Source organism: Nicotiana sylvestris, chromosome 8 (genome assembly GCF_000393655.2).
Source record: "Nicotiana sylvestris chromosome 8, ASM39365v2, whole genome shotgun sequence".
Taxonomy (NCBI): domain Eukaryota; kingdom Viridiplantae; phylum Streptophyta; class Magnoliopsida; order Solanales; family Solanaceae; genus Nicotiana; species Nicotiana sylvestris.
In genome coordinates this window covers 201,019,828-201,091,916 of record NC_091064.1, presented here as the reverse complement: position 1 = coordinate 201,091,916, position 72,089 = coordinate 201,019,828, and the positions used below count along the sequence as shown (strand labels likewise).

General features: G+C 37.8%; 5 protein-coding genes across 5 annotated transcripts; 2 read left to right on the top strand and 3 right to left on the bottom strand.

Annotated features, from left to right (window-relative positions):
* Positions 1-4,213: 4,213 nt before the first annotated feature.
* On the bottom strand, positions 4,214-8,506 carry LOC104244990 (nudix hydrolase 8-like). Its single transcript, XM_009800522.2, has 9 exons — positions 7,845-8,506; positions 6,655-6,899; positions 6,373-6,438; positions 6,091-6,228; positions 5,909-5,986; positions 5,774-5,824; positions 5,660-5,694; positions 5,131-5,239; positions 4,214-4,695 (listed from the first exon to the last, which is right to left on the bottom strand). The coding sequence occupies exons 1-9, from the start codon at positions 7,981-7,983 to the stop codon at positions 4,489-4,491; spliced, it is 1,068 nt and encodes a 355-aa protein (XP_009798824.1). The 5' UTR covers positions 7,984-8,506; the 3' UTR covers positions 4,214-4,488.
* Positions 8,507-34,750: 26,244 nt separating this feature from the next.
* On the bottom strand, positions 34,751-42,492 carry LOC104245947 (plasma membrane ATPase 1-like). Its single transcript, XM_009801660.2, has 22 exons — positions 42,212-42,492; positions 41,371-41,475; positions 41,034-41,153; positions 40,827-40,925; positions 40,599-40,736; positions 40,369-40,503; positions 39,981-40,160; positions 39,574-39,780; positions 39,331-39,450; positions 38,689-38,808; positions 38,355-38,477; positions 37,966-38,070; positions 37,738-37,882; positions 37,419-37,583; positions 37,106-37,344; positions 36,983-37,015; positions 36,784-36,865; positions 36,496-36,656; positions 36,122-36,328; positions 35,813-35,998; positions 35,527-35,705; positions 34,751-35,350 (listed from the first exon to the last, which is right to left on the bottom strand). Exons 2-22 carry the CDS (start codon positions 41,428-41,430, stop codon positions 35,254-35,256), a joined length of 2,901 nt encoding a protein of 966 aa, XP_009799962.1. The 5' UTR covers positions 41,431-41,475; positions 42,212-42,492; the 3' UTR covers positions 34,751-35,253.
* Positions 42,493-42,858: 366 nt separating this feature from the next.
* LOC138876241 (uncharacterized) lies at positions 42,859-43,170 on the bottom strand. The gene has a single exon (XM_070155146.1). It carries the CDS (start codon positions 43,168-43,170, stop codon positions 42,859-42,861), a length of 312 nt encoding a protein of 103 aa, XP_070011247.1.
* Positions 43,171-45,454: 2,284 nt separating this feature from the next.
* LOC138876240 (uncharacterized) lies at positions 45,455-46,365 on the top strand. Its single transcript, XM_070155145.1, has 3 exons — positions 45,455-46,019; positions 46,083-46,156; positions 46,225-46,365. The coding sequence occupies exons 1-3, from the start codon at positions 45,455-45,457 to the stop codon at positions 46,363-46,365; spliced, it is 780 nt and encodes a 259-aa protein (XP_070011246.1).
* Positions 46,366-49,407: 3,042 nt separating this feature from the next.
* Positions 49,408-50,504, top strand: LOC138876239 (secreted RxLR effector protein 161-like). Its single transcript, XM_070155144.1, has 2 exons — positions 49,408-49,791; positions 50,460-50,504. The coding sequence occupies exons 1-2, from the start codon at positions 49,408-49,410 to the stop codon at positions 50,502-50,504; spliced, it is 429 nt and encodes a 142-aa protein (XP_070011245.1).
* Positions 50,505-72,089: the final 21,585 nt, after the last annotated feature.

Sequence of the window (72,089 nt, the reverse complement as noted above, 5' to 3'; positions counted from 1 at the left end):
ATATACTCTCAAACTCACCCCACGCCCCCCTAAGCTACCCCCCTCTCTTCGTCTCTCTCAACAAACCGGACAACCCCTAAAACCCTAACGCCACCCTTCCACCCCCTCACCATTAAACACGGAGGCAACAATGCCGGTGACCACCAAAAGGACACCCCTGAGCCATCTCCCCATCCACAACACGAATCCATGAACCATTTGCCTCGAATCACCCCACATCTTCTAGAATCTTCAATCGAAGTTTCGAGTTGACTATGGAACCACCCCAATCCACCCCTAATTAACACCATACCACCACTAGGTTTCCCTCATCCCTAAACCATCAACAGATTTCCTCGAATCCTGTTGGATCTCTTCGAATCTTTAAATTAAAGATCTCCCCTCCGAGCCCTAGCTGTCCCCTTGACCCCAGACTAACACCCAATAATCCCATTTACTTCCTCGTCCTTAATCCCTAACCAAATTGGCTCGAACATGAGTAAAACCCGTCGAATGATGGATCTAGGGTTTCAACGGTTCAAGACGTGTCAAAGCTTCAAGGTCGACTGGTTTCTATTCAGTATTGTAGGCCTATTTCTCACGAAATAGACGTATAATACTGACTAGGACTCAAGTTCGAAAGGGCATACTGTTGAAATCTGAGGAAGGAACAGTAAGTTCTCCTTAATTTCTTTTGTTTCCTTCTATAGTTTTGTTTGTCTGTTTTAAATTGTATCTTTGTCTTGGTTTGTTTCTTGTCATTTGTTCAGTACTTCTTTCCTTCTCATTAGACCGTTTATTGGGTCCAGTTTCTCTAATTGTTTGTTTATATGCTGTAAACTGTTGGTCGGTTTATTAGTTCGTTATGTATGAGTCAGTTTAACATGATAGTTAGTTTTAATCCTGGTTTTGATTTCATAGTCCATTTCAGTAGTTTTCTTTTGTTGTTTAAGTAATATATGACTTTGGTTCAGATTTTCCCCTATATGTGATGTGTGGCTTTTTTGTTTTTTGATATTCATCAATCTTCGTTAAGTTTAGCATATCACAGGATTTCCTTCACTCTATTTAGCTTAATTTGGAATTGTGAATTAATCATTCCCATAATGTGCCACTGTTGACTGGAAGTTTGACCTGGATAGTTCAATAGGTTTGTGTTTTGATTCATGGTAATGCTGTTATTGGGTTTTCTGTTAAACATTGATGAATTTTGGTTTCAGTTTTTAGCTTCAGCTTCAATGTTTCTGCTAAGCTCTTTTGTTTATTGATGTTGATTTTGTTTTGAAGTTTCAATCCAGAATTTAGGAGTTTGAATTGGTTATAGCTGCAGTTTTAATATAGATTTCAGAGTTTAGTTTGGATTGATATAGAATTACTGGCCCTGTTTATTCATTTTAGATTTTGGATATCAGAAAGCATGTGAATTGTATTTCTTTAATGAATTAAAGTTAACTTGACAACATGTGCTGTCAGGACATATTCATGCTGCCCATACTTGTTTAGTTTTAATAAAGGAAAACCATTTTAATAATGAAAAGAGGGCTGTCAGGGGAATCTGATGGGGAATACTTTTCTTTTGAGTTTTGAGTGGAAAAACAGAAGGGATCACATGGGAGAAAATCAGTTTTCTAATGGACCAAGTGCTAAAAGGGAGGCCTGTTGTGATATATAAAAGGGAGGGAGTTTTGAGAGGAGGAGAGAGTCTTTAGAACCTAAGAGAGTCTATTTTTTGAACTAGAGTTGGAGATAGATAACAAACAAAAGCAAAAGAAAAACCTCTTCAGATTCTTAGAACCTAAGACAATAGAGTTTTTCTTTCTTTGGGTGTTCAAAAATCAGAAACTATTGTTCCATTGTGTTTCAGATTCACCTATTTCTGCCTGTGATTAACATTGTTATTTCCGGGTCTCAACTGAGTTTCCCGAGTCTATTTTTTTGGTTGGATATTGGTACTTTTTCATTGGGTTATTTCTGGTTTGTTCACTGGGTTTCATTCTGCTGGTTGTTACTGCTGTTGTTGTTGTTGTTATTTGCTGTGTTATTGCTGCCATATTGCTTTTGCTGATCTTCTTCTCCTTCTTCTTGTTGTTGTGTTTCAACATCCAGGTACACACTCGAATTAAGCTTTGATGTAGCTCTGACTTGAAAGATGAAAAAATGGAAATATTCATACTTTGCCCCTGTTGCTCATTTAGTTTACCCTGAACTTATGTTTCAAAAAATAGATATTAGTTGATGTGTAATTACTTAATACAACTTAGTTTTGGTTTGGTATTGGTTGGGATAGCTACTGTATAATTTGATTTGTTTTGAACTGTTAACGGACTATCTAGTTGCTGGAATTTTGTTTAGTTAATAATCTTAATAACGTCATTAGTTTAACTGAAAGTCAGCAACAGAATTAACTGATTCCAGATCTGCATATTACAATTAATCATCAAACAGTCAAGTAGTGGATTAACTTCAAATCATTTGTATTTAGTTTTGGATTGACTTGGGCTAGCGTAAGTAGGAATTTGTGTTAATACAGTTGTTTAGTATAGTTTAGTATGATTCAAGTTCATTCATCATTAGATACTTTATTCGCAGACAGTGAGTCATAACTTAATCCGTGCTTAAGGGAATCCATCAATGACTCACTTAGTTTAGTTTTAATAGCATTGAAGTTTGAGTTTTAATTTGGAGTGCCGGGTTTATACAACTATATACGTTTTGGATTCAAAAGCACTAGATACATCTCCTGTCTGAAATACTACATGCTGCATGTGCATATTGAAAGGTCATCTCGTCCCCACCCCTTTATAAATGAAATTAATGTTTGCATTCACCATATATGTGCATTGTTAAATGAATTAAATGGTCTGAGTATCTAGTGATTGAGGACTAGCGTGTCATTTGAGTCAAGAAGGTTTATTTGGGCATAAAACCCTGGCAGGTTTCGAAATTGAAACCATTGTCATGTTTCTGGGTTCACTATGGGCTCAAACCGTCCAGCCCCCTTATGAACACAATATGGGTTGTCTTGAACGAGTTGCTAAAGGATACATTTTGATTTATTTGTTTATTGGGTTTGGCTGATCTGGAATGGATTTATAAAGATTTTGTTTTCTTTCAAATAGGTTAAATAATTAGGTTTTCTTCTTTTATTAATAGAGACAAAATAAATAAAAAAAATCATAGTCACTTCAAGATTGATCTTTAAATAAAAATGATGAGACGAGCCTCGCCAAATAAAAAATGCAAATTGCGGGGCCCTCAATAATTGGTCATAATAAAAATACTTAGAATACGGGATGAGCCGTCTAGCGAACTTCACGGCTTTCCCCAAAGATAATAACGCGTTAGACTCTTTAGGCGCGATTTTAATTAAATTACATTCTTAAATTCGGGTGCGCATTTATGTGACCCAAATCCAAATCTCAACGGAGTCGGAATGTATTAACAACCACGGGTGCATTGATTGCGACGCGGTTCGAGATGCATTTTTACGACGTTGCAATCCTATTAAAAAATAATAATAAAAGCGGTTTTAAACTTAATAAAAGCACAAGTTATAACATGTATTAAAATCAGATATTTAGCCATTATAACAATTTAAGCGACCGTGCTAGAACCACGGGATCCATGGGTGCCTAACACCTTCCCTCGGGTCAATAGAATTCCTTACTTAGAATTTCTGGTTCGCAGACTTCATTTGGAAAGTCGAAAATTTCCTCGATTTGGGATTCAAGATAAACCGGTGACTTGGGACATCAAAAGCCAAACCTTTCCCAAGTGGCGACTCTGAATTGAATAAATAATCTCATTTTCGAATAATGTCACTTAAAATGGAAAAACTCCCTCACGCATTTATCCTTCGGGGCAGGTGCGCAAAAAGGAGGTGTGACAGGTATCTTATCGCATTCTAACTTCTATTAGCGACTCTTACATGCCATTTTAAGAAAAATACAAAAAAATAACCGAACCGTATTGATATCAAAGATAAACCGAGATCATTGGGATAGTTCCGAAAAGTCTTATTTTGGTTATACAAAAGAGAACAACCGAAAAATTGGTATGGTACATATTTTTTAAAATAACTGACCGAACCGAACCATTGACACCCCTAACTATATTCAAGCACCATAAGCCAAACTTCTCCATGAAAGTCACCTACCCACAATAAGTTCATACTTCATACAAAAACTGAGGTTATGATGGGGATAAGAAAGGGCAAGGAAAGATATTAGTGGAGTGGCAAAAAATACTGAAAGTTAAATTAGTCATAAGAAACATAAATGTCACATATTTACAGAGTCCATGTCCAACGGAAAAGATATATACACTGTATTAACTTTTTTCTTTTCCTTTGTTTTTTGCTCCATCGGAAACTCTGAGATAACTTTCTTATTACAGGTCACTAATCCATAGTGGAAGATGATCTGTTGATGTATATTGTGTTTCAATCGGTCCATCTTCATCAATGAGAAGTCGAGATCTAAAAATGCATTGAAAATGCTGATCGCGATGCTATTTGGCTTGACAGTTGGAATCTGAATCTTCTACTGTGTTGAAGTACAAGGAGGATAGTTTGCCATCAAATGTAGAGACTAGTTGATGGACAGATAATCCACAGTAACGCTTTCCCAGCCGAGCAATGCAAATGTCTATGATCTTTTTAAACATGCTATCTGCTTGGACTAATGGCTGCTCAACGAACTTGACGAGAGGCATCCACTGCATTATAAAGACAGGCAGCTTAAGTAAGGCTTCATTTCAAGTCCTTATTTTCTCATTGCCTCTAAGTTTGTCTACTATTCCGTGCTTGTCAATTAATAGATCTCTTTGCCTATTTATGCATGAGAATCCCTCCTCTACTCCCTTAACCAAAGGCTTTAAACATTAATGAAATGTAACCAATTCCCTGAAACTGTAGCCTGCCTTACAAAATGTCAAAATCACAGAAACATTTAGGTGTATGCTCATATTTTCTTTCTCAATATTGTTGAAGTTTTTAATATCTTTACTCCAAAGGTACAGATAATGGAGAGACAAGTATATAGTATGGACAGTGTGACCACTGAGAATCTGAGATGGGAAGGGGGGGTATCTCTTAACATGTTGTCTTTTGTAGGAAAATAAATGACAAGTTTCTTTGTTCAATATGCTTACCTTGGCCGCCTGAATTTCCAGATCATCAACCATGATTCTTGTTGACAGGGGTCTTAAAAGGCAGACGAAGAACAAATCGGACTTTTCAAAAGCCACATTGTGAGCATGCCTGAAGAAGAACATATGTTAAATTCAATAATGGTCTCTACTTGGGAGATAAAGTAAAATCAACAAATAGTGTTGAATGCAATCACCATTTTCACATGCTATAATGTGCAACTTAAATAACATATCAGAGAGCTAAAAGCCAAATTCATTATCAAGGATAGTTCTAGCTTTTCTAACAAAATGTTAGTATCAGATTCACATCCTTTCCACAAATGCCTCACCAGAAACAAGAAGTGAAATGGACGGTGAATGAAGTTCCGAAGATACTATGTATTGGACCAAATCTTTTGCTTGGATAATTTAGCTTTTATGTTTTTTGTTCTTTCTAGTTCTTTTCTGCTATCTGGTAGAAACACAAAATGTAGCCACTTTTCATAAAGATAGAATCCATCGACATTTGAAGAGACAAACATTTTCTGACCTGAAAGCAATAACCTCCACAAATTCAGTATCGATCTGGAAAGATTAGAAACGAATGTTATGGCAGCTTAGATTGCATATTTATAGGGGAAATATGTTCCTATGAATATCTTACCCCAGTCTCCTCCTTCACTTCTCTCACGACTCCTGTAAAGATCTCCTCTGACTGATATTGGCATTAAAAGATAGAATGAGTTTAGTGATTGAAGTGAAGATTTCATGTTTGCACAAAACTGTAACCAGAACATACCTCAAGAATGAAGCCAGTTGGTATTTTCCATAGACCTGAAAGAGCGGGCACAGAATGTTTCTCTTGTACAACAAGCACCTAAAGCAGTCATTTCTTGAGGTCAAGGGGCTACAGAAGATATACATGTAATATTATGGCATGCTATATATAGTAGCTAGGAGTGTCTTTTTAACAGATATAACCTCATTTTTGTCATTGATCACAAAACCCCCAACTCCGACTTGATGAGATGCATTAGAAGGAAGCATGCACGGATCATCGGGAAGCCAATATGTCATCATGAGATATCCTCTTTCCGCATGATGGTATTGAAATCCTTCCTGTGAAATTTGTTACTTTAGAGTTTGACTTTGCAGGAAGAGTTAGCATCAGAAACTAAAGGATCATGCTATATACTTTATTCTTCAGATACTAAAACCAAAAATATTTGAAGAATAAAGTTTAGTACTGATGATAGTCAATACCCTTACTGCCACAGGAACAAGATCACATTTCTCAACTGGTAATTTAAGCCAAATTCCCTTCTTCCCCTGCAGTGTGCAACATCAATTAGAAACTAAGTGTTCCATAAATTGTAGTAATATATTTATATCTGAAGAAACACTCAGACTGGTGGCACGTGCGTTGTTCAATCACAAGCATCTCCGCAATAGAACAAGCGAAAAATGAAAATGCAATGGATTCCTCTACATTATCAGTTTTAACACCATAAAATTAAATGAAGGTGTGGAATTCTGAGCAGGTACCTTCAGTTTCCAGTGGGAGAGAGATGCGCGAAGTGCAGATGCAAATATATTGGGATTGGATGGGAGTGTTTGAGGATTAATGAGTACTCCTCCATATTCATCATCAGAAGCATCAAGCATTCTTACATCTCTAAGATACAGTCCTGAACAGTTTGTACCATTTATCTGACAAGAAAAAGTGTCTACTATAACATTCTCTTTGCTAATGGAGCTTGCAGCATCATAAGAAGCCTTGAGTACAACACCTGGATGTAAAACAGGCAAAAGTCAATATGAATGTTAGAAGAAATATTGAACATATATCATCTACTTTTAGTATAAGAAATGTTATCATCTCAGATGTAGCCACAGGCTTCTATTTCTTGCCTAATGAAACAGCATGTATTTCTCTAAGCTATTGATACTTTGTACTGCCTCATGGTAGATTGTTCTACTTTAAGTTCCTAATGACCTGGAGCCTAACAACAACTACCCCTCAATCCCTTGAGGTTGTCGATATGAATCCTTATTGTCCATGTCGCTCCATTTAAACCCGTATAAGTCCATTATTATATGTAATAACAAATAATAAGTAAAAGATAGTAGTATCTCTAGCATTAGAAGTTCTCTACATTTTCTGCTGCTCCAAAAGATAGTAATAAAACCTCAAAAGGGCAAAGACAACCCAAAAATGAAAAAGGCTTGGTAACACAAGCATAAGATTTTCTCAGATAGAACTCAAAAACTGCCCTGTACATGAATTGCAGTAGAAAACTTTTTCCCTCCTTTTATTTATTAAACTTAAAAATGCACACTAGGCTTATGTTGCTCGAACTCTCCAAAAATCTAACCGTGCCCGAGTTAGATCCTCAAATAATGCAACTTTGAAGGATCACACCCGGCAACGTTTTTGAAGAGTTTAGCAACATAGTACAAGACACTAAAAGGACAAATGCAAGGCAGCAAGAAAAATGTCTGCATTTGTTTAACCATCTTTAGTGCAAATTAGCTCATAAGACTGTTGAACTGCAGGTTGGGGGATTAGAAAAGGAAAAGAAGAACATGGGGCTGGCCTAATGATCTTCTGATTAAACTACGGAAAACCCAAAATCTAAAGAGAACATACAATAATTAACACTACAAGAGAATTAAATGAAAATAACAAAAACCCCATGTGTAAAACTTGTCATTTTCCTATATTAGAAAATTACCTCTGCAAGAATAGAACTTGTGAGTCCCATTGAGACCAAACATTAGCTTTGTATCAAGAAATGAGCTTGATTTCTTCACCTCTCTACCAACTAACTTAGATAAAGACAATAACTTGGAATTAACCAATTTCAACTCCATTCTTTACACACTACAAAAACAAAGCCTTTTTCTTGTCGTTTAAACTAAATTCCAGAGAGCTCAGTCCACTGAAAAACCAGCTGTACGTTTTTACAGAAAATATTGTATCATCTGTGATCTCAAAATCAAGAACTGCAGACACCTTTTAGTAAACTAAAAACAAGAATATCTTGGGCATATTCTACCCATCGGAGAGTACTAAAAAGATTCAAAACTGAAGAATAAAAATGTAGAAACGGATTTGTAGTTAAGTAGTATGGTTAAGAAATGATATTTTATAGCAAAAAGTTAAGGTAGAGGGTCTTAGGTTGCAAAAGCTGTGGTGGAAAATGAACCTTGAATGAGAAACTATAATGAAACGACAAACAAGGTGGAAAGATCTTCGGCTGTTTGTATCAACTCCAATAATAATTGTAGAAAACGAGGGAAGTAAAATGGAATTGATAAGAAGCAGAAATATATGAAGTCACTGTAGAGACTACAGAGGAAACAGGGAAAGACCAAGGACTAGAGCAGCATAAGTACGTTTACAACTCATTAATTTGGTTTTATTTTTCCCCTAGAAAAACAATGATAGATAACAATCTTAAATCATCCAGCAAATAAGGACCGATTTGGCCATAGACTTTGCCAAAATGTATTTGGGGTTCTTTTGGGCAAATATATGTTTGATCATAAATTTTATGCATAGCAAATTCACAAAACTCAAAATATTATTATTATATTTTTTAAAAATTATCCCAAACTTTTGTATTTTATAAAATAGCCCACAATTTATTATTTTGTAACAATGTTGATTTGTCTTCTCGGATAGTGTATTATATAGTTCATTATAAAAATATTAAATTTGTACCAAATTTATTTATATTCAGGACTATGGTTTGCGATAATATAATGAATGTTACTGATGAAGGTATTGTTGGGTATTTGTGATAATTTTTAGAACTTGTGGGTGATGTTTCATGTTTTTTCAAAAGTAAAAGTGACTGATGCTCAAACACATTTTTATTTTCAAACCAAACTTCACCTAAATCAATTTTTCAAAACAAATTTAAAAAACTATGGTCAAACGCTAGCTAAGTGTTTGCATAACTTTGGCCTCGATATAACTGTTATGTCCAAATTTATTTAGCATAGTTGAGCTGGCTTGGAACTTAATTTTAAAACTTTGGTTTCTTTTCAAAAAAATAATGATATACTTAGAGGCGGATCTAGGGGTTTTACGGGACGATAACTCTATTATTTTTTATTCAGTATTCAGGGTGTCAAGTTATTTATATAATCATTTTTAAGTTATACATACATAAATATACAAGATTTCTGATGAAGTTTACGGGGTCCGGTGACCTTCAATTAGAGCTGTCAAAACGGGTAGCCCAGCCCAAGCCTTGTGGGCTTTTAAATTTGGTAGGCTAGGCCGGGCTGACCCTCCATCTATATGGGCCTTAAAATGGCTAGCCCAGCCCAGCCCTAAGAGGGCAGCGGGCTAGGGCGGGCCGACCCTTCAATTGTTTTAGAAAAAAATATTTTTTCAAATCTCTAGATATTTTTTGTGACATAATCTCTTAATCATATGAACGACTTCTGTTTATCTAGAGTGTACAAGAATCTTGATATTTGACAAAAAATCTCGTAATTGAAATATAAATTCTCTATATCTCTAGCTCTTCTTTTTTTAACGTTACATAAATATTTTTTTAGTACTTTTCTTTCACTTTCCTTAGGTTCGGAAATTGCTTCAATAAGTTTATATGTTAAGGTTTTTTAATTTAGGTTTAACATTATTTGTTGATTTCATCATTATAGTCCATAAATTTTTAAAATTCATGAAATTTGCTAGTGTTGTAAATTTACTTTGGGTATTAAAACTTGACATTTTTCTATACTGAAGAGAAATTTAATAATTAATAACATATTAAAGTAACCAAACTGATTATTGGCCACTTAAAGTAATAAAAAATTATTATTGGCCACTTAAAACTTTCCTAGCTCGTTGTTAATTAAGCAAAAGAAAAATTAATCTTGTCATACTATATGCATGTCAAAAATATAAATTATAGTTGATATGAAAGAGTAAATGAGCAATCTAAGGTTGGAAAATGAGGATTATAATTAATATTTTTTTAGTTTTTACTTTTTAAAAATATTTAAATTTGAATTAATTAATTTTTGGCCCACGGGCCGGTCCAGGCCCAGCCTCGGTCAAGCCTCAAGGGCTAGCGGGCTGACTTGGGCCGAACTTATAAGCCTCAATTTTAAATGGGCTAAAAAAATTCCAACCCGGCCCTACCTAAATAGCGGGCTGGGTTGGGCTGGCCTCACGGGCCAAGCCATTTTGATGGCTCTATCTTCAATGGTACAAGTAGGACCCGCCTGTGGATACAGGTAATACACTTCGAGGTCGTTTGGTAGAGTGCATAACACAAAATAATACTTGCATTAGTTTTGTGTATTAGTAATACCTTGTTTGGTACACTTTTTAACCTATGTATAATTAATACAAGCATTAGTTATACATCTTATTTGGTATTATCCTGTGTATAGCTAATGCATAGCAAAACCATGGTATTAGTAATACCAAGGCTATCAATGCATGCATTAGTATGTCTAAAGACCAAATTGTCCTTAAAGTCCCTTAAAACTAAAGAATATAAAGAGCATTTTTGTAAACAACTATTTTTTTTTTAAAATTATGCAATGCATTTTAGTTTTTAATACACCGCACCAAACAATGTATAAAAAAAATCTCTGCATAACTAATGCTTGTATTACTAACACATGCATTACTAATCCTTCATTACTAATACACCATATTCAGCATTATTCTTATACATTCTGCCAAACAACCCCTTCGTGTATGCTTTTGTATTTGGGATATGTGAGCTACTTTACTTGGACAGTGTAACAGCACGTGATTTCCAATTATCTGGCCGGAACTCATGGAGCTTTGTTTTTTCATTTTTTATTTTTTATTTCTTATTTATTTAATTTGTTTTAAAGCAAATGAAATATTATCATTTATTCCGTAAAATTACATTCTTTATTCTTTGTGTTAAATGCAAATATCCAACAGGTAACATTATTAAAATTATGTTAAGATTTTATAGGACAAGCGAAACTTTTATTTTCTCTGGTACTAAAATGAGAGGGCTGAACAAAATCGGTGAAGTCAAATTCTAAATAACGTCCAAAAAAAACAAATTGACTACAATTACGAATCACAATAGTATAGTGAAGTTCAAGTTGCAAAGAAGTTAATAAATACTACTTCCTCCATCCACTTTTACTTGGCACGTTTTGACTTGTCACGTCCCTTAAAAAATAATAAATAAAGTGCATAATTTACCATGATACTCATATTAATTGATGCATATTTTATTGGATTTTGGGAAAATAATTTAAAATGAGTAATAAATATGGTGGGTATAACAAGAAAAAAAATTATTTCTCTTGATATGTGTAAAATGATAAATAAAAATGAAATCTATTTTTAGTATACATGCCAAGTAAAAGTGAACGGAGGGAGTAGTATACTCCAATATCTACTGTAGTAAAAGAAATTAAGGGGAACTTCTTAGTTGAAGAATTGAGGAAAAAGAAGAAACCCCCTATATATAACCTAATGATAAGATCGTATTATTAGCATTTCTCAAATTTTTGAATGTTATTAGCATGAATCATGCACGAAAAAAGCGTCATTAAAGCCATGAAAAAAAACATTATATTTTATTCATATAGCGTAATTGGTTATGATAAAAATGAAATTAAATAATAGATAATATGTGGTATAGGTTGAAGAGTATTCCACGTCTGGCCATGTCCATTTACATGTTTTTTTCGTCGACGTCCATTTAGATTTTAATAAGGATTTTTCTGTTGGCTTGTACAAGTGGGAGGACCTTTATAGAACCACCGTTAAAATTTTGAATCCGATAAGAAAAATAGTGTCCGGCCAAAATTTTGGAAAGTACTCCTGGCGATTGAAGTTTTTCCATATGAAAAATTCTAATGATTGTCTTATTTCGTGACAAATCCTGGTAATCACCATACGAAAAACTTTGTTGACTGTCATATTTTGTGGTAAATTTTGATGATTACTATATGAATTTTTTTGACAATTATCTATTTTTCCAATAATTTTATTATCGGAATTTTTCTAATAATCTTATTACCGGTACCAAATGCTCCTATGCGTATGCTTGGTCCCTTTTTAAAAACTATTCTCATAAATGATAGAGCTTTGTTTATTCCAAAAACAACATATTTTTTATTACTTTTTAGCACTTTCACATTGATAACTCCATTAACTAAGGGATCCCTCTACATTAATACACTTTTTACTACATTTCTTTTTCCCTCACTCTTCTATAATTTCTTTTTTCTTCTTCCATAAATAATACTTACCCAAATATATCAAAGATTCTGAAAGAAGAATATCTCAAAAATAATTCCCTCTGCACAATGAGAATTTTAGTAATTTTTTTCTTTTTTGAGTTTTAAAATTTTTCTGTACAATTTTATTTTAACTCAAAATTTACATTTAATATATTTCAAGTATATTATATTGTGACAATTTACAATGTAAATATTCCATCAATATGTCATATATATATAATGTAAATATTCCATCAGTATGTCATATATATATATATCATAATACATTATTATATTGATATTATTCAAAGTATATTGCTAGCATATACCTTACATAAAATTTAATCTAAAATATTAACATGCTTAATATGTATATAGAAAAAAAAATATGTCACATATATTATTTATATTCGGATTATTTATACAAATATGCATGTTATATTAGTGAAAAATATAAATGGCATATTAATAATATCTATTTAAATATAAATATGTGTATAAATAACATATGCATATATACATATTTTTTCTGAAAAACACACGATTTATAATATACCACATACATATATTTTTTTCACGAAATATATGTATTTTATTTCATTGGAATATACAGATATATAATTTTTCTAGGATTAAGTTGAATAAAAAGGTCCATGTATAAAAAAAGAAAAAAATTATTATGAAATGGATCGATGATATATATTTAAATATAAAGACGTATATAAACAACATATGCATATATACATGAATTTTCGTTAAAAAAAATACATGATTTATAATGTATATATACCACAAACATACATTATAATTTTTTCATAAAATATTTATATTTTATTTCATCAGAATATAAAGATGTATCTACATTACATTATATAAAAAGGTTCATGTATAGAAAGGAAAAAATATGTTATGGAATGGATTGGTTTCTAATGAAAACATAAAACATGTTATGGAATGGAGAGAAAAAATAGGGAAACATATTAAATACTAGGATTGCCTTTTTAAACGGATTGATTCTTTCTAATTTGAATTGAATTAAATCTGCTATATGTATAAATATTTTACTGCCATATTTGTTAATCATTAATTAATGCTAATCTTTTGTATTATGTTTTTAATAGTGTGCCATTAATGAAAGTAGCCCTGCCCAATCGGCCAAACCCAACAAAAATGTAGGCCCAAAGCCCACTTATGTTTCATTTGGAAAGGAAAGAGACAGGGAACAAATAAGCACGTGATTATGTTTTTCTGCAGTTGGGTTTGATTTAGTTTTTATTTTGAATTTTAAAAATAAAAACTGAAGTTTTTGGAAATAGAAAAAAGCTTATACCCAAAAAGAAAATAATGGAATACTTTTTTAACATACATGACCAGCTCTTTCCAAAGGAACAAAGCATTAGGTGACAACTGACAAGATTAACCTTGGTATGTTTACCTTGTTACCGAAATTAACGAAAATATGCTGATTCTTAAGGACAACGTTGTCGTCCTTTTAATAATTATACTTTCTTTAAAAAGTTTATTTTAATTGAGATTATCAATTCAAGATACCAATTGCAAATAATCATATTTCTCTGTAACTTTAATATCCTATTATCCAATTCTCAGCTAACAAAATAAATAAAGGTGTTTAAGAAGTTTGTCAAAGCTCTTTGTCTTTATCCTATTATTGAGTGTTGTCGAAATATGGTTAATGGTTAATGTGAATATTTGTTTTACACAATCTAAACATAATCTCAATTCGTTAGTCAAGAGGTTATAATATAAATCACAGTTTTACGAGTTGGAATATAGTGATCTTCTAATTTATTGTCCACTTCTGTTCTCTTTATTTCTTTGTTAACTATGTTAAACATAACTCTTTTACGCCATATCTTTGAGAGATATTTGTTGCTCTTTAGGGAATTTCCTTTCCATATAAGAACTCCTACTCAAGGACATAACAAAGCCAATTAATTAAGAGGAACATTAATAAATCCAATGAAATCGAAATAACAAATCGTTATGCGAACAAGCCATCAAAACAAACTTTTAACACGGTAAATCAAACAACAAAAAGAATTATATGAATATGCATAATATTTTAATATAGTTTGGTCAAGTGACCTACATCAATCTACAAATATAAAAAAAAAAAAATTATGAGTGAATAAATTCTCCTTCTAACTAAAACTTTCTTAAAGACGGGATGATATTATGTTTTGTGAGAAGGAAGCCTCAATTTATAAAAGTGCAAAATTTTTCATCCAAAAATAACAACAACAATAGCAAATTTAGTGTATTTCCATAAGTAGTGTGTGCGCAGACCTTATACCTATCTTTAAAGAGCTAGAAAGATCGTTTCTGACAGACCCTCCCCAGATTTTCCCCTCCAGGAATAGTCCTTTTCGAGCAATTCTTTTTTTCCATCAAGAAAAATAATTTTAATTATGCCATAATATCAGGGCAAACCCTGACAAAATCAGTAGTTGCTTTCCAGCATGTGAAAAGTACTTCTCTTGCTCAAAACACGTGTTGCCCCTATTTCTTTGCCAACCTATTTGTTTGAAGAGAAAATAGCTGGATGCCCTCTATGTCAACGTCTTGCACATAGTAACCATTTTTGTCCAAGTAATTGTTGGCTATGCGTGCCCTATCTCCTTTGCCTATCAATATGTCAATATCAGTAGCATGCTGCATGTTTATGAACGATATTATGTCCCTATTGAATGATTAGAATAGAATACTTATTAAACTCAATCGACCAATTTGCTTCGTACGTAAACTCCCTTTATTCCACTACTTTGGTTAGACATTTAAAAACTTCCATTCGATACTTTAGTTTAATAAATAGTTTTACTGTTCTATTGTTTCTTTTCATTTTCTTGAGCCGAAAGTATATTGAGAATAATATCTTTATCCTCCGGAAAAGGGATAAGATGTGCATATACATTACATTCCTCAAACCCCAATTATAGGATTATACTGGATTGTTGTTATTGTTGTTGGTTCGATATGGTTTTTCAGTTTATAAAGATCAATAACGATGACAGTGAAGGTTTTAGAAAATTGAGCAGCTGTCTAGTTTCGCAACGCATATTTCCATGTGCCTTATTGCTAAGGTAACGTAGGTCATCTGTGGCAATAGGAGAATTGAATTACATTATAAAATATACTAATGAATATTACGTATAAACTTACAATCAAATGGACAAATAGTCATGTTCATTATTGGATCGTTAATAGGACGTGGAAACCGGAAAGATGACACATTTTGGCACTTTGAGTTAGTGGAAATTGAAATCATCAGCACATTTCCATTGATACCGGTACGGTATCATATATCACTGCAATGCTTGTAGATAAATAAACACATTTCTTTCCCAAAGTTTAGTTGCCAAAGCACATATAAAACAGTGATGAGCGAGTAACGCAGCAGCTAAAAAAAAGTTCAGTATTTTGGTATACCTGTTTACCCTTAAAAATGAGTAACAATTAAATTTGTTCGCGATTTAAAGGATACGTGATTTCATTCAAAACAAATAATACAAGAACAACAAATAATTAAATTAAAGAGATAAAACGAACAAACCAAACAATGGAATTGAACACTGAGATCGGCTTCGATCGAGCCCTCGATACGAGTTCGATTGCAACTAAAGAAAATGAGAAATGAAGAACATTTTGAACAATAGCTAGAAGAAAAAAATAAACTTTATCGTTTTGATACGCGTGCCAACAATGATTTAAAAATTTTAACCCATTGTTGGCACGCATATCAAAGTGATTAAAAGTTTTTCCCTTTATACAGTAGGGGAATTTCAATCATAGTACAAGTTTAAATAAAGTAAAAAATCTTCTCTTATTGGTTAATGTCGATCTGCAGTTGATATCAGACGGTTTTTGTGCCATAATATCCGGTTAAGGCCGGATATTACGACTCCTCGCTCAACGTGCTTAACCATTTCTCTTTTTCCTTGGTCTCAAACCTCTACTCTGTCCGGACTCGATGCTCAGCCGTGTCTGATCCCGAATGCACAGCCCGTCCTCTCCAGTCTCAGAAATAAGGAACCCTTTGACTTTACTCGAGGTTGCGTCAGCTCATGCTTCCCTCTTGTTTCTTTACCGAAAAATCGGGGGTAACATTATCCCCGATTTTACAATTACACAGATAATCCCCTCACTTTTCGGAGAGCATATTTATCAATGTGACGAGAAGTGATTAATTGCCCCCATTCCTCTCTCTGTGCGCTACAATCGGGTCGATGAGTTAGTAAAACAGCCTATCAATCGCGTCGTTCTAACTTTGGACACGTGTTTACCGCCAGTTGACCTTCCTCGAATACGAAACGTCACACATTAATTACCTTTTCCCTATAAAAGTTTCGGTTCTTTCTTTACATTTTTACTTTCCGATTCCATAACTTCTTAATTTACCTCCGAACTTTTTACTTGCTTTTAACCCTTTCAAATCTTCATACACTGTTTTTCATATCCTCATATTTTCATCTTCCCATCTACAAATCTTCATACTTCATCCTTGAATCTTTAAGTTTGATCTTCAAACCTTCATTCTCATCTTCAAACCTTCATATATTCATATTCCCAGAATTCGATGGAAAAAACTTCGAAATTTGTGCCTCAATAGACTGCCCCTTTAACTTCTAACCCGACCACGTATACTGAGGTGGTCGTACCTGAAGTGGGCCCGGAACCTCCTCTAGGTAATTTCATCTCCGAAGACTGCTTTATAGAAAATGACTTCAAGGTTGAAAAAGCTTCCAAGCAAGGGGATCAATGCGGGGAGGTGTGGAGGTACATATGCTCCATCACCGAGGACACGCTCCCTACAGTTGGGGAGGACTGCAAGCGGGAGGGAAAAGAAGTGGTCATCCCTGGCCCTAATGAGGACATCACCACATATGTGGAGGGGTATCTAAGCGTTTATACATACCCCTTCACGCTGGGCTGGTGGATACCATAGTCCTCGACTTTGGCAAAAGGTACGAGATCTACCTCGAGCGGATTCACCCATCCTTTTGGAGGATTGTGATCTTCCTCCGCCACTTTATTAATAACACTGAGGAACCCCGATTTACCAATGACCATCTGCTTCGCCTCTACAGTCCTTGAATCTTTTGGAGGGATTAATCAAGCTCGTTTGTTGGACAAAGAAAGCTTTATTCTCGAGCACTGATGAAGATAAGGATCGAGACTGGCAGGAGGGATTCATTCGAGTGAACACCGAGGATCTCATTCTCCCCGATTTCATACTGTTCCCTAAAACGTGGGACCTAACCCGTGAGTTCCTCTCCTTTTTGAGTATTTAGAATACTTTTTGGATTTTGTTCTTCTTTCTCATCATTTGGTTCTACCATCGTGCATCGGTTGCCCGAGTCCCTAACGTAGTTTCTCACTTCAAAGAGCGGGTCGAAGGGATATGCAAACAGTTATCGTACTTCGAGCGCGAATGGCGCAAACTCTCAAAGGGCAAGTGGGATGCCCATTCCCATCGTGAGTGTTCTCCCCCCGATCAAGTTTTTTTTATTCAACTATCATCCTTACTAAGTCTCCCTCTTCCTTTCACAGGTTTGCCCAAGACCACTGAGCTCCGAGTAGTGGACGAGGACGAGGTTTCGTCCTCACCTACTAAACCCTCCACTTCGGGACAACCAAAGGGTGCTGTAAAGAAGGGGGAGAAAAAGAGGAAAAATAGGAGGTCTTCGGGTTCCCCAGACGTGGACGCCGAGGCCAAGAAGAAGAAGGGAGCGGTTCGTGTTCTAAAGAGCAACAAGAAGAGTACTCGGGCTAGGGTATCAGAACCCGAATCCCTTTATCGACTCAGGGACTACCATGAAGATGATGACTTAGAGGTCGTCGCCTATGGGCCGGCTATTGATGAAGAAGAAAGGGCTGCATTGGGGGGTGGGGGTGAGGGGTTAGGGGGGAAGGGAAGTGACTAGGAAGCCGAAACCTCTTTGGCTCGGGAGCCCGAAGGAATGCCAGTGGCAATGGCCTCTCGAAAAGCTACTCCTGCTCCGAGAGAAGTTGTCAGTATCATTGAATCGCGGAGTCATTGTCTCATACCGAGTCTTTATTTGACGAGGCTCAAGCCATCAAAGAGAAACCGACTAAGACATCATGGGCCACAGATGAGGTCCTCAACCTATTCTTTGAGGGCGTGGACATCGGTAAATTGGTGGACTACTTCGGGTTAGGTCACCTGGAGATCCCGAAAAAAGATGTGTTGCCAGAGTCAGGCAAGCTGAGCTCAAGTCCGAAGCTGGTGAAACAGTTCCTTGCGCCCAGCATGGATCGCAAATGCTAAAGAATGGTCATGTTTACAATCCCAACAGATACCCAGGTGTTGTCCGGACTAGTTGGGATACCCAGGTGTTGTCCGGACTAGTTGGCGTTGCCAGCTATCTTTGCTACTTGGTGACCAAAGAGGATCAGGCGAATATGAACGAGGTGGATGCACCGGTGCTGAACCGGGTATGCTTCTCTTTCTTTGTATCCTCTGAAAGGGTTCATTTAACCTTAGCGTATTCTTATGATATTATCAATTTTGTTTTTCAGGCCTTAGTGCTTCATCATGAGAGCTTCCATCGATCTCGGATAGAGGTAAGCCAGCTCGAGTTCAAGCTCAAGGAATAGGTCCGGCAGAAGGATATGTATAAAGCTCTATATGAGCAAAGAGACGAGGCCCTCAAGGACCTCCCCATTCTCCAAGCCGAGCTAGAAAAAGCTCAGAAGGAAGCCTCTTTGTTGAAATAGAAGCATGTCATTTTGATCGAGAAGGTAATGATATTTGAGATTAATAACAAGAGGTTAAGCGTAGTAGCTAATGCCTCAACCTCGCAGGTCCAAGAGAGAATAGACCTGATCGACCAGCTCTGAGCCGAGATGAAATAGCTCAAACCTTCGCCGAGGCATTGAGGATCGAGATGGATCTTCTAGCCTCGGTAAAGGAGGCTACTAAAGAGGAGATGGAATCGGCCAAGGACCAGCTCAGGGTGGTGAAGGATAAAGCTGACAAGTGGTCTCGGCTGAATGATAAACTCTGAGCACAACTAGGCTCAACCTTCTCAGAACGGGATGCCCTTGGCTGGGAGTACACCACGTTGAAGTCCAAGTTGGAGGAAACTTCAATCGATTCCTTCGAGGTACAGGATATGCTGGCCCAAAACAAGAACGACGTGGAGATAGCTGAGGCCCGTTTAATAACAAAGGCCAAATATATAAAGTGGATATCCCGGAGGGAGACCCTCAAAGAGATTCACGCCCGGGGGTTCGATCTATTGGTCGAGATTGAAGAGGCTAAGAGGCTCGAGACTGAGGCTAAAGAGATATACGAGCCCGAGGGTTCCAACAATGAATCGGGCTCTGGTGAAGACTAGTCGGAGATGCGTTAGTTTATTTTTGTTTTCTTTTGTACACATTTTTTTTTATTTTGAGGCCTTTTTATTGTGCCTTTGTAAATACTTTTAGCATATATAGAAAAATTTTCTTTCAGCTGTACTGTGTCTTTTACTTTTTAGCACCCACTTGCAAGTTTTTGTTTAAAAATGTCATTAATGCCTAAGCATAAAATTGGACATAATTTAGAGTGTTCGTTTTCCTAGAGCCCGAATAAGGCATGGTTTCGATAATAACTCTGAGTCTCTTAGGCTTCGAAATATCTGATAAAAAATGAAGTCTTCAAAATACTTGAATGCTTCAACCAGACACGATGATGTTTTGCTGAGGGTGGTCTTTTTCATAGGTTTTAATCATGTGTAAGGACCTTACTTTCTAAGTACGGACTTGGACGTCTCCGAGCTGTTTTAAGTTTGTTGTCGCTTTCATGTTTTGGCCTACCTAATAGGCTTGGTGCCTCTAGGATTCGATAGCTCGAGCTGTCCGATTTTATTATTGGACAACAATCCCCAACTCAGGGAGGCCCATGGGATCTAGGATTTTGGACTCGTTATTTGTTCTAAATAACTTAGCGAATATATTGATGGTGCAAATGTTAAGTGATGATATATAGAGGGAAAATTTATTTCATTACTTTGCATGTAGAGTACATGTTGGAATGCACAAAAGTTTTCTGCCATGGCAAGAATGAGCTACACGGGCACAACTCGTTTGACTGTTTGACCCTTACAATGAATTCTAGTATTCAAGCCTTGGCTTTTAACATCAAATAAAAAATGCCTTCTAAGGATCCTAACTTAGGGCCTTCTTAGGATCCTGACTTAGGGCGTAATGGCTCCCCCAGTATTCAAGACTGAACTCGTGAGGGCTCAAATACTATCGCTTCAGTATGGGTGGTCATCAACTCAGGCCTCAGGCCGGACTTCAAAACTAAGGTAGCACATTTTACTGTTGCCTCGTTAAAAACCTTGCCATAAAATCCACTTTAGGAAAAACCCGTTCAAGGGAAAAAAGAGTACAACATGTGCTTTCAGACCTAATTGTCAAATTTAACCTCGACCGAATACCTACATGAGTTAGTCCAAAGCATAACAAATTTCAAAGGAAATTGTATTTGTACCTTAGCAGTAGTATCGCTTTATGTGTGCCACATTCTAATTGTTCGATAGTTGTTCACCATTCCTTGGTTCGAGCTTATATGGACCTTTCCCGGTTATTCCGGTAACTCTATACGAACCTTTCTAGTTTGGGCCTAGTTTTCCGTCGTTTGGGTTCTTGGTACATAGCATAACTTTCCTTAATACCAAGTCCCCGACTTGGAAATGTCAAAGGTTATCCCTTCAGTTGTAGTATCTCCCCATTCGCTACTTTTGGGCAGCTAACTGGACCAGGACAACTTCTCGCCTTTTGTCCGATAAGTCCAAGCTCGTGGACGTGGTCTCACCATTTGAAGTCTCGGTAGCGTACTGGAGCCATAATATTGGTTCCCCTACCTAGACCGAGATCAGAGCTTCCGCATCGTAGACTAACGAGAATGGGGTCGCACCGGTGCTTGACTTCGAAGTCATTTGATATGCCCACTAGACTTGGGATAAGATTTCTTTCCACTTTTCCTTCGAATTGGTTAATCTCTTCTTCAATTTTTGGAGTATAGTTTTTTTGTTGTCTCCGCTTGACCATTCCCACTAGGGTGGTAAGGTGTTGACAAGATCTTTTTTATTTCATGGTCTTCGAGAAATTTACATACCTTACTACCGATGAACTACTTTTTGTTGTCGCAAACGATCTCGGTCGGTATCCCAAATTGGCATATTATATGATCCTAAATGAATTCAATGACCTCTTTATCCCGAACCTTCTCTAACTCCTGTGCTTCGACCCACTTGGAGAAATAATCAATCACGAGTAGTATGTACTAGACTTTAACGGGTGCCTATAGCAAGGGACCGACGATGTCCATCCCCCATTTCATAAACTGCCATGGTGATAGGACCGGGTGAAGCATTTTCCCCGGTTGATAAATCATTAGGGAGTGACTTTGGCATTTGTTACATTTTTGAACGAAGTCTTTCGCATCCTTCTCCATCTCGTTCCAGTAATAACCGCTCTAATCAATTTCCGAACCAGGGACTCTGCTCCCGACTGGTTTCCACAAGTACCATCGCGTACTTATCTCATGGCGTAGTCTGTCTCCCCCGGACCCAAACACCTAGCTAGTAGCCCGAAAAAGGATCTTCTGTACAATCTTCCCTCGACCAAGCTGAACCTGGCAGCTTTAGTACGTAAGGCCCTTGACTCCTTAGGATCTGATGGCAATTTCCCTTTCTCAAGGTAGTCTATGTATTTGTTCCTCTAGTCCCAAGTCAATCTTGTCGAGTTCACCTCGGCATGACCTTCTTCTACCACCGAGTTCATCATCTGTACTACTGCTCCAGAGCCAAATTCGTCAGAGTTGACTGACGACCCCAAATTGGCCAATGCATTGACCGCATTATTTTGATCCCAAGGTACGTGCTATAGAGTCCATTACTTAAATTGGTGTAATGTCACCTACAACTTATTCAAGTATCTCCGCATCCGTTCCTCTTTTACTTCAAACGTCCCGTTGACTTGGTTGACAACAAGGAGGGAGTCATATTTGGACTTGATCACCTCGGCCCCCAAGGTTTTATCCAGTTCTAGACCTGCAATCATAGCCTCATATTGACCTTTACTGTTAGTCAATCTTACAGTTCAAATAGACTGCCGTATTCCCGTAGGGGATTTTAATACGATGCCCAGCCCGGACCCCTTCGCGTTGTAAGCATCATACATGAGTAGGGTCCAGATCCCCGAGCTAGTCCCTAAGATGAACAGTAATTCCTTCTCAAGTTCGGGGATCAAGGCTGGCGTAAAGTCGACCACGAAGTCCGTCAAAATTTGAGTTTTTGTGGCGGTCCGGGGTTTATACTCGATATCGTATCCGCTAATTTCTACGGCCCATTTGGACAACTGAACTGATACCTCGGGTTTGTGCATAACATTCCTCAGCGGGTACGATGTCGTGACAAATATGGGGTGACACTAAAAGTACGATTTTAATTTCCTAGATGCGCTTAATAAGGCGAGTGCTAATTGTTCTAACTGTGGAAACCTTGCTTTGGCATCACCTAAGGTTATACTAACATGATAAATAGGAAATTGCGTACCTTCTTCTTCCTAGAACAGGACACCACTTACCGCCACCTCAAAAACTGCCAAGTAGAGGTATAGCTGTTCGTCCACCTTAAAAGTTGTGTAGCAAGAGAGGGATCGATAGGTATTGTTTGAGTTTCTCTAAAGCTCTCTAGCACTCCGGGGTCCAAGAAAAGTCATTCTTCTTTTTCAATAATGAGAAAAATCGGTGGCTCTTGTCTGACGATCTCGAAATAATTCGGCCCAATACGGCTATCCGCTCGGTCAGTCTTTATACTGCCTTAACGTTGTCAACTACGGTGATATCTTTTATAGTTTTTAGTTTGTCTCGGTTGATCTCTATTCCCCAATTGAATACCATGAACCCGAGGAACTTACTCGAGGAACTTGCCCGAGCTAACCCCGAAAGCACACTTTCCTGGGTTTAACTTCATGTTCTACTTCCTTAATATGTCGAAGGTTTCCTGCAAATGCTTCAAATGGTCCTTTGCTCGTCGGGACTTAACCAACATATCGTCAATATAAACCTTCATTGATTTTCCTACTTGTTCTTCGAACATCCGGTTAACTAGGCTTTGGTACGTGGCACCAGCATTCTTTAGCCCAAACGGCATCATGTTATAACATTAGGTGCCAAATTTGGTGACGAAAGAAGTATTTTCTTGATCGCCCGGGTCCATTTTAATTTGGTTGTACCCGAAATAGGCATCAAGAAAACTCATTATCTCGTGTCCGGCCGTCAAATCGATCATTTGATCGATGTTAGGTAAGGGGAATGAGTCCTTCGGACATGCCTTGTTTAGATTCTTATAATCTACACACATTCTAAGTTTTTTTTAGGTACGACTACTACATTAGCTAATCAATCCGGGTACTTAACTTCCCGGATGGAACCTATTTGCAAAAGTTTAGATACCTCATATTTTATGAACGTGTGTTTGATCTCGGACTATGGCCTTCTCTTTTATTTGACCGGGTGGAACTTTGGATTCAGGCTTAATTTGTGAGTTGTCACCTCCGGTGGGTCCTTGTCATATCTAAATAGGACCAGGCGAAACAACGACATTAGCTTTAAGAAAATTAATACCTGAGCTCAGGAGTTAGTCTCGTTCCCAGGTATACCTTTCGATCCGATAGGTGCTCAATCAGTATACCTGCTCCAACTCCTTGATTATTGACTTAGTGGAATCATTGTCATCAGTTTCTATAATAAATCTCGAGATGCCATAATTATCCTCCTCATCCGCTATGTGCTCCTCCTAATTTTCCAACCCAATCGAGGTTGGGTCATTGGTTGCTATTTGGTTTCCTTTTTTTCGGCCACTCCCCTGCTTTTTTATGTCAAAATCATGGGCATCGAGATTACTTCATCGACAATGAAATATACTTCACGGCCAGCTATTCCCCGTAGACTATTTTGACTCCTCCCGAAGTGGAAAATTTCAACGCCTGATGTAAGTTTGAAGGCACCGCCCTCATATTGTGAACCCATGACCTTCCGAACAAAGCGTTGTACCTCATATCCCCTCGATCATGTAGAACTTTGTTTCTTGGGTGGTCCCGACAATGTTTATTGGTAAAGTTATTTCACCCTTCGTCATCTCGCACGCCATGTTGAATCTGTTTAACACCTAGAATACTGGTACGATTTGGTTCAATGATCCTAATTGTTCTATGACCCTCCATCGGATGAGGTTGGCTGATTTACCTGGATCGATCAATACACATTTAACTCGAGATTTATTGGTAAACACGAATATTACTAGTGCATTGTTGTGAGGCTGAATGATGCCTTCAACATCTTCGTCGAAGTAAACCCGGGCGCATTTTTTCCTAGTGATAGAAACTATGGTGCGTTTTATCATTAGCCCTTAGGAGACATCTACTCCCCTGATGATTATGTTGATCACATGCTGGGGATCCTCTTGTTCAACCTGATTATTGGCGTTGCTGTTTCTGAAATGATTTTTGGTCCGTTCACTTCGGAATTCTCGAAGATGCCCATTGTTGAATAATTGACCTACTTCTTCTGTTAGCTGTCGACAATCTTCGGTCCTATGACCGTGAGTACCGTGGTACTTACACACCAAGATACGATCCCTCTATGGTGAATAAGACTGAATTGGTCTAGGCCACTTGGTCTCTTTGATGCGACCTATGGCCGACACTATACTTGCAGCATCCACGTTGAAATTGTAATCCGATAATCTCAGTACTTCCCTACCCCCCAACGACCTATCAAAATCGTTTTTGCTCATCAGACCTCGGTTGCTCGGTCCTTGATCATTTATCCTATAGTTCCTGGTTGGGTGGTGCCCAAATCCGTTTCCCCTTCGGTCTGAGCCGTACGACTGATACTGATCTTGGACCGGCCTTGGATCTTGGTCGATAATCCTCTTAGATCTATCATTCGCTCTGTTGGGGAAAATAGACCTGAGGGGGCCCCCAGCTAGTCGTCCTCGACTCTAATCTGTGATAGATACTTTTTATGGATGTTGGCCCAAGTGACAGTTTGGTACTCTACCAAGTTTTGCTTCAATTGTTGAGAAAAAAACGAAACTTCGGGGACTGAGCCCTTAAGTAAATACCTGAACGACCCAATCATCCCCGACCGGGGGCAGGTCTATTCGCTCCATCTGAAACCTCGACACGAACTCCCTATGCATATCGTTATCTCTTTGCTTGACTTTGAAAAGGTTAGATTTCCTCGTCTCGACCTTGATGGCATCGGCATGAGCCTTTACAAAAGTATCCGCAAATATAGCAAATGAATTAATAGAATTCGGAGTCAAGTTGTGATTCCATATCATTGTTCTTTTGGACAAGGTTTCCTTAAATTTCTTCAATAACACTGATTCGATCTCATCGTCTTCCAGGTCATTCCCTTTAATTGCGCATGTATAGGAGGTTACATGCTCGTTTGGATCGGTGGTCCTATTATACTTGGGAATATCGGGCATTCTGAATCTCTTCGGGATTGGCTTCGGCGCCGCACTTAGGGGGAAATGCTTCTCAATGAATTTTTTCGGAATCCGGCCCTTCAATATTAGAGGCGCTCCTAGGATCTGATCGATGCTGGAATTATAAGTTTCAACCTTCTTGTCATTGACCTCTATCTTTTTGTCACTAGGCTCCACCCGCTTTGTGAGTGATTCGAGCATCTTCATCACCTTGGAAGTTTCCTCGGGTTCGAATTAATCCGATTCCACGGCAGTTTGTTCATCCCTTCGAGTGTTTTCCCTAACGCGCTCGGGCTCGATCTTGTTAGTGACATGACTTTGGGTCTGCAACTGCGCTATTGCTGCTTGCTGAGCTTGCAACATTTCAAAAATCAACCACAAGCTAACCCCATCACATTCCCTTTCGGGTGCTTCGCGAGTCGATGGCCATGGTGTTCCGTGAATGCCGTTTGTGGGGTCAGTTGGCAGGTTGATGTTGATGGCAACTGTGAATTAGCGTCGACCGGGCCGACGACTGGGACACCACTGGGATCAAAAGGGGTCATGTCATTGCTAGGTACCATGTTATTGTTTTCACCGTGGTGGCCTAACTCGGCGTCAACATTTAAGTGAGCAGACTGAGAATTTGACATTCTTACGTTAACCGAAAATCAAACTTTCAAGAACAAGTGTAAAATAAGGTGTGTTATGGAGATTCGTATTAAATCACCACTATTATCCTTTGCCCCACAATGAGCGCCAAACTGTTTACCCTTAAAAATGAGTAACAGTTAAATTTGTCCGCGATTTAAAGGATACATCATTTAATTCAATACGAATGCTACAAGAACATCAAATAATTAAATTAAAGAGAGATAAAATGATCAAATGAAAGCGATGGAGCAATTAAGCATGGCTCTGAATTGAACACTGAGACCGGCTTCGATCGAGCCCTCGATACAGGTTCGGTTGTAACTAAAGAAAAGGGGAACTAGAAGACAAATAACTTTATTGCTTTGATATGCGTGCCAACAATTGTTTAAAATTAATAAGTTCTCCCTTTTATATAGTAGGAGAGTTTCAATCCTAGTACAAGTTTAAATAAGGTAAAAAAAATCTTCTCTTTTCGGTAAATATCAATATGTAGTTGATAACAAACGGGATTTGCGCCGTAATAGCCCATCGTGCTTAACCGTTTCTCTTTTTCCTTGGTCTCGAACCTCCACTTTGGCCGGACCCGATGCTCAGCTGTGTGTGATCTGGAATGCACAGTCCGTCCTCTCTGGTCTCAGAAACGAGGAATCCTTCGACTTTACTCGAGGTTGCGTCAGATCATGCTTCCCTCTTGTTTCTTTACAGGAAAATCGGGGATAACATCATCTCCGATTTTACCCGTACACAATACTGATACCCTAATACCGTATAAGAACCAAAATACCGAAGAACATACCAAAAATCGAAGAATCGATGCCGAAGAATCGATGCCGAAGAATCGAATTTCTTCAGTTCTGTCCGGTTTTGCGATTTTTCGATTTTTATGCCCTTCCCTAAATTTATACAACTAAAACAAGACTTTCTATTACTTTAGTAGATAATCAATGGTTATAGGCTTATAGTATATATATGGATTTTTTCCCGTTGATTTGAAACAAGATTTTGTAAAAGAAAAAAAAACAAGTCTGCTGATCTCTCTTGTTGATGTTATGATGTGTAATACCTAATTCATTAGCGATAAACTGCAGCTTCTCTAGTAGTGCTTGTACCACAGATTAATATTACACCGTTGTAAGATCAATTCAGCGTCCAAATATAGTCCTCGATTAAGATATAATTCTAATTATTTAAGAGGAATTTTCAGAAACTATTATTGTTTAGTGGTTATTAATTTTTTATAGTTATCATATTCATAATTACTTTCTATATCTACTGTTCAGTTGTTACGATAGTATATTCGTTGTATTAGTATTGCTGTATTTATGAATACAACAGCAAAAAGCGCTTAAAAATCAGGGTAGTCCAGCTGTACGCGTATGTATTCATGCCATGTATATATGAATACAACATCAAAAAGTGCCTAAAATCAGGGTAGTCCAGTTGTACGCGCATGTATTCACATGTATTCGCGCTGGTGTATTCATGAATACAATAGTAAAAAGCGCCTAAAATCAGGGTAGTCCAGCTATATGCGCATGTATTCACAAGTATTCGCGCCATGTATTCATGAATACTGCAGCAAAAAGTGCTTAAAATCAGGGCAGTCCAGCTGTACACACATGTATTCGTATGTATTCGCGCTGCTGTATTCATGAATACATTAATAAAAAGCGCTTCAAATCCGAGCATTCCAGATGTATGCGCATTATTCACATGTATTCGCGCCATGTATTCATAAATATAATAACATCAATCACCTTAAAAATAGGTATGTCCAGATGTCTAAGAGAGAGGAAAAACATAAATAGCCTATTTCATGCCTTATTTCACGCCTTAATGGTAGTATATACCATAAATACTTATTTTTCTATTGATCACGCCCAACTATGCCTTATAAAAAGGACTAAGCGGTCGTTGCAAATATAATCTGGTTTACAAGTCCGGAGTTGAATCTCACAGAGAACTAAGGCTTAGCTACAACTGTCCAATATTTCTAAGAAGACAAACTCGAACGATTTCTAAGTTATAAATATTAAGATTCTTATATCTAATTAACTAAATAATTAAATTAGTAGATTAACAACTAAAGATACTACGGGTTAGAGACAAGATTAAGGAGGTCTAGAGTTATGATTTTCCCAATTGTCGGAATCCTTCCCGCTATGTCTTCTATAATTTCGCCTAAGTATTCTCTACCAATCATGAGCGCTCTGCTTGTTGTAATTCTTTCCCGAGTAATTACGACAATTTACTAGACATACTCTCCCGAGTTACACTAGCTGGATTTAATTACAGGTCACTTAGATCGCACCCAAGGCTTCGTTATCCCTAATCTCACCTTTAAACCGTTGATTATTGATTCCTCACATATGTCGGGAGTGATGTTGTTCAATAACTACCTAAATATGCACTCTCTCCAGAGTAATACATACTAAATAAGCACAACTAATTGAGGATCCTATCAATTAACTACAACAAAAACGTAGTTGAACAAATAAAGATTATACTACAGCTCAATTATATAAAAACATAACAAGAATTTATCCTACAAAAGGTTCCATCAAAACCCTAGATAACAAATTAGTTATTCATAATAGTATGTAAAACTACAATACTAAAAGTCATAACCAACAATGAAAATAGGAAGAGGAAGGAAAAACTCGTAGAAAAATTCTCTGTCTTTCTCCTATTGTGTCTCTGCCTCCTTAGGTCGAACTGTGTCTCAAATCTATCCAACCTCCTCAAAATAACATTTTTACATATATTTATACCAAGTAGGGCTGGGCCTAGATGAAAAAATCCTTTCCTGCGCGAACTAGGACTTAGCTCTGTAAAAATTGAACAGCTACGCCGTAGGCTGTGCCGCACCATGCGGCGCATTAGTGAATTCTATCTGCAGCCTATTATTTTCGTGTCAGGCCTCAATTTACACTGTTGCACCGCGCCTTGTGGCGTCCCATACGGCGCGGCAGTGTAGTTTTCTCAGGGTGAACTTGTTTCGTCCTCTTTTAACATCCAGACTTGGTACACGACCCCCGAACACGATCCCAGCTTAATTCCTTGGTCTTTTACTCATACTTCAAAGCTCCAAATCACTTGAATTCATTTCATAACATCTACATAGCTCGGAATCACTCCTACAAGGCATAACATATACAATTAGTGAAAAACACTAGTGATTAAAGCTCAAACTCAATTAAAGTGCAGTAAATTAGAGTGCGATAAACGACTAAAATACGTAATTATAGCCTATCATCAACACCCCACACTTAAACCATTGCTCGTCCTCGAGCAATCAGCCTACACTTTATATAGACATGATCCTTTTAAGCAATTTTCCTAACTCATCACACCAATAATATTTAAAATAGAATAAGCACAAAAGTGTAACATCTTCACCTCAAGATTTGACTCACAAGTACCACGCATTATTCACAACTCACCCACTTACTCTAACATAAAGGTCATTGAAATCACCTTTCCTTCATGAATCAAGTGCCCTCACAATATAAAAGAGAGTAGTTCCACACACACTAAAATTTAAGAACAATTAGGAACTCAAGATAGAAAGAATTCACTCACTCTCAGAAATAACATTTATATGCCACAAAAGATGCACCATAGGCTTGCTCGTAGTGTACTACTCTACTAATTGAGCTCATTTAGTTTAGGATCAAAAGGACTTTAATTGGTTGTAATGTAGGCTGCGGGACGGGTAGGATACATTTAGATATAAGAGTGACTACACCTCCCTAAGCACTTTAATACATACACTTTAACATTCAAGCTCATGCTTATGTCAAACCATGACTCCACCTTCACATCAATATACATCAACTCCCAAATTATTTAAGAACAATTACATCAAGAGTTACCACTTGTCAATGAATATCTGCACACAATACAACTATTTTTTTCTTTTCTTTTTCAATTCAAGTGGCTCTTACTTTTTCAAAACAGCGCACCTTTCTCCTTATTTCATTAGTTTCACTCAAAAGTCAAACCAACCACTCCACACTTTAACCTTTACAAAGTTCATAACAATTCAAGTGCTCATGAGAGGTTAGAAGGTTCAAATAGATGGTTAATTCAAACAAATGGGTAAGGTTTGTAATGTGGTTGCCAAAGAAACAGGATTACAGGCTCAAAGGGGTTAACTATGATACATAATAATTAGGGGGGGGTAAAATATACATATCTGGCTCAACAAAAAAATGCCTATATCACTTCCAAGACTGAACAAAACTACTATTTCGCTTTGCAAACACACGAGGCAAGTTCTAGACATCAAATGCAATGCATAGAATAACACAAAACCTCACTCACACACATGACACATAACTCACTCAGGATTGGTTTCATCAAGACATTCTAGTCAAAACAGTTAAGCAAAGTTAAAATCATACAATTTAAGGTACTTATACAAAAGTCAAAAACTGAGCCTAAGCGTCACACATAAAAGTACTCACTATTCTCAAGGCATAACAAAGTCAAAAGATATTGCTTCATGTCAAAATATAGCACAATGGCTCGTATTACTAAAAAAAGACTAACTACACCCGATTCAAATAAAACCCTTGGAAAAGAACCGCGACACAAAGAAAAACCAAAGGGGAATTGCTACACTACCTAACAAAAAAAATCTTTTTGTTTTTTCTTTAGACTTAAATCCCTTAAGAAAATTGTCTAATAGATCCATCGTCGGGAAAAGTCCAATCTTTTAAAAAATAATTATTTAATTAAACTAACACAACTAAAGTAGCATTAAAAGTCACTCGGACCATTTCCTCACCCCACTCTTAAAATTATGCATTGTCCCCAATGCATATCAAATAATAAGACGGTAAAAGAAACTTCCTGGTAGGCCAATGGCCGAAGTACTAGCAACTCATGGGGTACTCAGACTTCTCCCAGGTTTGGTCCTTCGTGCGAGTACCTCACACTTAGTTGTTCCAACCATCTACTTTGTTGTTGCATCCTTCCAATAGCTTTGCAACTTATGCTCCTAGAAAATCAAAAATCGACACTACAAAAATAATATAATTAAAAAAAATTAATTAAAAAAAAGCAGTAAAGCTGGGTTGTCTCCTAACAAACACTTGATTTAACATCGCAACACGATGCGAATCACTTTTTGCCTCTTCGAACTTATCAATTGGACCCCAAGTTTAGATTCTGCTCTATGATCATGCTCCTAGGGTGGTGGAACGAATTTGACTGGCCCAATAAAATCATGTAGTATTATGCACTTCTTGGCCTTTGGATGAGATGTGTATTCCTGACTTTCTGGCAAGAAGCATTCCAGAATGTAGGCACCTTGTTCCTCATTCCTTGACTCCTCAAGTGGCTCGGACGACTCTATTTCCATATCATCATCGAAATACAATGTGAAAAAATGCTTGGAGTGTGGACCAATGCGCTCAACTACAAGAACATTGGGACTGTCTACATTATCAACACTAATGACAAAAGAGTCAACTAAATATGTATCCTCAATATCATTGATTCACTATAGTATCTCTTCTACGACATCGACATCCTCAAAATCTAGTTCGATTGATTGTTGGTGTTTTACTCTGGCCTTCTCCTCTAGCTCCTCAATTCTTGTATCTAATTCACGCTCTTCTTGGATACTATTCACAATATTGGCTTGTTGAGCATTAAAATCTTCGACCAGTTGACTCATGTGAACGTTCAAGTTGTGAATAGTTTCCTCCTGCCTTTCTATCTGCAGTTCTAATTAACAATGTTGTTCCAAAATGCACTTTAACATATCTTTGATCTTCTTTAGGTCAGCTTCCCTGGGTTCTTTGTTCCTATTAGCTTCACCAGAAAAAGAAGAACCATCAAAGTACGGGGTTGGGGGAAGGTAAAAAATATGAGCACAACCTTGAAAGTGACCATCTTGACCACCACACATATCACACACATTCCACACATAAGATTGAGTTGGTGCACAAAACTCGCTCTCGGGAATATTTTGATAATTTTTCCCTAGGTGATTTCCTTCACAATATGCATAAGGAGGACTAAAGTAAAATTACCAACATCAAAATTCTCAAAATTCCATGATGCCATGTTTCTCAAATAAAACTAAAATAAAAAAAAATAAAAAAATCAAATACTAAAAAATAAAATAAAAGTTCAAACTTGAAACCTAGAAATATGTACACCTACAGCTACACAGTTAGTTCCCCGGCAATGGCACCAAAATTTGATCACGCCCAACTATGCCTTATAAAAAGGACTAAGCGGTTGTTGCAAATATAATCCGGTTTACAAGTCCGGAGTCGAATCCCACAAAGAACCAAGGCTTAGCTACATCTATTCAATATTGCTAAGAAGACAAGCTCGAACAATTCCTAAGTTATAAATATTAAGATTCTTATATCTAATTAACTAAATAATTAAATTAGTAGATTAACAACTAAAGATACTACGGGTTAGAGACAAGATTAAGGAGGTATAGAGTTATGATTTTTCCAATTGTCAGAATCCTTCCCGCTATGTCATCTATAATTTCGCCTAAGTATTCTCTACCGATCATGAGTGCTCTGCTTGTTGTAATTCTCTCCCGAGTAATTACGACAATTTACTAGACATACTCTCCCGAGTTGCGCTAGCTGACTTTAATTACAGCTCACTTAGATCGCACCCAAGGCTTCGTTATCCCTAATCCCACCTTTAAACCCTTGGTTATTGATTCCTCACATACGTCGGGAGTGATGTTGTTCAACAACTACCTAAATATGCAGTCTCTCCCGAGTAATACATACTAAATAGGCTCAACTAATTGAGGATCCTATCAATTAACTACAACAAGAACGTAGTTGAACAAATAAAGATTATACTACGGCTCAATTATATAAAAACATAACAAGAATTTATCCTACAAAAGGTTCCATCAAAACCCTAGATAACAAATTAGCTATTCATAATAGTATGTAAAACTACAATACTAAAAGTCATAAGAAACAATGAAAAATAGGAAGAGGAAGGAAAAACTTGTAGAAAAATTCCCCGCCTTGCTCCCATTGTGTCTTTGCCTTCTTAGGTCGAACTGTGTCTCAAATCTGTCCAACCTACTCAAAATAGCATTTTTACATGTATTTATACCAAGTAGGGTCGGGCCTAGACGAAAAAACCCTTTCCTGCGCGAACTAGGACTTAGCTCTGTAAAATTTGAACAGCTGCGCTGCAGGCTGCATCGCACCATGCGACGCGTTAGTGCATTTTATATGCAGCCTCTTATTTTCGTGTCAGGCCTCAATTTACACTGCTGCGCCGCGCCTTCCGGCGCCCCATGCGGCACGGTAGTGTAGTTTTCTCAGAGTGAACTTTTTTCGTCCTCTTTTAACATCCAGACTTGGTACACGACCTCCGAACACGATCCCGGCTTAATTCTTTGGTCTTTTACTCAGACTTCAAAGCTCCAAATCACTTGAATTCATTTCATAACATCTACATAGCTCGGAATCACTCCTACAAGGCATAACATATACAATTAGTGAAAAACACTAGCGATTAAAGCTCAAACTCAATTAAAGTGCAGTAAATTAGAGTGCTATAAGCGACTAAAATACGTAATTATAGCTTATCATCAGCTATAAAATATAAAAGATAGCTATAGAAAATAATATTTTAAAATAATTTTGATTTATAATAAATAAGGTGTATACCTTTGCCATAGGAGGTACAATTTTCATTATTTAATGATTATTCCATCCATGACGAAAAGCAGAGTGTTGTTAGTTATTTACCTTTTTCTGGGAAATACAACATTTTACTCCCAACTTAATAAGCCAGTCTATTGACCATAAGAGACCAATTCGTAGTAATAACTTATCAATTATATATTAATCGATCAAGTTGGAACTTACTTGATCGATTAGTAAGTTCTTAATAAGCCAGTCTATCGATGCGTAGTAGTATGAACATCATCAGTTGATATTCATATAGTTTCTTAATGTGTATGACCAAATTAGCAAATATCATGAAGTAAAATGGACAAGAAAAGAAACATAGCTAATAGTATCCCGATCAAATAACTTAGACGCGATTCAACTAACCGAAACTTATGGAGTTAGAAGTCACCATTTTGGCATTCCTTACTCTTGTTAAACAATCACACAATTGTTTATCCATGGATAACAATGGTATTATGGCATGTGGACTTTTGAGGTATATATAACAAAGTATTATTAAATACATAAACGGCAATCCAAGAATGAAAGAAATTGCAATTGATGGAATACTTCGGCATAGTTCTTTTTTTGCAAATTGATGGTTCTTTACAGTTCAACTCACAAACTCAGGTTAACAGTATATGAATGGGATGTAAAAATCAAAAAACACATTTACACTAATTAACCAAGTACTTAGTTTTACCCTCATCTGGTATAATTCAATAATTTACTCCATTAATCTTCATTACATCAACCCAAGAACCAATATTCATGCACCCAAAATGGTGCTACTCATTCTTTTTTCTTGTCACAGCTGCTGTTAACTGTCAAAAGAATTAACGGACTAACTCAAACTTGCACTTTTGCTGCAGCAGACAGACTGGATTTGGAAGAACTTGGTTTTATTGACAATCTTGTGTAGATGGTTAAGCTTTTTGCACAAGCTAAATCATAAACTAAAATTTGCAAACTTAATAAAAGCGAAGAACTCCATAAATGAGAAAAGGGAAATGGTATCTGCATCTTCGACGAGGACTCTCCTCTCCTTAGACGGTGTAATGTGGATTCACATGATCGACATCTAATCCTCTAAGCTTTGCAAAGGATTCTACTCTCCCTTTCAGTGTGTGAAGTTCCCTTAACCTGTCAAGTAAAGGAACAAAATGAAACCAGATATCATTCACTAGGCTTATCAGGAACAACACAGACTTTTAGCTGCATCGTTGAAAGGGTAAAATATTGGAAAAATAAAACTTCTATTTTGAGATTATAAGACTTAATGGGAATCCTTAGAGAAAAGGTTGAAAAGATATGCTTACCTTGCAATCTCTGCACGCCGTTTTGCTTCCTCAGCCATGATGCTGATATCCCTGAAAGTATAATTCTCTGGAAACGTTCTAGTTTCCACGGATTGAAGGCCATGAATTGTTCTCTGCTCAGCAGCCCATGCTGCTTCGCGTGCTTCCTTACCAAAATCCTTTCTGTTGGTGAAAGCCGTCTGGTAAATGCAAAAATGTTATATTATATGGCTAGAACTAAGGAAATATTTGGCCTTGTGAAGAAGAATATGCAGTTTAACACAGGAAAGGTTTAGTTTTTCCTCACCTTTTGGTTCAGTAGTAAGCCCCAGGCTCTCCCACTGAGAGCATATCGAACAGCAAATTTGATAGGATCAAGTAGAAAATAGGTAACAATATTAAACAACCAAATTACACCAGTCCATCTCCATCCAATCTTTTCAATCCCAGCAAATTTAACCGATGTTACCATAGCAGACATAAAGGTTGCAACCTGTAAGCAAGAGAAACAAGGAGTGAAAATGAGACTCCTATAGATAAATCCTGGAGTTGGTCGACTAGATACGAAATTTCCTAAAAGGGGAAGTAGAAAAGAAAGAAGAAGGTGAATACTTACCATCTGAGCAACAATAAAGGCAGCAACAAGGAGAAGGCCGGGTCTTTCCATGAATGACCACCCTCTAGACCGCGTAACAAAGATCAATGCTTGGCTGATAGTGCTAACTTGGAGATACACAGCTGAAGCTAGTTTTGCATTTATAGAATCAGTTATGACCTTGTTTGCTGGAATATGTTTGTTGAAATCTTCCACATTAAAGGCATTCTGAGGAGAAAGGAACATGATTAGTGATTATTCGTGCCGAAATACAATATTGAGCGGCCTACGTAGATAACAAATCGCTCAATTTCATTCATTGTTCAACAGTTTTCCTCACAGTATATGCAAATGCGTAGTAGTATGTAACAAGAAAGAATTAGAGGGGTAAATACCGCAAAGAAGCTGGTCTCAAAAGTTAAATAAAAGAACAAAGCAGTCATCAATGCAAGGTAACTGCCTATCACAATTCCTGTTGCAAAGATTTCGCTGAGCTTCCAACTATCAGGAAGCGGGGATGGCTTGACTCTGTCTTTGGATATAGTCATGATTGTGCCTGTAAACAGTTTTCAGTGGTTTCATAAATGAACGAATATAGAGTAAGAACATAATCTCATCAATCTTGCAAAATTAATGTACAAGACCATGCAACCACAGAACGGAAGAGAGTAGGGAGCGCTCACCATCATTAAGAATGGCAATGACAAGGACCATGAAAGGGGGAAAATTGAATCTCCAAAATGCAGTCAGCAACATGAACCCCAACTGTTTGGTCATCACAAACATGAGTAACATTTGGCAAAGAGGGAGGAAACATTTCTCCTCTTTTTTTATCGAGCATATAGTTCAGGTTCCAGAATATAATGACAAAGCATAACTTACCACAATACGGATTGTGATGGACACTGCATATATCTGGACAAAAGAAAGCTTAAGCATTAGTACTCCGTTAAGATATACTCAAAATAATTTTCTTTACAGATAAAGCAAGGAAATTTTCATTACTGTGTAATTTTTCATTCTCTGAAAAATGGCACGGCTTGTCAAAACAGCATGGATAATAACACTTAGTCCTGGCTCAGTCAGAACAATATCTGAAGCGCTTCGAGCTGCATCTGTTGAATCTGCCACAGCAATTCCTATATCTGCTTTCTTCAGTGCAGGTGCATCATTGACTCCATCACCAGTCATACCACAAATGTGTTTCCTGCTTTGTAAAATTCTCACAATTTCGTACTTGTGTTCTGCAAGGAATAATATATTTAGATTATCATACAAATGAAGATATTAAAGCCTTTTGCCTCTTTAACTTTCTTACCAGGAAAGACACCGGCAAATCCATCAGCGCTTTCAATGAGTTCTTCAATTGGAAGGACTGCAGCTGAAGCATCCTTTTGTTCTCCAAGCAAAAACGATGAAGGATACATGTTTGTCCCCATTCCGAGACGTCTCCCAGTTTCCTTACCTATAGCCAACTGGTCACCTGGTAAAAGTGCAAATAAGTAACCAACTCAGCTAGAATATGAGTACAGTAAACCAGTTGAGAAATAACAGTTATTTACATTATAGGAGTTGGCTCGAAGTGTTAATAGTGAGAAAAAATGTAACAAGGTAAAAGCATCATCTGTTGAGAAAACCTGTAATCATCTTAACACTAACTCCAAGTTCAAGAGCTCTTCTGATTGTTTCAGCACTGTCATGACGTGGCGGATCAAAGAGAGGGAGAAGACCAACAAATTCCCAAGGGCCACCAGGACTGTCCTTTGTACCTGCCGGTACTTCCTATAGGAAAAACACACTCACCAGTCATCATTTTGAGAGCAAAAAACTTCATTGAAGTTGAACAAGTCAAGGGGCCTAATTACCTGGCGAGCAACTGCAAGAGATCGAAGCCCCCGCTCAGCAAATTTTTCTATCACCGTATGCACTCTATTTTGGATGTCTGATTTGTTCCATGCCAGGTTCAAAATCTGAAAGTTACAGAGAACATATCAGAAGAGTTTTATTTAGTCTGTTGACTACCATGTTTTGGAATAACTATGGATACTGCATTCCACCTTTCTGATGAATATGAACCAAAGCAAGCAATCTTTACTGTCATGTGCTCTGAATTGATTAAAAACTGAGGACTACCGTATGCAAAGTATGTAATGAAGCTCTTTATTTTATCCATGAGCTTAGACCTTAAAAGTTCTTATATTGTAAATGCTCTCACTTTTCAAAGTTTTATGTATTAAAAGCATATATTATCTACCTGCTCTGGGGCACCTTTGCTCACTCTGTGCATTTTACTAGCGCTGTCAAGGTAGGTAAGAGCTGTCCTCTTATCAGTTGGATTGAATGGAAGGAAATGAATCTCTGTGATACCAGCTCGCGCCTTTAAAAAATCAATTAAATTGAACAATATTAGTCCATTTCACAATAACAAAATGATAAAAGAGTTATAGAGAAGTTTAGTTGCTAAAGTGAGACTTGGGTGAGAGGGTTCTTGAAAAAGTTTTAGTAACTAAGTAATGGTTGAATTTGTTTCATTTTTCATCTCTTTTTGAAAACAGAGTTGCGTGGAAGAGAATGGAATAATGCATTACCTCCTTAGGGTCGGCAAGCATGGATACTATAGCAGTATCAATTGCATCTTGATTTTCCAACCTTGAAGCTCTTGCAGCCATCAAAACCACCGTATCCTTTTCAACATCTTTGGCAAAAACCTATAAAAATTGATGAAATTAACAACTTTTGGTTCACAAATGACTGCTCGTATTATGAACAATTTACTCGCGCCCCTAAGAGCTCTTTTATCTACCATGAGTCTGTATCATTAGTTCTGAATCATGAAGTGCTTGCTTGATCCACTTATTGGACGTACAAATCTAAGAACTCTCTTATGCCATGAGTTGAAGGTTGTTATTTTTATCGTCAATGTGCTTAGCGCTATACAACTAATATTGAAATTTTGATTGCTCAATGAAATACAAAAAAAGTACCAAATAGGTACTGATTATTATATAACATCTTTGCGCTATGTCAGTACTATATATAGGATTTCAGATACTTGTGTAGTTGTGTTCCAGAACTAAAGTTGCAAAATCCGAGAGACATTCTGATTTAATGATTGTTTGTATAGACCATATTTATGTCCTGATCTGACTAGGACCATCATTCTATCAGTTGCGCTGTTCACATATAGTTGGTAATTGGTAAAAGCTCTTAAAAGAAGGTTTAAGGATCACCTCAATTAGATTTTTGTCCACTGATAGTTTGTTTAGAGTTAGAGTGCCAGTTTTATCACTGCACAAGACATCCATCCCAGCCATCTCCTCTATAGCTGTCATTCTTTTTGTGATAGCTCCCTGCAATTAAGGGGTGTTATCAGTTACTACTTGCCAGTTATTAAAATTTTCCTTACTCTAGAAAGAGTGTTAACTTTCTTCATATCTCCTAAATCGATATATTGAACCGTGTACTCAACACACCTGCTGAGATAGTCGATGAGAACCAATGGCCATAGTTACGGAGAGAACTGTAGGCATGGCAATGGGGATACCACCAATGAGCAGAACAAGAAGGCTGTCAATGGCTTCACGAGGTGGTCGATGTTGCCCCCCAAATATTACAATGAGCTCAATGACCATACCAATTGCAATTGAGCAGATGCAAAAGTTACCAATTGAGGCTAATACCTGAAACCATCAAATAAATTGATAATTCTTCTTAATACCTCCCCATCACGTACTTCAATGATCCCGATTACTATTAGAATTAATCCTGACTTGTTTAGTATTGTGGCAATATCAACCAAATTGAAATGCTGGACATTATGACCTTTAGGTACTAGAATAAGTAGGGAAGGAATAACGAGTAGGATATAAGTGCTCTTCACCTTCTGAAAATGTCCAACGTGTGTAGTATTTTCTACGAGATGAGCAGCCTTTCCAAAGAAAGTGTGAACTCCAGTAGCAATAACAACAGCTTCTATTTCACCTTGTTTGCATGTTGACCCAGAGTATACACCATCACCAGGATTTTTGGTAACTGGAAGCGACTCTCCAGTAAGAGCAGACTGCAGGACACATACTCAATTAAAAACCAGAATATTGATTATTGCATCAAATCGGTTAAATAGCCTTTTTTTTCTCTTATAACCCTAAAGCTAAACAGATTACTTTTTCAGTGGATGTGTAACAATTCCCTTCATTGTTTTTATGCAACATTTTGTTATAGAATGTCAATCAGCTGCTTGTTATAGGCCAAGTTGCTTCAAATGATACCTGATCAATTTTCAAAGGATCACCGTTAAGTAGACGTGCATCAGCTGGAATTATATCCCCGAGCTTTATGCTAATGATGTCGCCAGGAACCAAGACAGCTGCATCCTCTTCACTCCATTTCCCATCCCGTAAAACCTGAAATATATGATTAAAGATTCATGTATTATTAATCTATTGCAACCTTAATAATTACATAAAGATGTCATGTTATTTTCAACTAGTTATCTGACCTTGGCTTTTGGAGCTAACCGAGCCATAAGAGCTGCAGCTGCATTTCCAGCGTTATTCTCTTCTATAAAACTAATCGTTGAGTTTATGATAAGTAGTGCAACAATGCCAACAAAGTCTTGGTAATCAATTTCCTTGTGCTGTAACCAAAATTTGTTCAACAGACATCAGTTTCCAAATTCCTGTATGCTAATGAAGATGTATCTGCAAATAAACACAAAGTAATATACCTTTCCGTGTGGAAGAAAAAGAGCCATGATTGCTGCTGCTTCCATTACCCATGAAAGAGGATTCCACATAAATCCCAAGAACTTCAGTATTTTGCTCTCCTGTCAAATGAGGTGGAAAATATATTTATTTAGATATGCAAATTAGAAGATGATTTTCTTGAAGGCGGCAAGTAAAAACAACTAGAAGCAGCATTGAAAATGAGATACCTTTTTCTCTTCGAGTTTGTTATGACCAAATACATTTAGACGTTTCTCAACCTCTGTAGAGTTGAGTCCCTCTTCTGTACATTTCAGGTTCTCGAAAACCTCCTTAATAGGAATATTTTCCTGTCACGTGAATAATAGACGATCAAGGTTAGAACATTCTCATTCGTATCTCATATGATCCGCGGCAGAATTTTCACCAGGACTAATACTTATACTGAGAGTTAGCCATAATTATTAGTCTGCCTCATATTTTTTGAACTTTTACTTGCACCGCAGTCCACATATCACAAGATTTAGTACAATTCATTGCTTTGTAAGACTTAAAACTAAATTTTACCAGATCAACAGTCTCATTGTTGATAGCCTCAAGAGTAGTGGTTGTGTTTTCTGTGCCCATGGTAGCTTACTTGCTCGGACCCCCAGCCAACAATTGGTAAAAGATCTACATTCGAAAAATGTTCCGTTGAATCACTTTTCACAGAAAACTTGCAAGATGTTGAGGAACATGAAGAAGACAATATTGACAAACACTATCAGGTGTAGTTTTACATGTTGTAACAGGTCATTTATCATGTTTTGTAGATTACCAATCTATGCTTACTACAAAAAGTTATGTGTAATTGCTTTTTAATCTTAAGAGAATACCTTAAAAAATACACAAATTTGTTGTAGCTCAAATTTCTAAAGGCATCAAATTCTAGCACTTTTTGAGGAAAATGCATTTCATAACTAATAATACCAAGACTCCATAGCACAAACAATGTAATAAGTATCTCGACAGCCAAGTCGTTTAAAAGGTAATTGCAGCTAAATATTTTTGATAAACATGTACTTAGTAACCAGATAAAAATGGAAACAACGCACTATCACATTTAAACTAGACTGATAGTGTAAAAAATCTCTAATGTTGTGTATGTAACTTAAAATACAAATTAAATTGTTAGGCTCAACCAGCCTGAAGATACTCTTAGCATGATGTGATATTGTCTGCATTGGGCCAAGCCTCCATGGTTTTTCCCAAAATACTTTGCACCGTTAAGAGATCCCTACACTATAGCTTCCGAATCTTTTCAACTACTGATGTGGGACTTTGTTCGCGCATCAACACAAACATTACTTTAAAATATTGAAAAAGGGGATTTCGATTGCACGCACAGTAAAGGGAAAAAATGGCTTACCCTCGTGACTTGAGAAGGTGTGGAGAAGACGAAGAAGAGAGAGTGGGAGGAGGAATGAAGTATGAAACTCCATGGAATAAATAAGCAAAAACATTGCATTGATTGTATCTTCGGAAACACTTAGGGATGATCTCAAGGACAACACATAATTAGTTACCGTACACAGCTTCTGAAGCTCCGTCAACAAGGCATCAATGGCAGCATCCATGAGGCCACAAGGCGTTTCTTTCAGTTATTTACAGTTGTCGGTATTACCATAAACGGAAAGGGAATTTTTTTTAAAAAGGTTGTTTGGTAACTGCAAATGGGTTTAAGAGTATTATAACTTCAAGTACTGTAACAATATAACCACTATAATCCTACACAATGGGCTTTGAAAAGAGTAGTATGTACCAGAATTTAATCCTACCTTGTGAAAATAGAGAGACTGTTTCTAATAGATCCTGTGTTCATGAACCACATTAATAAAAAGACAGACAAGAAGGGACATCACTTAGAAGCCATGTAAAAGCAACATAAAAAGAAAGAAATTAAGAAGACCAAAATGAAAGAAATGACAGGTAGTCCAATAGAATATAAGAGTACATACTAATGCTACCGGTATGAATAATTTTGACCACCTACCGTATTATCCTAATCCTTGACCTTCACGTCTTCCTATCAAGGGTCATGTCCTCGGTCAGCTGATGTTGCGCCATGTCTTGCCTAATCATCTCACCCAACTTCTTCTTCGGCTTATCTCTACCTCTTCTTAGGCTCTCCAATGTTAACCTCTCATACCTCCTCACTCGGACGACTATGTTCCTCCTCACATGTCCAAACCATCTAAGCCTCGCTTCCCGCATCTTGTCCTCATTAGGAACCACGCCAACCTTGTCGCGAATAACCTCATTCTTAATCATATCTAACCTGGTATGCCCGCATATCTTGATCAACATTCTTATCTTTGCTACCTTCATCTTCTGGATGTGAGCGTTCTTGACTGGCCAACATTCGGCCCCATACAACATTGTCAGTCTGAGCAGGGGCAGATCTACGTGCAAGGGACAGGGTGGTACACCACCCGCAAGCTTTGACCGAGACTATGCAATAGTATGTATACATGCATGTATATATAGAAGGAATATATACAAATATTTTAAGTGGCACCCTTAACATAAAGGCTCAAGGTGCCACTAGCAAGGCATTGCCATTTTCACTCAAATAATGGGGTTCGAATCCAGCCTAGCTTACTCTATGCTTTGTTTCTTCTTTTTCTTTATTTAATTGTTCTTTTTTGTTTATTATTAGGTCTTATTGGCTTTGAAGAATTAATCGTTTTCTCCAGGACCACAACTCTGAAAATCTATTTGTAGAAATAAAAAATAAAAAAAAATCCTTGAATAAGTTATTATTTTAATCAATGATGAAAGTTTATTTTGTTGTCAGATGTATATAATATTGAGTGAATTAATTTTCATAAAAAATATAAATTAAAAAATATCTGTAAATTTACTTATTATTTAGAGTACTTATTAGTATAAGTTTTTGCCTTAAGTATCTAAATATAAAGTGATAACGAGTCTTTTTTCTTGTACAAAATACATGATCTAGTTGAATTTTATGCTTTTTTTCCCAAGTTATCATGATTATTACGTAATCTTTTTACTCTATCGATTTGTTTATATTAACTCCAAAGATGAATAACCCGAACCGAAATCCCAATAGACCAAACTGCTTAAATTTAAACCTTATTTAGACAATGTAAATTGTAATATGAATACGTTCAAAATTTTTGTCACCCGGAGCTTCTAAATCTTGGATCTGCCTCTGAGTTTGACCACCACTCTGTATAACTTATATTTTAAGTTTTGGTGGCACCTTTTTGTCGCACTGTTGGCCCAACAACAAGTGAAGTTTTGAAGAATGACAAATGAACTCAGTCATGGACCAGGTCCATCATGTGAAGCACAGTCATGATCAACCTATACATGTGAGATGCACGTGAAGGAGATAAGTCCCACTGATCAAGCAGTAATATCTCCTGATCTGATCGAAAAGGTTGCATATTGGATAAGAGGAAAAAGTCTCCTTATGTGAAGAGAACACAATCCGGATAAAAGATAGTGTTGGAGTTTGTGTTGTTCAAGGACTCAACTTCGATGGAAGATCAGCAATTGAGTCTCAATCAAACTCTAATTACTAACTCATTAAATAATAGTGATTTTTCTCTTTTACATGAGTTGCACAAAAACGCAGAAGTTAAACGTGAATTGAGACCAAAATAGCAAGGCTTTTTGCAAGCAATTCGTGTGTAATTCAAGTGTGCAAACCTGAAGCTACATGAACCAGATTGAAGAACCATCTCCATAAAGAGTTTTATGCGTCTTTCTTTATTTCTAGTTCAATTGTAGTAGGTGTTTTCATATTGTACTTTTCAGCTTTATCTAGAAGCAATTGTATTAGGTACTTTGAGAGTTCAAGTTATACGCTAACTTGAAGTTGTCGCAACAGTTAGAGGCTGGTTGCTACAATGAGATTAGAGGTAATCCTTATGTTTACAAAGAGTTTTATAAATGCTGTTTTGACTCAGTGATTTAGTGAAGTGTTGAGAAAATCCTGCTGAGTAGTAGGTCGTGGTTTTTTCACCTTTTGATCCGGGTGTTTTCCACGTAAAAATATCTGTATTCTTTATTTTATGTACTTTTAATTCTGCAAACAGTAGTAGTTAGAACATCTAGAAGAACCTGGTTCTTCTAGATCAAAAATTGGGTACCACACAAATCACCCCCCTCTTGTGTGGTATTGACGCTTAAAACATCAATTTGTATCAGAGCGGGTTATCCTTGAAGAGGCTAACACCTTAGGAAAAGATCAACATGAGTACCACCTGGAAACTAGGAAGGACAATCCACTGCTAGGCCTCCACTTTTCTTCGGTCAGTACTATTCTTGGTGGAAGAACATGATGAGGGATCACATCATAGGAGAAGAATATGAACTCTGGGACATAGTCACTGATGGCCCTCTGGCAACTACAAAGAAGAATGCTGAAGGAGTGGATGTGCCAAAGACTAGAGCTGACTGCACTGCTGAAGACCTGAAGAAGTGGGAGAAGAATGCTAAGGCCAAGAAATGGCTTGTGTGTGGACTAGGTCCAGATGAGTACAGTAGAATTCAAAGTTGTATCACTGCTAAGGAAATCTGGGACACTTTGCAAGTGGCTCATGAAGGAACACCTCAAGTGAAGAGGTCCAGAGGAACAATGTTGTACTCCCAGTATGAGAACTTCACCATGAAGGAAGGAGAAACCATCCAAGAGATGTATACAAGGTTCACCACATTGACAAATGAACTTAAATCTCTTGGAAGGATTATTCTCGAAGAAGACAAAGTTGAGAAGATTTTGACCAGGGTTTTGCCAGTCTCTTGGGAAAACAAAATCATTGTCATTCAGGAATCAAAGAACATTGCTACCCTCAAGATGGATGAAATAATAGGAAACCTTACTGCCTATGAACTGAGAATGCAGACGGTGAAAATGGATGCACCCAAGAAGGAAAGAAGTCTGGCTCTCAGAATTGCTGAAGGTTCAGATCTGGAGGATGATGAAATGGCTATGATCACTAGAAATTTCAAAAATTACTTGATGAGAGGAAAGTGTTCTTCAAGAGGTACAACATTCAACAAACCAAGGGCTCATGAGAAACAGACCAATGAGGGCTGCTACAAGTGTGGTAAGACTGATCACATGATCAAAAACTGCCCTCAATGGGAAATTGAGTGGAATAAGGAAAGGGCTAAACGAAGGAGCAGAAAGAAGGAACAGGGTCAACCAAAATGGAACAAAGGATCAACAAAGGCTATGGTTGCTTCCTAGGGGGAAACATCAGATGAGGAATCAGAAGATGAAGCTGGAGATGAACAAGCTCTTATGGCCATAGGAGAATCAGATGATGAACAAGAGGTAAGTATTCTTCATCTCAAAGACAAGATTAAATTTCTGTCTAAAGAAAGGTTGTGTGACTATTGCAGGATTGCATTGATGAGTTTGAGATAATTATCAATGAAAAGAAAGAGCTGTCTAGGGAATGTATGATCCTAAAATCCAAGTGCAAAAATCTAGAATCTAGGGCTAATGAGAGTGAAAGTGAAAATACTGAGTTGAAGAACTAGGTTCTTGAACTTGAAACTAGTGTCCTAGAACTTAGGTATGAGAACTTAAAACGGAAACTAGGAACAGGAAAGAAGAAAGCTGATCATACTCATCTCACCCTAGAAGAAAACTTAGGAAAAATGAAGGATGAGCTATACAGGAAAGATGAGCAAATAAGAGTACTAAAAGAAGATCTAGGGAAGGTAAAACATGAACTAGACAGAACTTGCAAATGGAACAAGGCTTCTGATGCACTCTCCTGGATACACGAACATCATAGTAGTAACAAAAGAGGACTTGGTTATGGAACTCAAGCACCTAAGTGGAATCCTAAAAACAAATACCTCACTCTTCCTGAAAACAAAATTTGCACACATTGTGGCAAGACTAGCCATTACAAAAATGAATGTAATGCAAAAGAAAAAGCCAGTCAAAAGAATATAACCTTTGTTCAAGAAAAAAAATAGGCTGTCTGGGTGGGCTAGAAGGAATCTGATTTATCCCTTTGCCCATAGAAAGGGACCCAAACTAGTTTGGATTCCCAAGACTAACCCCTGATTTCTTTTTGCAGGTCCAAGTGAAGGGAAGCAGCCAAATATGGTACATGAATAGTGGCTGCTCAAAATATATAACTGGAAGCAAGAACCAGTTCCTTTCACTTAAGGACTTAAAGGGAGGCAATGTCTCCTTTGGAAATGGGAAGAAAGGTGAGATCATTAGGGTTGGAAAGGTAAGTAAGACAGACTCTCACTCCATTGAATGTCTACTTGATAGATGACTTGAAATACAGCCTTATCAGTATGTCACAACTGTGTGACAGAGATAACCTTGTAGCATTCACCTCTACTAAATGCTTTGAGATTAATCTTACCACTGACAAGATTATTTTGCAGGAAAAAAGAGTTAACAATATTTACATTGTAGATTTCTCCACTCTCTTAGAAAATGAACTAACCTGCCTAAGTATGCTGGATAATGATCCCCTCTTGTGGAACAAAAGACTTGGTCATGCCAGTCTGAATCAGCTAAATAAATTGGTCTCTAAGGACTTGGTGATAGGGTTACCTAACATCAAGTTCAAGGAAGACAAAGTTTGTGAGGCTTGTGCAAGGGGGAAGCAAGTAAGACTATCCTTCAAAAGCAAGAATGGTAAGCACAACCAAGTCGTTGGAACTAGTCCATATGGATCTATGTGGTCCAATGAGAACCATGAGCAGAGGTGGAAAGAAGTATGTAATGGTACTTGTTGATGACTATTCTAGATTTACCTGGGTACTGTTTCTAACATAAAGCATTTGACATATTTACTACCTTTGTTGTATCAATTAGGTCTGATCACGGAACTGAATTTGAGAATGCTAAGTTTGCTGAATTTTGTGATAAAAATGGTATAGATCATAACTTCTCTGCCCCTAGGACACCTCAACAAAATGGAGTAGTTGAAAGAAAAAATAGGACTCTTGAAAACATGGCTAGGACTATGCTTCTTTCTAGTAAATTGCCCCATAGCTTCTGGGTAGAGGCTGTAAACACTGCATGTTACATTATCAATAGATGCATGACTAGACCTCTTGTATAGAAGACTCCCTATGAGTTACTTAAAGGGAGAAAACCAAATATATCCCATCTTAGGGCATTTGGTTGCAAGTGCTTTGTGCATATTAATGGAAAAGACTCCCTAGGTAAGTTTGATCCTAGAAGTGAAGAGAGAGTATTCTTGGGATATTCTTCACATAGCAAAGCATATAAAGTATAAAAGAACTTTGTGTGTAGAAGAAAGTGTACATGTAGTATTTGATGAAACTAACATTGTTTCTGAGAGACAGGAACAGGAAGATGAAGCCATTGGATTGGTAAAGGATCTGACTGAAGCCTCAGCACAAGTCAAACTGGCACCAAAAGAAGGAACATGTGATGGAACATGTTCTTCCATGTAGGGAAACCTGACAGGGGGAACTAATCAAGGAGGAATTGAAATAAATCCCCTAAAAGAACTTGTTCATGACCCTGTTCCTCAACAACAGAACATGGGAGAAACATCTAGCAGAAACCAGTTGGTTGTGAAACCTCACAAGTATCAAAGTTCTCACCCTATTGAGAACATTATCACTGATCCAACATCTGGAGTCAAAACTAGATCGCAATTAAAGAATCTGTGTGCTTTTGATGCCTTTTTATCTCTTATTGAACCTAGAAATGTTGTTGAGGCTTTGTAGGATGCAGATTGAGAGATTGCAATGCAATATGAACTCAATAAGTTTGAGAGAAGTCAAGTTTGACATCTAGTTCTAAGACCCAAGCACAGATCAGTCATTGGTACAAAGTGGGTCTTCAGAAACAAACTCGATGAAGATGGAACAGTTACAAGAAACAAGGCAAGACTGGTAGTCCAAGGTTACAGCCAAGAAGAGGGCATAAATTATGATGAGACCTTTTCTCCAGTTGCAAGACTAGAGGCAATCAGAGTCCTCATAGCCTTTGCAGTACACATGGAATTCACTCTTCATCAAATGGATGTCAAAAGTGCCTTCCTGAATGGCTACCTGAAAGAAGAAGTGTTTGTGAAACAACCTCCAGGGTTTGAGAGCAAGGAATATCCTGAGCATGTGTACAAGTTAGATAAGGCTCTCTATGGACTCAAGCAGGACCCAAGGGCATGGTATGAACGATTGTCCAAATTCCTGCTGGAGCATGGTTACAAAAGAGGTAAAATTGATAGTACCTTATTCTTAAGGGAAAAAGGTAAAGATCTCCTTGTTGTACAAATATATGTTGATGACATAATCTTTGGGGCCACTAATGATAAGCTAACTAAGGACTTTGCAAAATTAATGGAGAGTGAGTTTGAAATGAGCATGACGGGTGAGCTTAACTTCTTCTTAAGCTTACAGATTAAACACAGTCCAAATGGAACCATGATCCATCAATAAAAGTATGCAAAGGAGCTAATCAAAAAGTTTAAAATAGAAGAATCTAAAGAAATAGACACACCCATTGCAACTGCCACTAAATTAGATGTTGATGAACCTGGTTCATCAGTTGATCAAAAGTTGTATAGGGGTATGATTGGTTCACTCTTGTATCTTACTGCTAGCAGATCTGACATTGTTTTCAGTGTAGGGCTTTGTGCTCGCTTTCAGGCAAATCCTAAAGAGTCTCACCTGACTCCTGTCAAAAGGATACTAAGATACTTCAAAGGCACCACTGATATGTGTCTTTGGCATCCCAAAGGTAGCAATTTCAATCTAGTAGGATGTGCTAATGCTGATTATGCAGGTTTTCTAGTGGATAGGAATAACACCTCAGGTATGGCATACTTCTTTGGTTCATGTCTTGTGTCATGGGCTACTAAAAAGCAAAATTATGTGGCTTTGTCAACTGCTGAAGCTGAATATGTTGTTGCTGCTTCTTGTTGTGCTCAATTGCTATGGATCAAACAGCAGCTGGTAGATTTTGGGATAGAAGTAGGTTGCATTCCTATATTCTGTGATAACACTAGTGCTATACGTATGACAAAGAACCCTGTTCATCATAAAAGGACTAAGCACATAGATGTTAGGCACCATTTCCTAAGAGACAACTATGAGAAAGGTTTGATCTCCATAGAATTCTGTGCTACTGATAAGCAAATTGCTGACATCTTCACTAAAGCACTGAGTAGAGAAAACTTTGAGAGGAACAGGTTGGAATTAGGGATGATTAATCTCACGTAATAGGTCCAGCTCAGAGTACAAAAAAAATTGATTTTTTTTTAGCTAGGAATTCTAACATTGTGTAAATATCTAGATTAATTCTTACTCAGTCTCATACTTTAATTAGTATACTCCCGTGACATGTGTATATATGACTCATTGATCTCTTACAAAGTTTTTTTTATTATGGCATTTGAGGCATGTTCAAGAGAATTCTAAATGAAGAACCTGGTTCATCAATATGAGTTCATATGAAAGCTTACGTATGTTTTCAATACTTTGCACAATTAGAAAGATTAACAATTCAATCATGAGCAGAAGTTCTATACTTGCCAAATTCCTAGAAAATTCTATCCGTTGAAGCATTGAACTAGTTTCGTCCATTTAGAACTCTAAAACCGTGATTTTTGCCTAATCTCTAGGGAAGCCAAATAATCATTAAAGGTCTGGAATTACAGTTTGATTAGACTTCTATTTGACCCCTGAAAAGCTGCCGTTACTGAATTAATGTATAGTTCTCTTTAAATACACACCACATCTCTAATCTTCTTCATTATTCTAAAACCGTCAAAAATTCTCTTTTTCAACTCTAATTGCTCTCTTCTCCAAAATTCCCAAATTAACTCAAGAAACGAACAAAAATGTCTAACCCACAAGATTATCCTGGTTCTCCTCCACCACTATCACCCTCAAATTCATCCTCATCTACTCCTCCTAGTGAATCCCCAAAACCTAGGTTTCGAAGGCAGAAAATGTTGGCTCGAAAAACTGTAGCATCCGGGGCTCTGAGGAAGGTTTTAAATGAAAGGTTGAAAGCTAGCCAAGTGAAATAAAGCCCAGCTCCAAATTCTGATTCCAGTTCTGAGTCTGAATCCTTTCAATCTAGGACTGAGGGGGAAGGACATGAATCTTCTGACTCTGAGAAGACTCAAGAATTCCCTACTGAGGTAAGTTCATCTGTTATTGAAAACTTAGAAACTAGGTTTGTTCTGGTTGGACCTATTAGGGATGTTAAGTTGGCTGAGACAAGTAGGAGTAGAGGTAAAAATAAGTCTGAAAAAGAAAAAGAGAGAGATGGTGCATGTGGTGAAGAGAGGGGAAATGGGAAGTGAGAAGTTCTTGCTATATGTGGGGTCGCACAAGAAAGGTTAGAAGAGAGTGGCATAAAGTCAGGGGGAAGTGGGTCTGGGGAGGTTGCTGAGGGGTTGGTTCATCTGAGCAAAAGGATAGATGAACACGTTTCATCTACTGAAGAGACCCTAGCTGATCTACTGAGAAAGATTGGGGCAAGTTATGATCCAAAGAAACGCAAAGCTACCACACCAAAAGTCCCAAATGTTCCCAAGCCATCCAAGAAAAGAAAAACTTCATCCCTAAAACCTACTACCTCTTCAATGCCTAAGGGAAGAGCCACAAGAAGCAGGGTAAAACAAAGTGAAACTGACTTACAAAAGTCTCTAGAAGAAAGCAAGAAAAAGAAAATGGAGAAGGGAAAGGGAAAGGTTGTAGAATCCTCTGAGGTTGTAGACGAAGAGGAGATGGAACTGGTCCATCAAGAAAGGGGTACAACAATGGAGGTTCCTACACCAAAACCTAAAAAGTTCAAGACTTCTTCCAAGAAGTTTTTTCTGTACCTGTGTCTGCTAAACCCTCACTAGCCAAGAGGACAAAATTTGCATTGAAATCTAAACAAGAAAAAGTTTCAGATGATGAAGAGTAGAGTGGAGAAGAAAAAGAAGAGGAATCTGAGAAGGAACAGGACAAGTTTGCCATCTTTGGCAGGAGAAATTTTTTGAAAGGTAAATTGTTGAATGACCTGGTGGAACCAGGGATGATGAGGTTGGTTGACTCTTTAACTGCTCAAGGTTGGAAGGACATGGTCCTTCAGATGGATGAGAGACTAGCCAGAAATGAACTAATTGAGTTCATGGCTAATAATGATGTTAAGGATGGGGTTGTCAGTAGCTTGGTGAAGGGAGTCCCAGTGCAATTTGATGCTGCGAAACTGGGAGAAATTCTGGATATACCCTCTGAAGGGTTTGATGGCTACACTAGGCAAAGGTGGCCATGCCTGGACTCCCTACCTACTGCTCTTGAGATCACCAAGAGGTTATGTGATTCAGAGGATGTGAATGAAGACAGGGCTGTGCAGAAAAGTGAGATGAGGGCTGAGCACAAGGTTGTGTTTGAGTTTGTCAACAAGTGCCTACTACCCAGACTAGAGAGAAGACATACTGCAAATTATATGGACCTAGTTCTTATGGAGTATCTTGAGAGAGGAAAGCAGATCAACTGGCCTGCTCTCATTGTAAAATTGCTAGACATGGTCATCAATGGCTCCAAGGCTCATGCTACTCCATATGGCTTCATATTGACCACTATTTTGGATAGGCTGAACGTGCCTTTGAAAAAATAGGAAAGGGCATCAAGCAAGGAACATTTTGGCATTAAGACTCTTCTGGCTTGTGACTATCCAGTCAATGCCATCCTAGTTGAACCTGGTTCATCTCTGAAGACACCCATCAACAGCAAGGTTAGGACTTTGGTTCAGAAATATGGAACTAAGGATGATGAAATTGCTAGGCTCAAGGCTCGTGTGGCTGAATTGGAAACTGAGAGGGATGGCCTTAGAACTGAGCTAGCAAAAGAACAGGAGAAGAGTGATGGAATCATTCAGAATATGCTGAACCTTCTCCAGACTCAACCCTCTAGTTCCTCCAAGCCTTGGGTCTCCTAGAACTTGTCTTCTGAACCTGCCTAGCACCCCCAGTGAACCCCAGTGACCCGGATTAGGGATTTTTCTGTTTTTGCTCATGTTTTGAAAGTTTATCTTTCTTTTTGTGGACTGTTAATGGCAACATATCATGATCAATGACAACACCTGTTTTCTCTTGTTCTATGATGATTCTGACCTTAATAGTTTAAATATGTTTGTTGATTATTGATAATTGCACTATATTTTCACTTGCAGTTACCCCAGTGGCCATGAGTACTTATTAAAATCTGGGATTCACATTAAGTATGCAACTTTTCGATGATACCAAAAGGGAAAGATATTATGTTTTACCCATTATTCTGAATAAGTGATATTTATAACCTAATTAACCTGGTCCTTGATGAGAAGTAAATTTTCTAAGTCTAGTGATGATGATTAAGCTGAGCTCTTACAGGTCTTTTAATCAGTAAAAAGCACAGAGTTGTCATCATCAAAAAGGGAGAATTTGTTGTCCCAAGAACATGTGAAGTTTTGAAGAATGACAAATAAACTCAGTCATGGACCAGGTCCATCATGTGAATCATAGTCATGATTAACCTATACATGTGAGATGCACGTGAAGGAGATAAGTCCTACTGATCAAGTAGCAATATCTCCTGATCTGATCGAAAAGGTTGCATATTGGATAAGGAGAGAAAGTCTCCTTATGTGAAGAGAACACAATCCAGATAAAAGATAGTGTTGGAGTTTGTGTTATTCAAGGACTCAACTTCTATGGAAGATCATCAATTGAGTCTCAATCAAACTCTAATTACTAACTCATTAAATAACAGTGATTGTTCTCTTTTATATGAGTTGCACAAAAACGCAGAAGTTAAACGTGAATTGAGAGCAAAATAGCGAGGCTTTTTACAAGCAGTTCTGTGTAATTCAAGTGTGCGAACCTGAAGCTACATGAACCAGATTGAGAACCAGCTCCATAAAGAGTTTCATGTGTCTTTCTTTATTTCTAGTTCAATTGTAGTAGGTGTTTTCATATTGTACTTTTCAGCTTTATCTAGAAACAATTGTTTTAGGTACTTTGAGAGTTTAAGTTATTGGCTAACTTGAAGTTGTCGCAACAGTTCGAGGCTGATTGTTATAACGGGACTAAAGGTAATCCTTAGGTTTACAAAGAGTTTTGTAAATGCTGTTTTGGCTCAGTGATTTAGTGAAGTGTTGGGAAAATCCTACTGAGTTGTAGGTCGTGATTTTTTCACCTTTTGAGCCTGGTATTTTTCATGTAAAAATCTCTGTGTTCTTTATTTTATATACTTTTAATTTCGCAAACAGTAGTAGTTAGAACACCTAGAAGAACCAGGTTCTTCTAGATCGAAAATTGGGTACCACACAAATCACCACCCCCCCTTGTGTGGTATTGACGCTTAAAACATCACGCACAAAACATCAGAAGCGAGTCTCTATTTCATCCATCTCGCCAACAATGTATGACATTTTCATCAATCTCCCCATCCCCCTATATAATAGACCCAAGGTACTTAAAACATTTTTTCCTAGGGATGTGAGTCTAGATTCACTTCCCTTTCCCCTCCTTGATTCTCAACTTACACTCCAAGTATTCTGTCTTAGTCCTGCTAAACTTGAAACCTTTAGACTTCAGGGTCTGCTTCCACACCTCTAACCTCACGTTCACCCCGTCTCACGTCTTGTTAATCAATACAATATCAGCTACAAATAACATACACCAGGACACTTCCCCTTGGATGCGGCACATCACTACAATCATCGCTAGGACAAACAAAAAGGGCTGAGTGCCGACTTCTGATGCAACCCTATCATGACCGGAAAATGGTCTTAGTTCCCTCTTACTATCCTTGCTTCGGTATTCGCTCCATCATACATGTCCTTAATCGTAATAATGTAGACAACAAGTACACCTCTAACCTCCAAACATCTTAAAAAAACCTCCCTCAGAACTTTATCGTACTCCTTTTATAAGTCGATAAACTCCATATACAAGTCCCTTTTTTCTCCTATACTACTCCATCAATCTCCTAACAAGGTGAATGCCTTCTATAGTCGAACGCCCCGACATAAATCCGAATTGGTTCTCGGAAATAAACACACTACTCCTCACCCTTAACTCTGCCACACTCTCCAAACTTATATAATATGTCTAAGTAGTTTGATACCATGATAGTTATTGCAATTATAGATATCACCCTTGTTCATGTATATAGGAACCATCGTGCTCCACCTCTGCTCTTCAGGCATCTTTTTTGTTTGAAAAATGATATTAAATAACCTAGTGAACCACTCTAAGCTCGCCCTGCCGCACTCCTTTAAAACTCCACCGGGATTTCATCTGGCTCGATCACTTTTTGCCCCTGCTCATCTTACGCATAACCCCATCAACCTCTTCAACTCTAATCGGCCTACAATACCCAAAATTACAACGACTCTCGAGGAGTTCCAAATCACCCAGTACAATGTTACTGTCGCCCTCCTCGTTAAAATACAACAATAACAACCCAGTGGAATCCCACAAGTGGGGTCTGGGGAGGATAGTGTGCACGCAGACCTTACCCCTACTCCAAAGGAGTAAGGAGACTATTTTCGATAGAACCTCGGCTAAAGAAAATGAAAAGAGACAGTGGCGCAGTAATATCAGAGTAAGCAAGAAAGAAAGAGAGATAACATCAGCAATGTAATAATCAGAAAATAGAGAGAAAGCAATTACAATAAGAAGTAATAATGGTACAGTACTACAAACACAATAGAGTAATATGGAGACACTAGCACCCCAAGACACTACACCATCAGACATAATTGAAGCCACTAGCAGCCTAAGACAAACACACGCTAGCCTCCTACTTAAGATCTTTCTGCATAACAAGGGGAAGACATTAACTCATTCACTTCATCTAATGTGAGAAATTTAATAGTGTGAGTTTGAAATATTTCTCTGAGTTCTTCAAACATATAGAGAGGCCAATATTTTCATAATATTTCTACGAAAATATTATATGCGAATGCAGGTCACTCCTAACAGCATTGGGCATACTCAAGTAAATCACAGCTACAGAAAGGCCAATAGGGTAGCAGACAAGCTGGCCAAGAAAGCAGGGAAGATGACAGAAACAACAACAAATTTTTTGGTAGTTCCTTCGGTGTTTTTTTAATGAAGCAATATGGGCAGACATCCTAGGAACTATTTTTGAAAAAAAGACAAGGAATTGTAATATTTCTAATGTAGCGATAGACTACATATTTTTTGTGGATGTTAATATCTCTCCGCATATTACTATTGTAACAGATAGTACGTTAGCTAATATATATATATTCTATAATTTTGCCTAAGTATTCTCTACCGATCGTGAGTACTTCTAGTGTCGTAATTCTCTCTCGAGCAACTACCACAATTTACTAGACATTCTCTCGAACTACGCTAGCTGACACTAATTCACCGCTCACTACTATCGCACCAAAGTTTTGTTATCTCTAATCCTGCCTTTAAATCGTATTGATCTCTCACATACGTTAGGAGTGATGTTGTTCAACAACTACCTAAATATGTACCATTTCTCAAGCAATACACACTAAATAGACACAGTCAATTGATGGTCATTCAATCAACATCAATAAACACGTAGTTGAACAAGAGGAGAAATCCAACGGCTCAATTATATAAAAACATAACTAGAATTTATCCTACAAAAGATTCTATCAAAACTCTAGATAACAAATTAGTTATTCATAATAGTATGAGTAACTACAATATTAGAATTCATAACCAATAAGGGAAATAAGAAGAATGAAGTGAAAAACTTGTAGAAGAATTCACCGCCTTGCTCCTAGTGTGTTCTTGCTTCCTTAGGTCTAATCCTTGGTCTCCTCCTCTAAAAATTAATATTTAATGACTATTTATATGTGTAGGAAAAAAGCCTAGATAAAATAACAAGTCCAAAATTAAATAGGAGACAAAATAGGCCTGAAACCCGAAACGAGCCAAAACGCGCGGTGAACCTCGCTGCACCCCTCGCGTCGCGAGTAAAAACGCCAGGAAAATCCTTCGCCTCGCTTGCTTCTGCTTCGTTTACTTGCTGCCTAACTTCTCTTTTCTTATCTTTGTTTCTTTTTTTTCCTAATTCACTGCTTCGTTTCTCATTTCACTTCATTTCAATTCTTTGCCTTAACTTCTTTTGTCTTCCTTTGTCCTCATTTGTTCTTTCTTCTTCGCTCACTCTCAGAAATAATATTCATATGCTACGAAAGATGTACTATAGACTTGTCCGTAGTGTACTACTCTACTAATTGAGTTCATTTAGTCTAGGATCAAGTTGGACTTTAATTGATTGTAATGTAGGCTGTGGGTCGAGTAGGATACATTTGGATATAAGAGTGACTACACCTCCCTAAGCACTTTAATACATATACTTTAACATTCAAACCCAACACTTATGTCAAACCATAACTCCACCTTCACCTCAATGTATATTAACTCCATATTTCTTTAAGCACACTTACATCAAGAGTCATCACTATCAAGGAATATTTTTTTACAGCACTACAGCTATTTTTTTCTTTTCTTTCTTTTTCAATTCAAGTGGCTCTTACTTTTTCAAAACAGTGCACCTTTCTCCTTATTTCATTAGTTTCACTCAAAAGCCAAACCAACCACTCCACACTTTAACCTTTACAAAGTTCATAATAATTCAAGTGCTCATGAGAGGTTACAAGGTTCAAATAGATGGTTAATTCAAATAAATGGGTAAGACTTGTAATGTGGTTGCCAAAGAAGCAGGATTACAGGCTCAAAGGAGTTAACTACGATACATAACAATTAGGCTGGTAAAATATCCACATCTGGCTCAACAAAGAAACACCTATATCACTTCCAAGACTAAACAAAACTACTATTTCGCTTTGCAAACACACGAGGCAAGTTCTAGGCATCAAACGCAATGCACAAAATATTACCCAAACCTCACGAACACACGGCACATAACTCATTAAGGATTGGATTTATCAAGATACTCTAATCAAAATAGTTAAGCAAATTTAAACTTATACGATTTGAGGTACTTATACAAAAGTAAAAAATTGAGCCTAAGCGTCACAACCAAAGTACTCGTTATTCTCAAGGTATAACAAAGTCAAGAGATATTGCTTCAATTCAATTCATATCCATCTCATCGTGGCTCCTACTCTAAAAAAAATACAACTACCTACATCCGGTTCAAACAAAACCCTTGGAAAAGAAACACGGCACAAAGAAAAACCAAGGAAAAATTACTACACTACCTACAAAGAAAATCTTTTTTTCCATTTCTTTAGACTTAAGTCCCTCAAGAAAATAGTCTAATAGATCCATCATCGGGAAAAGTCCAATTTTTTTAGATCAAGCATTATTCAATTAAACTAACACAACTAAAGTAGCATGGAAAGTCACCCAGACAATCTCCTCACCCCACACTTAAAATTATGCATTGTCCCCAATGCACATCATATTAATAAGATGGTAAAAGAAACTCCTTGGTAGGCCAAAGGCCGAAGCACTAGCAGCTCATGGGGTACTCAGACTTCTCCCAGGCCTGGTCCTTCGTACGGGTACCTCACACTTACTTCCAACCATCTGGTTTGCTGTTGTATCCTTCCAATAGCTTTGCTTTCCATGCTCCTAGAAAATCAACAATCGATGCTACAAAAATAACATAATTAATTAAAAAAATAAAAAATAAAAAAATAAAAGAAATGAGTAAAGCTGGGTTGCCTCCCAACAAGCGCTTGATTTAACGTCGCGGCACGATACAAATCACTTTTTGCCTCCACCTCGAGCTTATAAATTGAACCCCAAGTTTTGCATCAAGTTTTTTACTATGCTCCACGGGTGGTGGAACAAATCTAACTGCCCCAAGAAAATAAGGTAGTATTCTGCTCTTCTTAGCCTTTGCATGAGGTATGTAATCCTGACTTTTTGGCAAGAAGAATTCCAAAATATAGACACCTTGTTCCTCATTCTTTTACTCCTCAAGTGGCTCGGATGACTCTATTTCTATGTCATCATCCAAACATAATGTGGAAAAATGCTTGAAATGTGGACCAATGTGCTCAACTACATGAACATTGGGACTGTCTACATTCTCAACACTAATAACACTAGAGTCAACTAAATATGTATTATCAATGTCCTTGGTTGACTCTAGTATCTCTTCTGCAACATCGGCATTCTCAAATTCTAGTTTGATTGATTGTTGGTGTTCTACTATGGACCCCTATATTGGTACCTCAATTTCTACATCTAATGCATGCTTCTTTTGGCTACTATCCACAATATCAGTTTGTTTAGCATTAAATGATTTAACTAATTGACTCACTTGTGCCTCTAAGTTATGAATAATTGCCTTTGATCTTTGGATAGTATCATATAGCATTTGTATTTGCAGTTGTTTCTCATTACTTTGTTCCATGAAACACTTTAACATATCTTTGATCTCCTTCGGGTCAGCTTCCCTTGGTTCTTTGTTCCTATTAATTTCAACAGAAAAAGTAGAACTATCATGATAAGGGGTTGGGGGAAGATAGGAAATATAATCACAATCATGAAAGTGACCATCTTGACCACCACACATATCACACACATTCCACACATAAGATTGAGTTAGTGCATATAACTCGCTCTCGGGAATATTTTGATAATTTCGCCATGGGTGGTTTCCTCCACTATATGAATAAGGAGGATCAAAAGTAGAATCACCAACACCAAAACTCTCATAATTCCAAGATGCCATGTCTCTCAAGTCAAAAATAAAAATTAAAAAATAATCAAATACTAAAAAAGAAAATTCAAACTTGAAACCTAGCAATATGTACAACTAAAGCTACACCGTTAGTTCCCCGGCAACGGCACAAAAATTTGATCACGCCCAACTCTAGTCCTAAAAAGGATAAATGGTCGCTGTAAATATAATCCGGTCTAAAAGTCCGGAGTCGAATTCCACATAGAACTAAGGTTTCACTATAACTGTTCAATATCACTCGGAAGACAAGCTCGAACAATTCCTAAATTATAATATTAAGATTTTTATATCTAACTAATTAACTAACAAATTAAAGAAGTAAATTAAAAATTAGGGATACTAAGGGTTGGAGAAAAGATTAGGAGGTCTAGAGTTATAATATCCCCAATTGTCTGAATTCTTCCCGCTACGTCTTCTATAATTTCGCCTAAGTATTCTCTACCGACCGTGAGTACTTCTAGCGTCGTAATTCTCTCTCGAGCAACTACCACAATTTACTAGACATATTCTCTCGAACTACGCTAGCTGGCACTAATTCACCGCTCACTATGATCGCACCAAGATTTTGTTATTTCTAATCATGCCTTTAAATCCTCGGTATTGATCTCTCACATATGTTAAGATTGATGTTATTCAATAATTGCCTAAATATGTACCTTTTCTCAATCAATACACACTAAATAAGCATAGTCAATTGATGGTCATTCAATCAACAGCAATAAACACGTAGTTGAACAAGTAGAGAAATCCAACGGCTCAATTATATAAAAACATAACAAGAATTTATCCTACAAAAGTTTATATCAAAACTCTAGATAACAAATTAGTTATTTATAATAGTATGCATAACTACAATACTAAAATTCATAACCAATAAGGGAAATAGGAGGAAGGAAGTAAAAAACTCGTAGAAGAATTCTCCACCTTGCTTCTTGTGTGTTCTTATCTCCTTAGGTCGAATTCCCGATCTCCTCCCCTTAAAAATGATATTTAATGATTATTTATATGTGTAGGAAAAAAATCTAGACGAAATAATCAAGTCCAAAATCAAATAGAAGACATAATAGGCCTGAAACCCGAAATACCCTCGCGACACACCGCGCGTCGCGCGGTGAACCTCGCTGCACCCCTCGCGTCGCGAGGCAAAATGCCAGGAAAATCCTTCGCCTCGCCTGCTTCTGCTTCTGCTTCGTTAACTTGCTGCCTAACTTCTCTTTTCTTATCTTTTTTTTTTGTTGCTAATTCACTGCTTCGTTTTTCATTTCACTTCTTTTCAATTCTTTGCCTTAACTTCTTTTGTCTTCCTTTGTCCTCATTTGTTCTTTCTTCTTCCTCCTTTATTCTTTCTTTGTCATCAATCATTATCTTATCATTATATAATCATAAGCCCATTATTTTAGTGCATGAATTACACTTTAAATATTTACTTTGCTCCAATTTCATCTCCGATGTACCTATACCTAAAATAAACTCAATTAAATACACATATAATATAGTTTAGCATTAAAACTCTAAAACATAAGGTAAGTAATGCACTAAAAATATAAAATTATAGCCAAACATATATATATATATATATATCTTGTTGAAAAAAAAAATTAAAGCTTGAGCAAAAATTTACACATACTCGTACTTGATATTTACAATCTTTTGTATCCAATACATACTCATGACGAAATCAATGAAACACAATTTGCTAGAGGACATATTCTAACATTCTTGGGGTCCTTTTATTTAAATATTCATCCTTTTTAGAAAGATTTTTCATATTCTGCCTAAGTCATATATTCCATCCGTCCAAGTTTACTTGTCCATTATTGACTTACACATTCTTTTAAAAATAATAAATAATATGATAATTTTACTATATCACCCTTATTTAATATATATGAGAAAATGAAATGAAAATAAGTAATACTTAATAAGATGGGTAAATAGATATAAAATAGAAAATTATCTATTAATTTCCAAACTGAACGATTGTACTTGCAGTCAATCTTGAACTATTTTTCACTATCTTCAAGAATGTCACTAAATGGTACAAAACGTAGTAAACTGTACACAGTTGTACATTATCGTGATGAACAATACTTTTAACAGAATCTCAAGTTTGCTGCTATTAGAATTTATTATAACTACATGTATTAATTTAATACGAATGAAACAAAAACATTTATAACACAAGCCTCGAATATCATTTAAATATGGGGAGAATTGCTAGGAAATAAAATAAGGAGAAAAAGACACAGATATCGTAACAAGAAATTCTTAGAAAGATTCAATGATGGATTCTTTTTACAATATGATTGGCACAACGAGATAATAATATTTCTTTAGAGCTTTTGTTCATCAGTTATATTAATTTTCATCGATCCTTGTTGAGTAGTACCATACAAATTTAAGACACAATTAGCCGTTAGGAAATTGCAGATATATACTTCTTAACTTGTTGTAGAGGAAACAAGACGAAAAATAGAACATTAAATCTTTGTTAAGCATCTGATTATCCAATATGTTTGCTCAGCCTTACTTGACTAATCTAATAAACAAACAAATAAAGAATAATCAAAGGAGAAAGTTATCTGGATATATTAAAAGGCATTGTGGTATAGTGACATGTGGTTTAAATCCTAATTAAAGGAAAATTATTGAAACGGGAATCAAAATTTCAAGGATTATGGGGAATCCATCTATGTGCTTAGAAATTCCAAGATAGTCAATCAACAAAATCAAAATCTCAACATTTATTTTGTTAACAATATATTGAATATTAATTATAAAAGTTATATAGTTAGATCAAACAACAACAACAACAACCCAGTAAAATTCCACAAGTGGGGTCTGAGGAGGGTAGTATGTACGCAGACCTTACCCCTATCCCAAAGGCGTAGAGAGACTGTTTCCGAAAGACCCTTGACTCAAGATAATAAGAAAAATAAAAGGAGAGAATATTAGTTTCACCACAGAGATCATAGGAAAAATAAGAACATAAATTGCAGAAGAAAAATACAAGGCAGAAATGATAGCTAGTAAATAGATCTTGCACCGAAAAGAGAAAGTATTAAGACATGACAATGCCCCTAGTTATTTTAGACTAAAACCTTACCAGACTAGGCTCACAACGATAGCAAGTAACGCGAGACTCAACTACCCTACAACCGTAATAAAACATTATCATGAAAAGAAACATTATCCTAAAAAGAAAAGAAAACCTTCCAATTGCTTTCCTGCTAAGCCCAAGCTCAATTTAGTGCAGCCCATAGATAAGACTTTTGTCTATGAGCCAAATTGGGCTGGCACAAAGTCATAATGTTAAGGGCTTTTTTTATTTTTAACCCGCGCAAGAAACTATTTATATTATGTAGCCGAAAAACTGTATAAAATTTGTATAATTGTGATGACCCAAAAGGTCATCTTTTGTTTTAGAATCCGTTTTCGTGTTCTGAGGCCTTGAAAACCTCCTTTTATCTCTCCTCGATTTGCGTGCACAGTCCGAGCGCGATACCAAAAAGCTTTTGTGTGAAAAATTTAAGAAATAATGATTTTTGGCCTAAAAAGATGATTTTAGTTGACTTTGGTCAATATTTTGGGTAAACGGACCCGGACCCGTGTTCCGACGGTCCCCGAGGGTCCGTAGTAAAATATGGGACTTGGGCATATGCCCAGAACCGAATTTCGAGATCCCTAGCCCGAGAAATGAATTTTTGAAGAAAATTGTTTAGCTAAAAATGTAATGGTTTTTGAAAATTTAATAAGATTTGATCTTGTTGGTATCGGGCCCGTATTTTAGTTCCGGAGCCCGGTACAGGTCCGTTATGGTATTTAGACTTTATCTGTAAAATTTGGTGAAAAATGGAAGAGATTTGATGTAACTCGGACCCTTGGTTGAGAAAATAGAAATTTTGAACTATTTTAAGAATTTCATGAGTTTTGGTGTTGAATTCATAGTTCTAGATGTTATTTTGGCGATTTGATTACGTGAGCAAGTTCACATGATGTTTTAAAACTTGCGTGCATGTTTAGTTTGGAGTCCCGAGGGCTCGGGTGAGTTTTGGATTGGCTATAGAGTGTTTTGAGACTTAAGGAATTTGCTGGTGTGTTGCAGACCTGCAAACTCCGCAATGCGAGCATCGCATTTGTGAAGTTCTATCGCATTTGTGATCAGAGGGCAGAGAGGGGGACCTTCACATTTGCGAAGTATTGGTCGCATTTGCGAACCTGTGATCGCAAATGCGATACCTGCAACTGTGTAAAACACAACTTAGACGGGATTTTGAACTCATTTCTCAAATTTTCAAACCCTAAGCTTCCATAGGCGATTTTCCAAAGAAGAGTTTTTCCCCAAATCATAGTTAAACGATTTCTAACTCATTTCTTTCAATCTATTTCATCTTTTTACAAGATTTCATCACAAAATATAGGGATTTTTATGGGAAATTGGGTGTTTTTGAGTGAAGTTTAGGAATTTCGAAATTTGAGGAATTAGACCTCAAATTGAGGCCGCATTCCAAAACCAATTGCATATCCAGGCTCGGAGGTGAATGGGTAATTGGGTTATTGTCCGAACTTCGAGTTTTGACCAAGCGGGCCCGAGATCGATTTTTGACTTTTTGGAAAAAATGTTGGGAAATCTTTGATTATGCATTGGAATTGATTTCTTTAGCATTTATTGATGTTATTAAGTTAATTATGGCTAGATACGAGTGAATTGATGGTGCAATCGAGAGGTAAAGCGGTGGTTGAGCTTTAAAATACCTGTTGGCTTGAGTTAAGTGTTTGGTCTAACCTTGACTTGAGGGATTAGGGATTCCCGACTTGGTTGCTATGTGAGATATCATGTGTGTGGCGTATAGGTGTGGTGACGTGTACCTATGCGTCACCAAATTACTTGTTTAGCTTGTTCCCTTGCCCTGTTTCCCTATATTTTGCTCTCTTGTTTTACTTGCTACTTGCTTATCGATGCTTCCATGTCTAATTGTTTCATGTTAACTGTTGATTTTTCTATTGAAGTATTAATTGTTTCTTATCTTCGTTTTATTATCTTGTTGGATTATGTTGGTTATTGGTGCCTCATGGTACACCTAGGTTGGTCTCGCTGTATAATTAAACTGGTGATGTTTTACAGTTGTAGTGATATTCCATTGTGTTGGTTTGAGGAATAGGTGATGTGGAGGATTTGAGCTGATTTTGAAACACTTATCTTTATCTTGTGATTGGTGTTGTTATGTGTATATATATATATTGGTGTTGATATATATAATGGGATCGGGTTGCACGCCGCAACAGGAGGAATAAGGGTGAATATGATTGTCTGGTGAGATCGGGTTGCACGCCGCAAGAAGGAGTAATAAGGGTGGACAGGTGGGATCAGGTTGCGCACCGCAACAGGAGGAATAATGGTGATATATTGAGGAGTAATAAAGGTAGACTGGTGGGATCGTGTTGCACACCGCAACAAGGAGTAATAAGGGTAAATATTGATACTGTTGTTATTTATATGATGGGATCGGGATGCACGCCGCATCAGTTGTTATGTATTCATTTTTGTTGAGGTCCATTACTGTGATGTTCGAATATCCTTAAGGATTGGTTATAGCTGAATTCTTGTAGAATAGCTGAGTTTCGAACTTATTTAATGCCAGTTATTGCTTTATTTCCTTCTATATTTCCTTTCTGTTAGTATAAACTGTTGTAGGTTGTATATGTTGTATGCCCCGCCGTAGCCTCGTCATTACCTCGTCGAGGTTAGGCTCGACACTTACCAGTACATGGGGTCGGTTGTACTGATACTACACTCTATACTTTCTGTGCAAATTTCGAAGCTAGTGGCTGATCGAGAGGTTGGTTGCTATCATTGCTTTAAGGAGACCTAAGGTACTCCTGCAGGCATCCGCAGGCCCTGGCGTCCCCTTTTGTCTTTGTTGCATTTTGTTTTACTTTTCTCCGAGACAGATATATATTTTTCTTTCAAACCAATGTTTGTAATATTCGTAGACTGTTCGTGAGTTTTGACACCAGTCCTGGGTGGAATTTATTATGGTCTTTGTTATTAGTTAAAAGATAATCTTTTAAACTATGTTCTTCCGTATTTATTTCTGCTGATTTACTTTTGTTAAGTTCTAATTATTAAAAGATAAAGAAAAAAGGTAAAATATTATGTAGCGTTGGCTTGCCTAGGGAGTACAATGTTAGGTGCCATCACGGTCCCGACGGTGAGAAATTCGGGTGTTGACAAGTTGGTATCAGAGCTTTAGGTTGCTTAGGTCTCACAATTCACGGACAAGCTTAGTACAGTATGAGGGATCGGTACAGAGACATCTGTACTTATCCCTAGAGGCTACAGAGTTAGGAACAATTTCACTTCTATTCATCTCTGTCGTGCGATTTGATCTCTCAATACTAATTGAAGTCTCTACTCTGTTCTTTCACAGATAGTGAGAACATGTACAACTTCATCAGATGATCAGCAACTCGAGCCCCTAGTGGCAGCTCCTACGAGAGGCAGAGGACGAGGTTGAGGCTGAGGCAGGGGCAGGGCTCAACCCAGAGCTCGAGCACCAGCACCAGCAGCGGAGCCTCTCTGGCCCAAACCGTTCCAGTAGGGCCATCTCAGGTTCTAGAGGGGTTCATAGCTACCCCGGTACTTTAGGATGCTTTGGTCCGTCTATTGGGCCTTATGGAGAGTGTTACCGAGGCATGCATAATTACTGTAGCACCAGCCGTCTCTCGGGGCTGGAGGAGGAGCACAGACTCCTGCTACTCACACTTCGGAGCAAATGGCTCCCCAATTTCAGACTCCAGCGGCTCAGCCAGTTGGGGTAGTTCCGTCGGGTGTTGTAGCACAGACCGGTGATGGATCAGTTATGTCTTCGGAGGCTTTGTGGAGATTGTACAGGTTCACCAAGTTTTTCACTACTACCTATGGTTGTACATCTTTAGAGGATCCCCAGGACTATTTGAACAATTGTCACGAGGTTCTACTAAAAATGGGGGTAGTGGAGACCAATGGGGTTGAATTTGTTGCTTTTCATCTATCAGGTTTCGCTAAGAAATGGTGGAGGGATTTTTGTTTAGCTAGACCAGCTAGGTCACCTGCTTTGACTTGGGTTCTCTCAGCTATTTCTGGAGAAGTTTCTCCCTATCACTCAGAGAGAGGACTATCGAAGGCAATTTGAGCGCCTTCAGCAGGGTTCTATGACCGTCACTCAGTGCAAGATCAGATTTATTAACTTGGCCCGTTATGCTCTTCTTATACTTCCCACAGAGATAGAGAGAGAGAGTGTGAAGGTTTATTGGGGGACTCGCTCAACCTATCTGATTGCAGATGGCTAAGGAGACAGGGAGTGAGATTTCTTTCCAGGAGGCAGCCAATGTGGCCAGACGAGTTGAGATGGTTTTAGCTCAGGGGAGTGGTCAGGGGTTTGATAAGAGGTCGCGTCATTCCGGTGGATTCAGTGGGACCTCATCTAGAGGTCGAGGTACTTTTGGTAGAGGCCATCATCCCAGACCGTTTCATTCAGCGCTTCGGGCATCCCATGGAGCTTTATGGAGTTGTGGTCCTTATGTACCTCATTTAGGGCAGCCAGCCTACAGTGCATCGCCAGCTCCCATCAAAGAACCTCCTCTTCAGAGTTATTATCGCGATCAATCGGCCCGTCAGGGTCAGTCTCAGTTTCCTCAGCCGCAGTATTCATATGGATGTTTTGAGTGTGGTGAGTATGGGCATATCCGGAGGGCTTACTTGAGATTAATGGGTGTTCAATCGCAGCAGTAGAGTTCTTATGCCATAATTCCAGTACCGTCTGCCCAGCCAGCTAGAGGTAAGGGTCAAGGAACCAGAGGTAGGGTCCGCTAGAGGTAGAGGTCAGGCTATTAGAGATGGAGGCCAGACCGCTAGAGGTGGAGGCCAGCTAGCAAGAGGTCGTCCCAAGGATATGGTTCAGAGTGGTGGGGCCCAGCCTCGATGTTATGCTTTCCCAGCCAGGCCTGAGGCTGAGTCCTCCGATGCAGTTATCATATGTACTGTTTCGGTTTGTAGTAGAGATGTTTTAGTTCTGTTTGATCTAGGGTCTACATACTCCTATGTGTCTTCTTATTTTGCTTCATATTTGGTTGTATCTCGTGATTCTGTGAGTGCTCCCGTATATGTGTCCACGCCGGTGGGTGATTCTACTATTGTGGATCGTGTTTATCGTTCGTGTGTGGTTGTTATTGGGGGTCTTGAGACTATTATAGATCTCATACTCTTCGATATGGTGGATTTCGATGTCATTTTGGGGATGGATTGACCGTCACCTTATCATGCCATATTGGATTGTCACGCCAAGACCGTGACCTTAGCATTGCCAGGGTTGCCTCGATTGGAGTAGAGAGGGACTCTTAGTCATTCTATCAGTAGGGTTATTTTTTATATGAAGGCTCAGTGTATGGTTGAAAGGGGGTGTCTGCCTTATGTGGCTTATGTTCGTGATTTTAGTACTGAGGTTCCTTCTATGGATTCTGTACCAGTTGTTCAGGAGTTTCTAGACCTGCAGACCTGCCGGGTATGCCACCCGACAGGGATATTGACATTTGCATTGATTTGGCTCCGAGCACTCAGTCCATTTCTATCCTGCCATGCCGTATGACCCCGCTATAGTTGAAGGAATTGAAGGAGCAGTTGCAGGATTTGCTTGATAAGGGCTTTATTAGACCTAATGTCTCATCCTGGGGTGCTCTGGTATTGTTTGTTAAGAAGAAGGATGGATCGATGGGGATGTGTATAGATTATCGGCAGTTGAACAAAGTTACCATCAAGAACAAGTATCCATTGCCGAGGATTGATGATTTGTTTGATCAGCTTCAGGGTGCCAAGATATTTTTGAAGATTGATTTGAGATCTGGCTACCATCAGTTGATGATTAGGGCATCCGATGTCCCTAAGATAGCTTTTTGGACTCGATATGGGCATAATGAGTTCTTAGTAATGCCATTTGGGTTGACAAATGCCCCAGAACATTTATGGATTTGATGAATCGGGTGTTTAAGTCCTATCTGAATTCTTTTATGATTGTCTTTATTGATGATATTTTGATCTACTCCCGCAGCCGAGAGGAGCATGAGCAACATCTTCGAGTCGTTCTTCAAACTCTGAGAGACAGTCAATTGAATTCTAAGTTTTCGAAAGAGTTTTGGTTGAGTTCAATTGCTTTCTTGGGTCACATTGTTTCAGCAGAGGGTATTCAAGTGGATCCTAAGAATATTGAGGCAGTGAAGGACTGGCCTAGACCCACGTCAGCTATAGAGATCTAAAGTTTCTTGGGTTTGGCAGGTTATTACCGTCGGGTTATGGAAGGGTTTTCATCTATAGCAGCCTTGATGACTAGGTTGTCCCAGAAGGGTGCCCCGTTCAGGTGGTCGAACGAGTGTGAGACGAGCTTTCAGAGGCTCAAGACATCTTTGACTACGGTGTCGATATTGGTTTGCCCACAGGTTCAGGTACAGTATATTGTGACGCATTTCGTATTGGACTTGGTGCGGTGTTGATGCAGAATGGCAAGGTTATTGCATATGTTTTGCGGCAGTTGAAGATTTACGAGAAGAATTATCCAGTTCATGATTTGGAGCTAGCAGCCATTGTTCACGCGCTGATGATTTGAAGGCATTATTTATATGGCGTGTCGTGTGAGGTGTTCACGGATCATAAGAGTCGCTCGGGTTTCATTATTTGAGCGTATCAGAGATCGGCTGTATGATGACCCTCATTTGATAGTCCTTAGGGACACAATGCGGCACGGTGGTGCCAAGCAGGTTACAGTTAGAGATGATGGAGTTTTGAGGATACAAGGTTGTGTTTGTGTTCCTAATGTGGATGGACTTCGTGAGTTGATTCTAGAGAGGCCCATAGTTCCCAGTATTCTATCCATCAGGCGTTGCTAAGATCTATCAGGATTTGCGATAGCATTATTGGTGGAAAAGGATGAAGAAGGATATTGTTGCATATGTAGCTTGGTGTTTGAATTGCCAGCATGTAAAGTACCAGCATCAGAGACCTGGTGGTTTGCTTTAGAAGATTGAGATTCTTGAATGGAAGTGGTAGCGTATCACCATGGACTTAGTTGTTGAACTCCCATGGACTCAGAGGAAGTTTGATGCAGTGTGGGTTATTGTGGATTGGCTAACTAAGTCAACTTATTTTATTCCCGTGGCAGTTTCCTATTCTTCGGAGTGGTTGGCAAAGATCTATATCCGTGAGATCGTTCGTCTTCATGGTATGCCCGTGTCTATCATCTCTGATCGAGGTACACAGTTTACCTCGTATTTATAGAGGGCAGTGTAGCGTGAGTTGGGTGCGCAGGTCGAGTTGAGCACAACATTTCATCCTCAGACGGATGGACAATCTGAGTGTACTATTCAGATTTTGGAGGATATGCTTCGCGCCTCTATTATTGACTTTGGAAGTTTTTGGATTAGTTCTTGCCGTTAGCGGAGTTTTCCTACAACAACATCTATCAGTCGAGCATCCAGATGACTCCCTATGAGGCATTATATGGTAGACGGTATCGATCGCTAGTTGGGTGGTTTGAGCCGGGGGAGGCTCGGTTGTTGGGTACAGATTTAGTACAGGATGCCTTGGATAAGGTTAAGATCATTCAGGATAGACTTCGTACAACTTAGTCCAGGCAATAGAGTTATGCCGACCGTAACGTTCGTGATGTGACATTCATGGTCAGAGAGCGAGTGTTGCTTCGGGTTTCGCCCATGAAGGGCGTGATGAGATTTGGGAAGAAGGGCAAGCTAAGCCCTAGGTTTATCGGACCTTTTGAGATCCTTGATCGAGTGGGAGATGTGGCTTACAGACTTGCGTTGCCGCCATGTTTATCAGCTGTGCACCCAGTATTTCATGTGTCCAGGCTTCAGAAGTATCACAACGATCCATCCCACAAATTAGACTTCAGCAGTTTCCAGTTGGACAAGGATTTGACCTATGAGGAGGAGTCGATAGCCATTTTAGACAGGCATGTTCGTTAGTTGAGATCCAAGAGTTATCCTTCCGTTCGTGTGTAGTAGAGAAGTTAGCCTATTGAGGCAGCTACTTGGGAGTTTGAGTCCGATATGAGGAGCAGGTATCCCCACTTTTTCACCGACTCAGGTACTTTTGTATGTCCGTTCGAGGACGAACGGTTATTTTAGAGGTGGAGAATGTGATGATCCAACATGTCATCTTTTGTTTTAGAATCCGTTTCCGTGTTCTGAGGCCTTGAAAACCTCCTTTTATCTCTCCTCAATTTGTGTGCGTAGTCCGTGCACGATACCAGAAAGTTTTTGTGTGAAAAATTTAAGAAATAATAATTTTTGGCCTAAAAAGATGATTTTAGTTGACTTCGGTCAATATTTTAGGTAAACGGACTTGGACCCGTGTTCCGACTATCCCGAAGGGTCCGTAGTAAAATATGGGACTTGGACGTATGCCCAAAATCGAATTTCGAGGTCCCTAGCCCGAGAAATAAAATTTTTGAAGAAAACTGTTTAGCTGAAAATGTAATGGTTTTTGAAAATTTAATAAGATTTGATCTTATTGGTATCGTGCCCGTATTTTGGTTCCGGAGCTCGGTATAGGTTTGTTATGGTATTTAGACTTTATCTGTAAAATTTGGTGAAAAATGGAAGAGATTTGATATAACTCGGACCCTTGGTTGAGAAAATAGAAATTTTGAACTATTTTAAGAATTTCATGAGTTTTGCTGTTTAATTCATAGTTCTAGATGTTATTTTGGCGATTTGATCACGTGAGCAAGTTCACATGATGTTTTAAGACTTGCGTGCATGTTTAGTTTGGAGTCCCGAGGGCTCGGGTGAGTTTTGGATTGGCTATAGAGTGTTTTGAGACTTAAGGAATTTACTGGTGTGTTGCAGACCTGCAGACTTCACAATTGCGAAGTCTAGCTCGCAAATGCGAGCATCGCATTTGCGATCAGAGGGCAGGGAGGGGGACCTTCGCATTTACGAAGTTCACTGTCGCAATTGCGACTTGAACAATGGCTGCATTTGCGAACAAATGTTCGCATTTGCGAAGGCATTTGGTTAGGCCAAGCTTCGCATTTGCGAAGTATTGGTCGCATTTACGAACCTACAACTATGTAAAACACAACTTAGACGAGATTTTGAACTCATTTCTCAAATATTCAAACCCTAAGCTTCCATAGTAGATTTTCCAAAGAAGAGTTCTTCCCCAAATCGTAGGTAAACGATTTCTAACTCATTTCTTTCAATCTATTTCATATTTTTGCAAGATTTCATCATAAAATCTAGGGATTTTCATGGGAAATTGGGTGTTTTTGTGTGAAATTTAGGAATTTCAAAATTTGGGGAATTAGACCTCAAATTGAGGTCGGATTCCAAAACTAATTGCATATCCGGGCTCGGGGGTGAATGTGTAATCAGGTTTTGGTCCGAACTTCGAGTTTTGACCAAGCGGACCCGAGATCGATTTTTGACTTTTTGGAAAAAATGTTGGGAAATCTTTGATTATGCATTGGAATTGGTTTCTTTATCAT

Coding starts and splice junctions, on each gene's coding strand:
- LOC104244990 (XM_009800522.2), bottom strand. CDS start 7,983: ATGGAGTTGAAATTGGTTAATTCCAAGTTATTGTCTTTATCTAAGTTA. Junction 6,229..6,372: donor TTGTTCCTGTGGCAGTAAGG/GTATTGACTATC, acceptor CAAATTTCACAG/GAAGGATTTCAATACCATCA. Junction 5,987..6,090: donor TGATCAATGACAAAAATGAG/GTTATATCTGTT, acceptor TGACTGCTTTAG/GTGCTTGTTGTACAAGAGAA.
- LOC104245947 (XM_009801660.2), bottom strand. CDS start 41,430: ATGGGCACAGAAAACACAACCACTACTCTTGAGGCTATCAACAATGAG. Junction 40,737..40,826: donor TTTTTCTTCCACACGGAAAG/GTATATTACTTT, acceptor TTTTGGTTACAG/CACAAGGAAATTGATTACCA. Junction 37,345..37,418: donor ATTTGCCGGTGTCTTTCCTG/GTAAGAAAGTTA, acceptor TATTCCTTGCAG/AACACAAGTACGAAATTGTG.
- LOC138876241 (XM_070155146.1), bottom strand. CDS start 43,170: ATGAAGGTAGCAAAGATAAGAATGTTGATCAAGATATGCGGGCATACC.
- LOC138876240 (XM_070155145.1), top strand. CDS start 45,455: ATGTTGTACTCCCAGTATGAGAACTTCACCATGAAGGAAGGAGAAACC. Junction 46,020..46,082: donor GAGCAGAAAGAAGGAACAGG/GTCAACCAAAAT, acceptor GGGAAACATCAG/ATGAGGAATCAGAAGATGAA. Junction 46,157..46,224: donor AATCAGATGATGAACAAGAG/GTAAGTATTCTT, acceptor TGACTATTGCAG/GATTGCATTGATGAGTTTGA.
- LOC138876239 (XM_070155144.1), top strand. CDS start 49,408: ATGATTGGTTCACTCTTGTATCTTACTGCTAGCAGATCTGACATTGTT. Junction 49,792..50,459: donor TATGGATCAAACAGCAGCTG/GTAGATTTTGGG, acceptor CCTAATCTCTAG/GGAAGCCAAATAATCATTAA.